A 67,045-nucleotide genomic window follows, 5' to 3' on the forward strand; every position below is an offset into this window, starting at 1 on the left:
TCCAGAAGTTCCCACTTTGACAGGGGAGGACACAGACAGACAATGACAAGAATGTTACATACCATAGCTGAGGTATGAATATTGCAGAAACACAGAAGGGAATGATTCATTTTGCCTGAAGGGAATCAGGAATGGCATCACAGGGGGATTCAGTGTTAAACGGATGAGTAAGGAGCCGGGCAGGTGAGGAAGGAGAAAGGGAAGAAAAGGCATTCCAAGCAGAGGGCACAGGCAGCAAAAGATCTTCAAAGGGTATAGCGTGGTCTGGTCTGGTAACGGCCTTTGCTAGGGGTGGCTAGAAACCAGCGCGGTCACAAAGATGAAGGCCATTTTACGCAATTTTGTGGGGAGGGGAGGGGAGGAGGGGGAGGGGACAAAGGTCGTTTTTGAGTTCCGGTCCTCTCCGAGAGCGGCTGTAGGGGCAGGTGGAAGGGGAAGTCGCAGAGGGAGAAAAGACTAGTAAGGAAGCAGGGTTAACAAGAGAATGGAGCCTAGGCTGGGCAAGGGAATTGGGATGGGAGCTCTATAAACGTAAGAATTTGATGACTAACCCCAGGCTGGCGGGGATAATAGGAAGTCGAGAAACTCCGCGTTCTTTCCCCCAAGCTCCGCCCCTCACTACTCCCAGCCCTTCACAGAACCCTCTCTGCTCGGACCCCGCCCAGTGAACACCGCCCTCTGGCCCCAGACTCCGCCCTCACGCCAGGTGCTATCCGGACGTCGACACAGGTAAGTCTCTCCGATCTCCACGGTGACTTCCGGCTCGCCGCGCGCCGGGGTCTGCGGAGAGATGCGACCCGGGGACGGGGCGGTCCCCTCAACCGCCGCATTCTCCCCGGGCCCGGGCTCGCCCTCCCCGGCCACCCCTGAAGTCGCCGCTGCAACCGCAGCGGCTGCTCCCTGGGCCGCCATCGCTGTAGTGGAAATGACGCCAGAATCCGGCGCCGCGCAGCGCATTTGCCTCCGGGTCTGCGTAGCGAGGCGGAGGCCGCCGCGGGCTTGGGGGTGGGATCTGTTATGTGGCGAATCTCCATTGGTTAGTGTGGCCGTCTCCGCGGTGTCAGGACAGGCTTGAGGTTTACTTGCCAACTGCCCTGGAGTTCCTTTCTTTCCGGATGGAAGAATGGCTGCGCCCTAGAACTGAAGAGAGGACTTTCCTGATGTGATGATTCAGCTTGATATTTCTAAAGGCCCTGGTGCCTGAGGAAGCCAAGACGTGCCAGTTGTCAGGGGGCGCTGTTTCCGCTTTAACCAGGCTCCCTGGTTGCCCGATTTTAGGGCTGTGGGCCTGGAATTAACACTAACCCCTGCGCTGCCACTTTAGCCAACTTTATACCGGTCATCCCTTTTTTTGAACATTGAAGAAAAGGTCTTCCTTGTTCAGAGCGGTTAAAGGATACAGTTGGGGTTGGGGAAGCAGGAAGAGTGTGTCCAGGAACAGCCAATAAATCACTAACAGAATCAAGCCTTTCTAAAGAGTGGATCAGGACCCCCAAACCAGACATCCTCTGAACAGAAACTAGCCAGAGGCAGTGGACATAGTGGAGACGTCTTGGGCTTAGCGAGTGAGGAATCCTGGGTTCTGACCCTACTCTGGGTAAGTTGTACAAGTGTGTCCATTCTCAGAGCATTGGTGAGGGTTAAACTGTGTAATACCTCTTAGGTATGTTTATAAAGCAAGTGCCCTGCACAGTACCAGACAGGGTAGGTGCTCTATGTGTTCCGTTTGGCCACTCCGAATCTTTTTTATTATTTATAATTTGGTTATTAGACCCAGACAGAAACAATTCTAAGAGTGGTGAAATGCTCAGAGCCTGAAAATGGGACTCAGGGGTTACAGATCAAGAAATATCCACCCTGACCCATGCAGCTCAGTTGGTAGGGCACGGCAGGGATAGGTGAAAGTCCCCAGTTCGATTACTGGTCTGAGCACATGCCTTGGTTTCAAGCCTAGTCCCTCTTGGGGGTGTGCGAGAGGCAACCCATCAATACTTCACTTGCACATATTTGTCTCCCTGTCTCTGAAGAATAAATCTTTTTTACAAAAAAGAAGAGCCCTGGCTGGTGTGGCTCAGTGGATTAAGCACCAGCCTGGGAGCCGAGAGGTATGCCAGTTCATATTCCCTGTCAGGGCACATGCCTGGCTTGTGAGCTAGGTCCCTGGTTGGGGGGAGGTGTGAGAGGCGACTCTTCATTCTCACACAACGATGTTTCTTTCCCCGTCTCCTTCCCTTCTCCTCTCTCTAAAAATAAAATCTTTTTTAAAAAGAAAAATATCTGAGATAGGTCTTTCTGTGGCTTGGCAGTTTCTTTTTTTAAAAAAAGAAAAATATCTGAGATAGGTCTTTCTGTGGCTTGGCAGTTTAAGTGCTGGTAACTTGGCTTTTGGGAAATGGAGTCTGAGAGGAGGGGCAGTGAATGTGAGGTGTCTGCCCGTATTAAAAAACAAAAGGAATAAAAAAATAGTAATGTCTTCTCCCGTTCTCTACCCCACCCCCATCTTCTAGATTGTTATTCTTTCTACCCAGGGTTCTGGTGCCTAACTTTTGACTTCACCTGACATCTTCAAATAGGGATAGTTAAGGATTACATTGGGCTTTATAAATCCCTGATCAGGGTCACTCCACTGACCTCCTCACTGTTCTCCCTCATGTCCACCAGCCACCAGTGGTAGTTCTAATGGGCAAATCTGCCCTTGCTCCAAGAACTGTGTAATGTTGCACCCAGATCTCCTGGAATCTTTTTCATGCTTCTGTGTGCCCAGATTACATTCTATGTGCTTTCAAAATACAGCACCAGAGGTTCTTTGGTGAACTGTCCCTCCGGCTAAGAGGTGTTTTGCCTGAGATAGCTGAAAACTATTTCAAGTACCTCCCAACACAGACATTAACCAGTGTCTGTGAAGCTTAGCTCTCTTGCCTCCAACTCTGTGGAAGAACTTACTGCTTCTGGACTTTTGTCTGAGAACCTTGCCTGGCCTCCTGCCCTTCCCTTTCCTGCTTCCCCTACTCCCTTCCAGGAACATTCCTCAACAAACCACTTGGATACAAATCTCAGGGTCTGCTTCTTGGGAACCCAACCTGATACATCCTTTCCTAGCTTAAAAACACATGCATGGATCCCTGTTGCCTCCAGGATAAAGCTCCTGCTCCTTGGCCGTACAATCAAGGCCCTAGATCCTGACTGCTGCTGCTTACCTCTCCAGCCTCACCCACCTGCACTGCAGCCAGCAGGATTTTAGCCTGCCAAGTCCCTAGTTTCTTATCCCCCACAGTCCCCCACCTCCATCAGCAGTCTCACCAAGCAGGCGCTTGGAACTTTCTTCTCTTTCCCTGGCAAGACGGGCAGGAAGGCCCCACTGCTCTGTGGAGCCCTTTTGCCCTCCCTACCAGGGCTCCACCATCCTCGGGACCTGCCAGGGCACAATCTGGAGTGTTCCTTTCCTTGGCAGCAATAGGCACAGGTGGTGGGCAGTATTTTTAACCTTACTCAGGCTCAGGAATCAGGTGGCTTAGGAGGTTGCCCAGTCTGGTGACCTTCACCTCCAGAACCTGTGACTGCCAGGAAGGAGAGTCAGAATGAGGAATGAAGCTGGATCAACATTGTCTGGGAAGCAGAAACATTTGTTAAATGAAATGAATGAAAGGTCTTTGCACATACTGACAGAGTCAGCCCCACTCCCACCAAATCAAATATGCAAGAGACGGGGCCAGTTCTACCCTTGGTCTGCCAGGCTGTCAGGACAATTAAGAGACTGGGTGTGAATTAGTTGAACCCAAGGGCCCAGGAAACCTGAATGGGATCGGAAAGAAAAGCTCACCTGCCCTCCCCACATGGGGCCCAAGAGGGCATTCAACATGTGAACTTTAATAACAAACAGCAGGTCAAAATGGGGTTCCCCAGGAACGAGAAAGATGAAGCTGGTGCTGGAGGCCTCAAGGGTCCCCACTTCCTCCAAGACTTGGAGACAGGGAAGCAGTGGACCCTATTGAGGAGGGTTGGCACCAGGCTCCATGTAAGTCCATCTGTTTGGGGTCCTAAGACCCAAGATGCAGCAGCGTGTGGAGCAGAGTGGCACCCTGTCTTCCCAGAAGGTCCTGGCAGGGTGTTTGGCCCAGGCTTGGCAGGTGAGCAGGCCAAGGGGCAGTGGGGTCAGATGCGGAAGCTTTCTTCCCGGCCATCGATGTGACGGAGCCGCAGATAGACATCTGTGCCAATGCCCTGCAGGGACTGCAGCCGAAGGGAACCACCAAGGTACTCTGCGTAGGCCCGTGATGTGGGCAGCCCGAAGCCAAAGCTGGGGTGGGGGTAGGGGACAGGATAGGGGCTTCAGAGGCTTAAGTCTACTAGAGCCCCACACCCCTCCATAATGGCCAGGTGGGGTCTCACCCATGCATGGGTCCTGACTGGCCACCACTGTGCAGGTCCAGGTGGCCGAAGAGTGGGTTGATCCGGGGATCCTGGGTGCTGGACTCAGCTGTGGTGAAGTGGTAGTCCATAACTCGATCCAGGTCTTTGTGAGCGATTCCCCCGCCTCTGTCTGAAATCCTGGCAGGATGTCAATAATACGAGCTTGGCTCAGCTTGATAGGGGTGCTCACTACCTCCCAGGCAGACAGTGTCATCCTGTCCCTTCTACCCAAAGGTGGCATGTGGTCCACCTAGACCCTTAGACCTTGGTTTTTTGTAAGCTGCATTTCTCTATCCTCATCTCTGCCTGGACCACTGACTGCTTATACCTTCTCATGGGATTTGACATTTATTCTCAGCCCAGCATCACAGACTGGCTACTCCTCTTTCCCCATTCTAGGCCCCTCAGGTGCTATCAAGAACAAGGCCCTGGAATCTGCAGCTGGCCCCAAATTCAATCTTATCCAGCTCATGGTAATCTCAGGACCACAGAATAGTTTGTCTGACCAGAGACCAAGCCTCAGAGTGGGGCTGGTACTGGCTTGAGGTCATATAGCAAGTCACATAGAATGGAACCCCTTGTCCACCCCAACCCAACTCCCACTCAGGGCAAACCTGATGACGAGATCAATATCGTTGTTGGCAATAGTAACAACCACATCTGGGACATTGTAGGGAGTGTCTAGGTGACTTTCCATTGTGGCTCTATATGGGGGAGAAAGACCAGTAGTAGGTGGTGGTATCCCAGCCTCACTCCAGTTCCTGTCTCACCTCTTTCAACATATCCAGCAAGCCCACCTCATGGCATTCTTGAGCAGCTCGGGCAGGATGTAGTCCAGCGGCATAGGGATGAAGGGGAATCGGGCAGCCACATGTCCATTGATGCGGACGCGGGGGGCATTGCCGTACTTGTGCTCACACAGGCGTCTGTGGGTAGGAGCAAGGGTTCAGACCTAGACCAGTGCATCTCAACTGGGGGTACTTCCTTCTTCATGCCTGGCCCCCCACCCAGGGAAATTAAGACATTTTTGTCGTCACAACTAGGGAGTACTATTGTCATCAAGTGAGTAGAGGCCAGGGATCCTTCTAAACATCCTAACAAGCACAGGGTAACCCCTCACAAAACAAAATTATCTAACCCAAAATGTTAATAGTGCCATGGTTGAGAAACTCTGTCCTAGACCATACCCCAGGCAAGGGCTCAGAGCCAAGCCTTCTCTGCCCAAAGACATCCACCCCCATCCCCCCTTAGCTGTTCTAGCCTCACCTGGCAAAGTCCACCCACTTTTCAATAATCTTCTTTGGTGAGAGGCGAGTGCAGATGATGCCGACAAAGTCAGGCTGGCAGGAGAAAGAAGGTCAGGACTAGGCAGCCCTCCACCCACACTTCAGTCACCAAATGCTTGCAATCTCTGGCCTTCTGAAGTGGCCCCAAGCCCCTCCCCAGGCCCTTGCCCAGGTCCCCAGCCCAATGGGCCCCTGGCTCAGTCCCCTCTGCCTCGTTTGACATTCCCAGGTGCGTCTGAGGTCCCAGCGCCCCACCTTGTCCTCATGCAGTGCCAGATGATGTGTGGCCAACATGCGGATCCCAAGCCTAGAAGTCAGTGTCTTATCCAAGAAGTAGCGGACAAGCTTCTCATCCTATAAACAGTGGTGCCTCAGAAATGCTATGCCCTTCCCAGGCCCCCCAAAAGGACCCCACTGTGCTGCTGCTGACCTCAATATGCTTCCGGCTTTCACGTAGGCCCTCAGCTAAGAGGGTCACCACGTCTTTGTGGTCATCCAGCAGCTGACGCACCAGCTGGCAGTATTGGGCTTCATCCGTCTGGTCCTTGATCTGCAGGCCACAGAGTCATGAGCATGGATGATTCAGCCCTGACCTCTCAACCCCGCACCCTGTCCTGGCCCAGCCCTCACCGGAGGGAAGTCTGTCAGCTTCTGGAAGGCACGGATATACAGCTCGTGCTGCAAGGAAGAGGTGTCAGAATTCACAAGGATGCTGTGGGCACTATCACCCCAATTCACTAGGTTCAAACCACCCTCAGGGCCTTTCAAGCCCCCATGAATACGCAGCCTTGGTCTCTGAAGGTTTGGGTCAGAGTCCTCTATGATCGATCCTGAAACCCTTTGGCTGGCAAGTCTCTACCACTCTGGGCCCATTGCCCCATTTGCCCATTGGGTGGTAGGCACTCTGATCTAAGGTCCCCTCTACTAGGGAAACCCATTCCCCGCCCCCCCGCAGGGCCACCTTACCACGTGTAGTATGGTGGGGTTGCAGCCAATGATGAAAGGAAGGCTACGGAAGCCCTTGATGCGGTGAGCAATCCTCACTGGCAGCTCTTGCTGCAAGTACCGAGCACTTTTCTAGAAGAAAAAAAGAAGGCAGGGCTGGGGTCTGAGTGGCTGGGCCAGAGCTCCAGGGACCAACAGAAAAATAGTGGGCAGGAATCTTACCAGAAGGTGGCTGCCGTCCTGAGAGCGACCGGAATAGAGCATCATGGTGGGAGTGAGGCGGACTGAGGGCTGGAGGGGCAGATGGGGCTTGAGCACTGGATCTCCAATACTTCGCCCTGCCATATTAGCTCCACCCCTTCCCTGGACACCCACTCCAGCTTCGGACCCGGGCCTCGCTGCCCCAGCTGCCCACCTTCTCTGCTGCCACATCAATGGCGGACTGATTGTAAAAGGAGGTAACAGTCTTGGAGCGCTCCCTTGCCATCTCCACGTGGTGAGTATCGGTGGCTGATGTGGAGAGGGCCCGGAGCAAGAGCGCAGGCCCAAGGACGGGCCGAAGTGGAGGTCCGCCCCGGGAGCCACTTCCCAGCACCGACGCCAGTATCATCGTCCTGCCCCTTTGTTGGATTGGAGAGACGGAGGCGACCCCAAAACGGGGTTAGGGAGGTATGGGTAGGCAAGGGCTCTTCTCTTGACTTCAGGGGCGAGGGCTGTTGGAGATGCTGACAAGCTCAGCCTAGGCAGCAGCTCCCATCTATCGGGACGGGGGGAAAGGAGAATTTGTAAGGATAGAGTCCGTACCGCCCGAACATCTCTCCACGTAGGCACTGGTATATCCTAAGACCTTGGGCAATCTCCCTAACCCTAACCCATTCAACCACCTCCCCAAACACCCACATACACAGGCCGAACCTGGACAACCTTGCTTTCCGGAGCTTCTATTCTTCAATCTGAGGCTCTATTTGGTGGTCTAGAGCGAAGAAGATCCTCAGACCCGTCCAGCTCAAAACCTCGCCCAGGCACCCTCGTTCAGGGGGCGGGGTGACCCTTATCCAGGATCTCCAGACCAGGCATACCCACCACCTCTCACCTCCCTACACCCGCCTGGTTCGCGTGCGTGCTCCACAGAGCGTAGTGCGCCCGAGGGCCGGCTGCATCGAAGCTGCGCACCGGAGTCCCCGCTGGGCTCTCCGCAGGTCACTTGGTTCGGCCCGGATCCCCCCATATGGTAGGTGCCAGCCCCGCGGCCCGCGCACTCCCGCGGTGCAACACAATGGCGGAGGTTGCGGGCGCGCACTGTGAAGCCTCCAAGTCCAGGGTCTACGCCTGTTGCTCCACTTACCGTGGGGCCAGAGCCAGCGCTGAAGTCCGAGCGGAACCGCCTAGCACTCGACGGGCCGGGCCAGCCGAGCAGCCCTCGCCCAGCGCCGCTGTGACGTCACGTGGGCTGTGGGGGGGGCTCCCGGTGCCTCCTGGGAGTTGTAGTTTAGAGAGAAGGACTGGCAACGCGGGTGCCAGCCTATCCTGGCTCTGTCACTGCTCCCGAAACCCCAAATAAATACCACGGCTCCCTCCATTGATTCCCGGAGTTATCTGTGGTCTCCCTGGCCTTCTATTTCGTAGCCTAATAAAATGGGCTCCCTGGGGGAGAAACGCCAGAGGCTGAAAAGATCCTTAGATGTAGTAAAGAGCACTGACCAAATCCCACCTGGATGACTGAGCTCTGATTTTCTTCTTCCAGTTCTTAGTTTATTTATTGGAAATCGGACTGCCTAGTTCAAACCCCAGCTCAACCACTTACTATTTGGGCCAAGTTACTTAAACTGCTCAAGGATTTTCAGTGCTGTATTGGTAAAATGAGGATGTAGCAACCTTGGGGTTGTTGCGTTGTTTATGTATGTAATTTATATACGTAATGTGCCTGGAACAATGTCAGGCACAGAATTAGCACTGTGTGTTAGGTATTATCATTCATTTTCATTCATTCATGCCTGCAACTAACACTGATTGGATGACTTGTCTGTGCCAGGAGGGGAGATTGGACGCTGAATCAAATTTAAAAAACAAACAAAAAATTTCCCTGTCCTGAAAACAGTTTGTGTCATCAGCTGTGATGAGGGCTGCACAGGAGACTGTGGGAGCATCAGATAGGGTGCAGTGTGTGCAGGATGTGGCCAGGTAAGAGAGCTGGGGTGGGAAGGGCATGATGGCAAGATAGAGAATAACCTGGATAGTCTGAGGATATGGCTGCAGCCATGTGGAGACTGGGAAGGAGAGGAGCTGAATGGGGTGTCCAGAGTCAGTCAGGTCATAAAGGGAAAAGAGTCTGCACTTGTCCTGAAGCAGTAAAAAGCCACTGAAAATTTGTAACTTGTCAGGATAGAACTGTCTGTGATTGGGAGGGTGGGGATTAGTGAGACCAAAGGCAGAGAAACCAGTGAAAAGAAAATTACTTTTTCCAAGCAAGAGATGATGGGAGACTTTTCAGTATGTGTGTAATTGTACTGATTGGATTTTTCTTTACTGTGATTATATATTTTATAAATATTTTATACGTTTTTAAATTAGCCCTGGCTGGTGTGGCTCAGTGGATTAAGAGCCAGCCTCTTCCAATCCCAGTCAGGGCACATGCCTAGGTTGCAGGCCAGGTCCCCAGTAGAGGGCACTTGAGAGGCAACCACACATGATGTTTCTCTCCTTTTCTCCTTCCCTTCCTCCCTTCCCATCTCTAAAAATAAGTTTTAAATTTTAAAAATTAAAAAAAAAATTAAGTTGTTAAAGAAAAACGTTAAACGAGGCATGTGACATCTTTGGAGCCGGAAGGCTGTCTTGAACCTTTAGCAGAGTTAGGACCCTTCCCAGGGCTGGTCTATCTGAGGAACTGGGGGAAGATCTGCAAAGACCATGAGGAAGGGGCTTCCTCAGTCTCTGGAGTTCCTCTTCGCCCTCCAACCCCTCCACACCCTTTCTTTTCCAGCAAATCGGCCATACTCTGGAGTAAAGCCAGGAGGACCCTCAGCTCCTGAAGCAGGCACTACTTGAGCCAATGGGAGAAGGGAGAGGGACAGTTGCTCCAGACGGAAGGACAGCCTGAGCAGAGAAGCAGGGACTCAGAGTACTTGCAGTGTGCCAGAACTCGGCGCTCATGTGGCCGCTATGTGGACCCAATACACGAGCTGGTGGCTGTGGCTGCCACAGTTGCAGGAGGAGGCACCAGGGAACGACCTCACCGAGTTGACTCCTCCTGGACGAGCGCTGGTCGGAACACTCTGCTGCCTCCCGGCGGCGGAGATTGCACAAGCTCTTCACGATCCCTCTTCAGAATTCTCTTCTAAGAGCCTTATGTGTACTAATTTCATTTTCATAACAACACTCTGAGGTAAGTACTATTACTCTACTCATTTTACACTGAGAGAACTGAGGCCCAGAAACTCCCCCCACCAATCCCCACTTTCCTCTGGTTTCTCAACCCGCCCCTTCACCCCCCACCCCCGCCCCCCACGCACTCGCTGGCTCCAGGCACATTGGCCTGGGTATTGTTCCCTAAACATTCCAGGCACATTCCACCTTGGAGCCTCTCACTGGCTGTTCACTGGAGCACCCCCTACATATCTACATAGCTTACTCCCTCATGTCCTTCAAGCTTTGGCCCAAATGTCAACTGAATGAAGCACACCCCTACTGTTACATTTAAAATTGCAATCATCTCCATCCCCCTCCCTATGCTCTACTTTGTATTTTATCCATAGCTTTTAGCAGCACCAACATACTATATATTTTACGTAGTTATTATTTTGCTCATTTTCTTCTCCTCTTATGAAATGTAAGACCAAAGCATGAATATTTGTCTGCTGTACTGATTTATCTCCAGCCCCTAATCCTAGCACATAACAGTGCTCAATAAACATTTGTTTTAAAAAATGAAAGAAATTTATTCTCTGAGCTATTGAAATTAAGTGATCTTGTTATCTATGGCTGGCTTCCCTCAGAATGAGTGATCTAAGAGGAGGCAAGATGGGAGCCGCAGTATCTCTGTGACAGCCTTAAAAGTGACATAGTCATTCCTGTATTACCCTCTTGGGTCAGGTCAGCCCCATTTAGTGTGGGAAAAGACTATACAATGGTATAGGAGATACCAGGAGGTGGAAATCATTGAGGACAATTTTGCAATCTGGCTCTTATAGCCTGGAGGCTGTCAGGGTATGAAAAAGCCCAAAGTAGCCCCTACAGAGAGACTATATGGCTACAAGGATAGACCCTGAGACTATAAGGAGAAAGAGAGAGAGCGGGAGAGCGAGAGCGAGAGTGCTGCTAGGTTATCCCTCAGCTGCTTTAATCTCTCATTGACCCAGTGTTAGCCATCATTGACTGCAGTTATGTGAGCCAGAACTGCCCAGCCACAATTCTCTCCCCAAATTCGTAACCCATAAAAACTATGAGAGAAAATAGTAATTGTTATTGCTTTATGCCATTATTTTTATGGTGATTTATTGAACAGCAATAAGTCCTCTAAGACTCCCATCTCCTGGTATTCATACCACTCTGTAGTCTCTTTCCACATGAGCTTATTGCCTTACACTTCTATAGTTCAGAAGTCAGACAGGAGTCTCACGGGGCTAAAACCAAGATGTCAGTAGTTCCTTTTTGGAGAATCTAGGGGAGAATCTATTTCTTTGCCCTTTCCTGCTTCTAGGGGCCACATGCATTCCTTAGTTCATGACCCCTTCCTCCCTCTTCAAAGCCAACGATGTTGCATCTCACTGTGCCTCTCTTCTGTAGTCACACCTCCATCTGACTCTCTGGTTCGACAGCCCCTTTTCACTTTTAAGGACTCTTGTGATTACATTGGACCCACAGGATAATCTGTCTTTTAAAATCAGCATATTAGTGACCTTAATTCCATCTGCAACTTTAATTCCCGTTTGCCATGTAACCTAACATATTCACAGATCCCAGAAATTAGGACATGGATGTTTGTGGAGACCTTTAGTCTGCCAACCCTGCTCTCTGGTAGAAGAGAAGTGGGCCTGAGAGGAAGCAGCCAGAGAAAGGACATGGGCTAGCAGGAGAGTGACATCACAGACACCAAAGAAGAGAGGTCCCAGGAAGGAGTGCACTACAGTGACTAATACTGTTGGGAAGTCAAGCCTGATAAAAACTGAAAAGTGTCCATTGAATTTAGTGTCCTGATGACACCAGCCATTAGTTGGGGTGGTGTTGGGGGCAGAGAGTATTTTATGGTGTCCTGGGCAGCAAGGAAAAAGAAGTAGAGACTAAGATTATAAAATCTTCCCAAAAACTTGATTGTAAAGGGAGATTTGCTGCTGTTTCTAAAAGTAGGAAAGAGAAGCAGATTTCAGTGCAGATGGGAAGGAAGGAGAGAATTCACCTAGTCCACAGTAAACTTCGAAAGGAGTGACTGTTGGAATGACCCAGGCTCAGGCTTTACCAGGCAGGTGCCATAATAGAAAAAAGGTTAGGATACCATCAGGTTGTGGCTGAGGTAATAGAGATGGAAATGAGGGAGAGAGGGAGCGAGAGGAAGAGGAGGAAGAGAAAGGGAAGGGGAGAGAATGGGAGGGGAGGGGAGGAGAGGAGAGGAGAGGAGGGACCCCCAAAACATGAATTTATTTATAAAATATTATGTATTTATTCTAACATGTTTAAACTTCAGTCACCTTCAAAGTGCTCTCCATTTGATGCAATACACCTATTAAGTCGTTTTTCCCACTGCTCAAAACAGTTTTTGAACTTTCCCTGGCTGGTGTGGCTCAGTGGATTGAGTGCCCACCTGGGAATCAAAAGTATCGCTGATTCAATTCCCAAACTAGGGCACATACCTAGGTCAGTTCCCCAATAGGGGGCGCAATAGAGGCAACCACGCATTGATGTTTCTCTCCCTCCCTTCCCCTCTCTCTAAAAATAAGTAAAAATTCTTTAAAAAAAAAAAGTTTTTGAACTCGATTTTGATGCCTTTTAGTGATCCTGCTGTTTTTTGTTTCACCTCTTCCACATCAGCAAAACATTTCCCTTTGAGGACTTTTTTCATGGGGTGGGGTGGAGAGAAAGTCACTCTGGGGAGATCGGGTGAATAGGGAGGATGGAGCACGGATGTCATGCTGTTTTTTGGTTAAAAACTTCTGAACACTCAGCACGGTGTGGGCAAGTGCGTTCATAAGTCACCCACTATGAATGGGCAAAGGGTTTAAAGAGTCTTCCAAAAAGCTTTGGGGAAGCCAAGCAGCCTCTCACAGCAATGCCAGCCGGTTCGCTGATACAGATGGGTTCGTGGAACACTCATCTAGAAGGGGAAGCCTGTACTATAAGGGGCCCGCCTTCCAGAGGATAGTTCCGCATTGGGGGGAGTGGGGGGTCTCCTCTATATACTCTTAGCCATAATTAATATACATAGGTAATTTTTAAAACTCCAGAGACTCCATTTCCCTTGAGGCATAGCGGCTGCTCGGACTACAAGTCCCATAATGCCTGGCATGCCCCCTAGTCCGTATTTACCCATCCCTGACCTTTAATCTGATTTTCCTGTAACAGCATTCCTCGCTGTTTTGCTACCTCGCCAAAACGCCTACGCCTACGAACTCCCAAGAAAACCCAATTGGATCAGGGAGTGGGAGACCAGGATGTCCCTCACCCAGAAGGGTGGGAGAGGGAGTGACCATATCCTGTCCCGCCCCTGCTCCGTGGCTGGTTTTCTTGCGGCTGGCTCTTGTGGCCGGACCCGGAGACATGGGCGCTACCTGGGGGAGCCCCGGTTGGGCGAGGCTCGCACTGTGCCTCACAGGCTTAGTGCTCTCTCTCTACGCGCTGCATGTGAAGGCGGCGCGCGCCCGGGACCGGGATTACCGTGCCCTCTGCGACGTGGGCACCGCCATCAGCTGTTCGCGCGTCTTCTCCTCCAGGTGCGCGTGGGAGTGGGAGGCTTGGGGCATCGGACTGCTCGTGGGAGCACTGCGTGGGGACCAGGTGTGCATGGCTGCCAGGTTGCCAGATGGTTCTGGAGTCTGGGATTGGCGTGCCAGAAAGCGGATGTATGGGGGGGCCGGGCTGCTTAAGGGGGCACTGCCTGGTGAATGGGTTGTGGTTGTGTCGGAGATAGGAATGCGGGGTGGAGTGGGAGGCAGTGCTGGGGACTGCAGTTATTCTGGGGAGTAACATGTGGATCTGGATTCCAGGGAATAACGGTTACTTGGCAGGCGGGTAATGTAGAATAAACGATGGTGATCCTGAGTATGGCTGTGCTTGGGGATGAGGTGGTCATGTATGGCTGTGCTTGAGGGCCTGGGGTTATTGGGATGACTGAATACAGAGGAAGGGAATGGGCAGCCAGGAAGCTGGAGAATTAAGAGGTCCAGGGCAGACAGAACTCTGCCCCAGATTCCCAGTCTCTGGTGACTAAGTAAAGCAAGGTCAACCGTTATTTCCCACCTTGCCATCTTGTGGGTTTGATCCCGGTCAGGGCACATACAAGAATCAACCAATGAATGCATAAGTAATTGAAACAACAAATTGATGTTTCTCTCTCTTAAATCAATACATAATTTTTTTTAAATAAATTATTGAAGGTCTAGGGTGAAAAGAGGGGCCTAAGGGGGAACCATGTCCACACGGGTCCTGGGAATAGGGGAAGATAAGAGCTAACACACAGATTCCTGATGTGGCCAAAGGGAAGCTTCACCAGGAGGTCATCGACCCTTGACCTCGAGCTAGGATGGGAGGAGTGACGACAATGGGAAGGAGGCCAGCACAGGTGGCTTCTTGGAAATCACCCCTCCAGGACAGGGCCCAAGGCACTGGGTTGACACTCCTTACCTGGGCTTCCCCCCCCCCCCCCCCCCCCGCCACCAGGTGGGGTCAGGGCTTCGGACTGGTGGAACAAGTACTGGGGCCGGGCAGTGTCTTCAATCAATCCAACAGCGTATTCGGTTGCATCTTCTATACACTACAGCTGCTGTTAGGTAACTGTCCCTGTCCCTTCCTTGCAGGCTCCACCCCTTCATGACAGCCCTTCCTTCCTTGGCCAGCCCAGCCCCACCCTTGCAATTTGGGGGACTCATAAAGCTAGCTGACTGGCAGCTGCTCATCACTGAGCACTCTAGGGGTGGTAGCTGATAGGAGCCTTTCAACACCAGTTTAGTAGGAAAGACTCAGAAGTTCTTTTCAGATGGTGTTGGTGGGGAGGCAGGAATCTAAGGGATTATCTTTCATCTCATGTAGATGAAATGTCAGCGGGAAACTTCACTATTTGGGCCCCGGGGATCATTGAACAGATAAGAATGTGAAGGCCTTGGTGAGGCCTGTCAGACCCTCTTACTTTAGAGACTCTTCTCCCACAGCCTCTGCTGTCTGGGTGGCACCATGAAGTCATGGTAATGTTCTAGAGGTGGCCAGTCCCTGAAGCCCACATCTGACCCTTTTTTCCCTTGCAGGTTGCCTCCGGGGCCGCTGGGTATCTATCCTGCTGCTGCTGAGTTCCCTAGTGTCTCTTGCTGGCTCTGTCTACCTGGCCTGGATCCTGTTCTTCGTGCTCTATGATTTCTGCATTGTTTGCATCACTACCTATGCCGTCAATGTGGGCCTGATGGTGCTCAGCTTCTGGGAGGTCCAGGGACCCCAGAACAAGGTCAAGGGGCACTGAGTCCTTACCCCAACCCAGGTTGACCTCTTATGCTCTGCTTTGGCATGTCGACCTTGCCCAAGGGGGACATGTCTGGGTCCATATAAGAGTCTACAACCCGCTTCCACCATACTCCCGACACAGGACAATGGACCAAATGTGCCACACTCTTTCCTCCACCTACTGCCTCTGGCTCTGTCCCCAAGGACTGGTTTCCAAAGCTTCTGCCATTGCCCAAAGAGGGAAGGTTCTAAGCAATAAAATTTCTTAAACTGGCCAAGTCTGAGCCACCTGTCTGCCAGGGATCCTAAGTGTCGGGCCTCCCTGAGTCTTGCCTCCTCTGGGACTGGAAGGATATGAGTCAGGAGAGTGGAGGGCCTGCCTGGGAAGGGTTAGTTCGTTCATTCTCCAGCATGAGGAGTCAGCAAGACCTGGAGTGCCACCAGCCCCCACCCCCAGGAAATAGGCTGGCAGCTTGTCCCTGACGCCCATGGAGGCAGGCCTCCTCTCCTATAAGGGCTAAGCATGCACTTGCAATGGCAAGCTGCCCTTCTGGTTCTACACACGCTTGCTGGGAAGTTCTTCTTATAGTGTAACCTTAACTCTTCTGGCTGCCTTTTCTACCACCCCAAGATAGTCTTGGGGTGGTAGACAGGTTATGTTTTAGATTTGTTTCTCCTAGTATCTATTGAGCACTTACCTGTATGCCAAATACTGTTTAAGGACATGACATGTGTGAACTCACTTAATTCTTATAGCAATGGTATGATGTTGGTACTATTATTATCGCTATCTTGATGAGGAAACTGAGGTACAGAGAGGCTAAGCAATTTGCCTAAGATCACACAGCTAGCGCCTGGATGGGGAGTTAGAGAGCCCTTAGGATTTTAATTCACCAGGGCCCTCTGGCTCCAGCATCAGTGCTCTGCCCTCTATCCACAGCTGCCTCTCTGTTGGCGTTAGGGTTCCTGAACAGTCTGGGCTGGCCTAAGGTAGAAGTCAGGAAGAGAAAAATGATGCACCCTGAATGCTTTCCCCTCCTGACTGAGTCTTCCACCACCAGCAAGAAAGGTGGGCACGACTGTCACCCTGAATGCCAGAAAGGTAGCAGGCCCAGAGAGGTGTTGAAACGAGCCAGTCATAGCTAGCAAGTAGCCGAGAGCCCTGGCCTCTTGACAGCCAACCCTGAACACACTGTATCTGAAGCAAGATGGGAGAAGGTATATGGAATCCACTTGGACCTGGGCCTGGGAGAGAGCTGGGGAAGCTGAAGTGAAAACAGAACTGGGAGGGCCTGCCCATCGTACCCTTCATAGTTATGGGAGGGTAGCTTCCATGCTGGGAGCAGGTTTACTCTATGCCAGGCTCTGGTCTAAGTATTTTTACGTTAAAAAAAAGTCTTGAGTTTTTCAGACAAGGCACAGACAGGCTAACTGCCCAAGGTTACTCATGTGAGTGGGGGAACTGGCGTTTGAACCCAGGTAGTCTGGCCATGGCTAAGGCCCAGCCAATGTTGGTGAATAAATAGCCCAGGGTCACACAGCTACAGCCGAAGAACTAGGAGCCGCTGGCTCCCCGCCAGCCCAGGAAAAGCAATGACACCTGACTCCTAGCCAACTGGGGGCGGAGCAGAGGTGGAGCTATGGAGACCCAGGTGGCCTGAGAACCACAGCACGGGCAACAAGCAGAGTGGCCTGGAACAGCAATGAAGCAGAGCTGGGGACCAGGGCTGCTTATCCTGGGAGCTGTGCTCCTCATAGAGGGTGAGCCACTTGTGATTGAGGGGTGGGGAAGTGGTATGTGAAGGTTCAGGGGACACCTTCTGCCACAGCAGCCTCTGCAGCTTGGTGTGTGTGTGAGGAAGACTGCCTGTACGGTGACAGTCTACTTATAGTGACATAACTGTCTGCCTGTGTGTGTGGGGAGATGAATGTGGCTGCCTGTGTCAAAATGGGTGATTTTCTTGGGCTGGATTATAGTCTGTCTGCAGGAACTGTCATAGTGCCTGTACCCTGTGTGTGTACCCTGTGCCCGTTTGCCTCTCTACTTCCAGGGAGACCTTAGGCAAGTTCTGAGGCCCTTTAGCCTCAGTTCCCTGGTCTTTACATATGTCCCATCTCTCCTGGCTCAGATGCTCAATGGGTGTGTTTGTGTGTGCCTATTATGGGGAAGGGCAGGGGACTCCTTGGGAGAGTCTGGCAGTTTCTGGAAAGGTGGAGGAGTCTGAGTCGTCAGAATGGGTGGGGTGAGCCTCAATCCCTCAGAGCCCTCCCTCATTTGGACATGACACAGGACTCTAATCCTTCCTCTTAGGCTTCCTTTGCTGAGGGCACAATTAAGCTAATGCTCTCACTTACATAGGCTGCCTCCCTGACTCAGTGGCGAGGGCAGGAGTTGGGGGTTCTGAAGCCTGGAGGAGGGATGGCCTAGTCCCAATCTAAATCCTGGGCCCTGCTCCTTGGGCCCTGGCGTGCTGAGCACAGCTGAGGGAGGATAATTAATTACGGAGCATATGCTCTGAAGAGGTCCTAATAAAAGCTGTTTCTTGACCTCATATAAATATTTTCATTCTGGGAGGGGCTGGTGAGGTAGCCACAGAGTCATACTCAAGGGCCCAGGCCCTGTCCCCCAACTGTCACCTCCACCAAAGCTGGGCCAGGCAGGCAAGGCTTCCCCACGTCTCACCTGTGTCTTTCTCTTCCTAGGTCTTCAAGCAGCTCAACGTGGTAAGCTCTGCACACATGGGGCCTGGGTCTCACTTGGATCCGGGTCAGACTCTGGGCGAGGGCAGGATGGGGGCCTGCTGTTAGCCTGACCCACCCCTCTCTACAGCCTGTGGGCAGCGTGGCCCTGGCCCCCCTGAACCTCAGGAGGGCAACACAGGGCGTGGCGAGTGGCCGTGGCAGGCCAGCGTGAGGAGACAGGGCATCCACATCTGCAGTGGGTCCCTGGTGGCAGACACCTGGGTCCTCACCGCTGCCCACTGCTTTGAAAAGTGAGTTGTGGCTGGGGTCAGACAAGGTTTCTGGCTTTGAGGGTGGGTGATTTGTCCCCAAACTCCACCAGAGGGATCCCTGCCCCTGAAATAACAAAGAGCATTTATTTAGACTATGCTATGTGCCAGATACTCATTATCAAGTAAAGCTTAACGACCTTCATGGTAGAAGCCTTACAAATGAGAACAGCTCGGGAGAAGGAAGGACCTTGCTTAAAGCCATGGGCTGATACTTATCCATTTTTCACCTGCCTTGTTCTGTCTTCTTTGGTGTCACTGTCTCCCTTTGTGTTCCATGACTGGGCCTTGTCCCTCTCCTTCCAGGGCCACAGTGACAGAACTGAATTCCTGGTCAGTTGTCCTGGGCTCTCTGCAGCGTGAGGGGCTGAGCCCAGGCGCTGAGGAGGTGAGGGTGGCTGCTCTGCAGCTTCCCAGGGCCTATAACCATTACAGCCAGGGCTCAGACCTGGCCCTGCTACAGCTCGCCCACCCCACGGCCCACACACCCCTCTGCTTGCCCCGATCTGCCCATCGCTTCCACTTTGGGACCTCTTGCTGGGCTACTGGCTGGGATCAGGACACCAATGATGGTAAGTGCTGTCCCAGACTAAAGCCCAAAGAGGCACTCCACTTGCCCATGGTCACACAGACTCAGCTGCCAGCTGTCCCTGCTTCTAGTCTCCCTTGTTCCCCAGAGCCCAGACTCTGGCCCCAATCTCCTGTCTTTTGCCAGCTCCCAGGACCCTACGGAATCTGCGCCTGCGTCTAATCAGCCGCCCCACGTGTAACTGTCTCTACAACAGGCTGCACCAGCGGCTGCTGGCCAGCCCAGCCCGGCCTGGGATGCTGTGTGGGGGTGCCCAGCCTGGGGTGCAGGGGCCCTGTCAGGTCTGAGGGGGAGGAGAGGGGAAGGGAGCAGAAAGGGAGGGGTTCTGGCTTCAGGCTGGGTCAATCCACAGGGATGGGTGGAAGGGCTGCAGAGGATGTCTGCCCAGGGCTGGGGCTCATGGTCTGTCCTTGACTCCGTTGCCTGCTCCAGGGAGATTCTGGGGGTCCCGTGCTGTGCCAGGAGCCTGATGGACACTGGGTTCAGGCTGGGATCATCAGCTTCACATCAAGCTGTGCCCAGGAAGACACTCCTGTGCTGCTGACCAACATGGCTGCTCACAGCTCTTGGCTGCAGGCTCGAGCTTGGGGGGCAGCCTTTCTGACCCAGAGCCCAGAGACCCTGGAGATCAGTGATGAGGACAGCTGTGTAGGTAAGAGCAGAGGCTGTTAAGAGTGTGACATGTGGGGATGCCCAGGCCTGCATGAGGACTTCTGGGCAGCTGGTAGAAGCCACTTAGAATAATTGACACAGGGCATCCACAACTGCCATATGCTAACTAGGGGGCCTTTAAGGCCCGACCCTTTGAGCCCCTACAATGGGAACAGCCCCATTTAGGGCTGAGAGGCATAGACACTTCAAAACTTTATGGGTTTGGAGTTTAGGTAAGAAGAGGGGTCTCTGTGATCTGGCTGAAAGGTTTCGAGGTTAGCTGCAAGTTTCCAAGCAGGGACCCAGTGAGACTGGACAGGGCATGGCTCCCACTCAGAATTCTAGCATAAAGTGACTAACATGCAAATTGCATGCAAAATAATTCCTTGGACGGAAGTTGTGTTGATGGGAAGAGAAGCACTAGTGAGCCAGGAATTCTGGGGCCAGTCCAAGCCTGGAGTGGTGCAGACAGATGGAGTGGAGAAATGATGAGCAGGCTACTCCCTTGAGGCTGGACCATCAGGGTTAAAAGCTTAGGCCCTGGATTTTGAATATCAAATCTACGTACCTCTAGTTACTGAGCTAGAAAGTCACTTAACCTCTCTGAACTTTGGTTACAAGGCTAACAAAATTCAACTTTAAAGGCTGTTGTGAGGATCTGATAGTACATGGGAAGCGCTTAGCACAGGTTCTGGCATGCAGTGAGCACTTTGCAAGAAGGCAGATGGTGTAATCTGTTTCAGCCTGCGGAACCTTGGGAAGAGAAGGTGCCCAAGCAGAATCCCCCTCCCCATGGCCCTGGGATGCCAGGCTGAAGCACCAGGGGAAGCTGGCCTGTGGTGGAGCCCTGGTATCAGAGGAGGTGGTGTTGACTGCTGCCCACTGCTTCATTGGGTGAGCCCTGTCTCCCTCACCTTTGTGACCCCCCATCCTTGCTGGCAGCCCTGCCACCCAATGCTGTCAGTGCTGTCTCCGCACAGGCGTCAGAGCCCAGAGGAATGGAGCGTAAGGCTTGGGGCTGGACCAGAGGAACACAGCCTCAAGCAACTCATCTTGCATGGGGCTTACACCCACCCAGAGGGGGGCTACGATGTGGCCCTCCTGCTACTGGCCCAGCCCGTGACATTAGGTCCCAGCCTGCGGCCCCTCTGCCTGCCCTATGCTAACCACCACCTGCCTGATGGGGAACGTGGCTGGGTCTTGGGGCTGGCCCACCAAGGAGCAGGTATGTAGGGTGGGGCCACCACCAGCTGTCCATTCAGCCTAGAGGCCACTGGGGCAGCCAGGTCTTTGCCCCCTCACCACAGGCACCAGCTCCCCTCAGACAGTGCCTGTCACTTTCCTGGGGCCCAGAGCCTGCAGCCGGCTGCAAACTACCCTTGGAAGCAATAGTATCCCCATTCTGCCAGGGATGGTGTGTACCAGTGTTGTGGGTGAGCCACCCCGCTGTGAGGTAAGCCTCAGTCCTCCAAACCTTATCCCACAGACCCCTGGCATCCTCACCCTACAGCTCATGTACAAGACCTGCCTCTCACCTGAAACTCAGCCTTTCTGCCAACTGGCACCCAAAAAGCCAGAGCCTCAGGCCAGCCCCTAGCCCCTTCTGCCCCTTGCAGCTGCCTAGGGGTAAGAGGAAGTCACCTAGTGCCACCTGAACTCTGACAGGGCCTGTCTGGGACACCACTGGTGCATGAGGTGCGGGGCACATGGTTCCTGGCTGGGCTACACAGCTTTGGAGATGCCTGCCAAGGCCCCACACAGCCTGCGGTCTTCACAGCACTCCCCGCCTATGAAAACTGGATCAGCAGTTTGGACTGGCAGGTCTACTTCACTGAGGAGCCAGAGCCGGAGGTTGAGACTGGAAGCTGCCTGGCCAATACGAGTATGTGGCCCTGGGGCCTTCCTGCTGACACTTCCCTCTCCAGACCCCTTCTCTCTGTCTAGGAAAAGAGCTGTTCTGAGTCACCTCTAGCTGCCCTGGGTGGGATGGAACAATAGATCCATCTGGATTCAAATTCTGGCTCTCCATCTTTGTGACTTCGAACAGACCTTCCAACCTCTCTGAACCTGTTTTCTCATCCATCATGGGGGCTAAGTAGCACCTCTTCCCTCTTCCTTCCAGGGAGGGAGATTTGTGAAGATGAGGCCACCGCCCCCGCTTCCTCTCCCTGATGGGCCAACCAGCTGGCTGTTGACAGGTGGCTCTGCCTCACATCACTGCCTCAGCCCCTGCATGCCTCACTCACAGCTCCAGACATTGGGGCGGGCCCAACAGCTCAGTGGGCTCTGGGAAGGAGCCTGCCCGGATCATCAGCTGCCATTTCTCAACCCTGCAGGACAGGGAGATGTCCCCTGTGGATATTCCCCACTCTCACCTCTGCTCTCTGACGCAGGTGTCCCAGCTTTTCCTGTTCTCCATCCCCTCAGATACAATCACACCAGCCACATACTTTCAAAACCTTTTTTGGGGGGTGGGGGGGGTGTGATTTTCCTTTTTTAAAACTTAAATAAATTGTTACAAAATAGACTTTAGAAAATAAGTTACAAATTGTAGCAAAAGGCCCCCCTTCCACAGGCAACGATCCTACCCCTGGCTTTTGCTGAATCTGCCTCTCCCTAGTGTTGGAATCTGGCTGGTGAAGGTGGCCCGACATCATGGCAGACCCTGGCACCAGGTTTCTCGCAGAACTGGTCATAATGAATAGCACAGTGACAAAGGCTGGGGAAAGAGGTCCTTCAAGGGCAGGGACACGAGGAACACCTCACCCCTGCTTGGGAAAGAAGTCAGATCTGGGTCTTCTTTGCAAGGGGAGAGGAGAATGGATGGGGATGCCCAAACTACTCCTGAGTAGAACATGGAGATCAAGCCTTTCCCTGCAACCAGCACTCCTGCCCTGTACTCTGATCTTTGGAGACTTGAAGTTCAGAGGGAGAAGCTGAGATCTGCAGGCCACTGGGGTGAAGGGTCCAGGAGTGGGGTCGTGGAGGTGGGTGGAGGGGGCAATGACTGGCCCACCGCTGATGCCTTTGAAGCTTCTGGGGGAAGAGAGAGAGAGGTTACTGAGGGAGCCACTCCACACAGCTTGACTCCCCTTCCTAGCCCTGCCCATGGCCCCAGGAACTTGTATGACAACCCAAGAATCCTAGGACTTCCAATTATTTTCCCAGACTTGGCTAACTGGCTCCTCACTCATTCCCTTGAGGTCACAAGAAATCTTTTATTCTGAAAGCCATCTCACCAGCTCTCTCAAGGGAATCTCACCCACCATCCCCTCCTTCCCTAACACTCTCTGGTCAAGGGCCTCCCATCTCAGGACACCCACCCTTGGTGGCCACTAAATGGAATGGGTCCTGGGAGATCTCTAGAGGAGGTGAAGCAAACAAGCCCAGTGCTTGCTGAAGGAACAGGCTGTCCCACTCCTCCACAGCCTCATTTTCCAGCCCGGCTGGGTGGAGGTGAATCTGGAGATTCCCTGATAGAGAAGGGAGATAGGGGTTAATGACTGTTGTTGCTCCAGCTGGGCCTGGCTTCAAAGAAACAATTATCTGTGACTCAGTCCTCTAGTTGAACATGTGCTGGTCATAGGGGGTGTGCAGGTAGAAAGGGTGGTTTGGTTGGATCCTAAAAAGGACATACCCAGCAGAGAAAGAAGAAAAGGGTTGAATAAAGGGAAGGAGACGTGATGTGAGGCAATACTGGTAGGAAAGGACCGAAGGTCTAGTTTCCAAGAAAAGAGGAGGGGGAGCAGAGACTAGATGTAGGGAAAGAGGGGCAGGGGGCTGGGGGCCAATCAATGACCCTGTTTCTCCGTACTGAAACCACAAAGTCCAGCCTGGGGAGTGCCTCCCACACCCCATTCCTCATTCCCTGGCTCCCTGCCTACTCCAGGAAAGAGAAGCTAGATCACCTGTCTCTGGGAATCATAACTGGCTGGATCAGGAGGATTCCCAGATGTAGTAGCCAGACGGTACCCAGTTGCCTCCACTTCCAAAACAGAAAGACTACTCTTTGGTTCTGGCACAGCAGAGGAGCCTAGAAGGCTGCCTCTACCCATGACCACTCCTTACCCCACCCCACCATGCTATTTATTTACCTGACTCAGGGGCTCATATCTAGACCACCCAAAAGGCAGCATCCTCAAACTAGTTTTCTTTCTATACCCAACTTCCTGACCACCTCATAGAATGCACGTGACCATCTCCTCTCACTCCTTGCTCTCCCATCACCTTGGGGCCAGATGTTGCCCTCCATCATGTCTACCTCCTCTGGGGTCCTTCAGTCCTCTGCCCATTCATACCCACGTACCAGAGTTGGCCACTGTCCATTCCTCCTGGTGCTGCTGCTGGTGCTGCAGAAAGCTGACGCGGCGGCGGAAGTGGCGGGGACAATGAGGGCAGGTGAAAGGCCCCTCCTGGGGTGCATGGACCCGCCCATGGCCCTCCAGCCGGGCAGCTGTCCGGAAGGCCTTGCCACAGATGCTACAGCGATGACGCTTGGGGTCTGTGTGGGTCCTGCCATGGTTTTTGAGGGAAAGCAGGTTGGGTAGAAGTTTGGGGCAGAGAGAGCAAGGATAGAGTCCAGTGGTGTGGGCCTTCTGGTGGTTTAGCAGGCTACCAGCATGGCGGTAGGAACGCCCGCACTGGGCACAGCGGAAGGGCCGCTCTTCATCTTCAGCCACTGTGGACTTTACTCTCTGCCCTCCATTAGCTTTCTGAGTACTCTCTCCTGGGGTCCTAGGGGGACCTGATGGGACCTTCTGGGCTTTTCCTTGATGAGGGAGATCCACCTCATCCTCCACAGTCCCAGCTTCAGGACCTCTGGCATCCTCTATCTGGGGTGGCACCTGACTAAGGCCCCTGGCATGAGTTGGCAGGTGGCTGACTAGTTCATGTTGGGACTGAAAGGCCTTGCCACAGTCAGGGCAAACAAAGGTCTGGGCAGCTATGTGGTTGTGGCTGTGACTCTTAGTGGCCACAGAATTCAAGAATTCCTTGGAGCAAAGCAGGCAATAGTGGCTGTCTGTTTTATGGGTGTGGTGGTTCGAGAGGCCTTCTGATTGGCAGCAAGTCTTACCACAACGACAGCAGGAAAAGGGGTGGCTCTCTGGTTGGAGCTGAGGGCTACTGCCTCCATTGTCCCAGCTATCCACATGACTCAGACTAGGTCCATTGGGCTGGCTGTTGCCAAGGTGGCAAGGGTTTATGGTGACACTGTCCCCTGATTCGTCTTCTGGTTTGGTCAGTACATGACCTTGAGGGGCCCAATCTCCAATATGATTCACTGGTCCCCCATCTCCTCGCCACCCATCTGCTTGCCCCAGGCCCGAGGATACTGGCTCTGTAGCTTCTGAACCTGCTGCCTGCTGGATGGGGCTATGACTCTGCTCCCCTGGCCTCGTGGCTCCATACTCCAACTGGGGTCCTAACTCAGTAACACCTGATCTGTCCTCTAGTCCCTTGTCATCAGCCAGGTTCCCCTTGCTGCCCTCTGTGCCACCAGGGCCTTCCTGACCCCTTTTGGTCTCTTCCTCATGCTCTCGTAGGTGCCGCTCCAGAGAACCCCGGCCAGGGAAGCCCCGGCCACAGAGGGCACAGCGGACAGCTGCCCGCCGGGATCGCCCTGCTCGCCGCCGCCGGTTCTCCGAGTGCAGCCTCTGGTGGTCCTTTAAGGCCATGACGTTGGTGTAGGTCTTGGGGCAGGTAGGACATCTGTACTGGCCTGTCTCATGGCCACACTGGTGGTTCAGGAGGTTGCCTGCATGGCGATAGTTCCGCCCACACTGCCCACACCGGAAGGGCCAATCTTCCCGAGTCAGTTTTTGGGTGCCCTCACCCCTGCCCCGCTCGATGTGGATTCGCTGGTGGCTCGCCAGCTGTTTCCGCAGCCGAAACGCCTTCCCACACTCGCTGCAGCGGAATCGCCGGGGATCTGCATGGATGCGCCGGTGGTTCTTGAGGGACATGAGGTTTGAGAAACCTTTGGAGCAGGCCTGGCAGCCAAAGTGGCCAGTCTGGTGGCTCTGCCGGTGATTAATGAGGCTGCCAGCATGCTTGTATGACCGGCCGCACACCTCACAGCTGAAGGGCCGCTCAGAGCTAGCCTCAGTCTGGCAGCCCTTCTCTGCAGTCTCCAACCTTAGCTCCATCGCCTCCCCCTTCACAGTGGTATCCTCCCAGGCCTCTTCTTTCACCCTTGCCACCTCCTCTGAGGGCTCTACTTTAAGTTCCTCTTGGAACTTCACCACTTCTGCCTGCCCCAGCTGCTCCTCTGCCACATTCTGGGGCTCACTGCTGCCTCCTTCCTCTGGGATGGGCCGCACCTGGGGCTCAGAGCCTTTGCAGTGTGGGTGGTTTCGCAGATGATTGCGGTAGGCAGCCAGGTTGGGGTAGCAGCGGGAGCAGACAGGGCAGATGTAGTCTCCAGTCTGGTGGATCTTGCGATGGTTCACTAGGCTGCCCCCATGGCGATAGGTTTTGCCACACTGGTTGCAGCGGAAGGGGCGGGGCTGGTCCTCCAGAGAACTTTCCCCAACCTGCATGCAGAGGCTGTCTGTAACCTGGGAACCTACTCCCTCTCCAGACTCTGTGACTCCATGCTCTGCAGAGAGAGAGGTCACTGTACCCTCAAACACACCACCTGCAACCATTTCTGTGGCATCACCTGACTCTCCCAAGTGGCTGGGAGTCTTGTCTGTGGTGTTCACAGAACTCTGACTTTGGTGGTGCCGCTCCAGGCTCCCCAGGTCATCATAGGTCTGACCGCAGCAGCCACAGATATGCCCATAACCAGCTCCATCCAGTGCCTCCACCTCCCGCTGCAGCTGATTCAACAGCTCTGCTTCTGAGAGCTGCAGTGGGGTACTGAGAGTGGAAGCCACCACTGCTGATCCTTCATCTTCCCCCTCCTCCTCCGAGCCCTCCGTCATGCCAGAGGAGTCATGAGCCTGACGCTGGTGAAGCCTGTAGCCAGCACGCCCAGGAAAGATCATGCCACAGAGGCAGCAGAGGAAAGGCTGTGCTGGGGCTGCCTCCCCAGGCCTGTGGTTCTGGAAGTGGCTACGCAGGGCAGGTAGAGAGTCAAACTCCTTTGGGCAGAGGGAGCACTGATAGATGTCTGGTGGGTGGCAGGGCCTGTGGCTCAGCAGGCCAGTGGCATGGGGGAAAGAATGTCCACAGTCAGAACATGTGTGGGAAACTTCAGCCTGCCAGCTAGTGACATCTTCAACAGAGTGGGAGGAGGAACTGGGCTGGCCAGTGGCTACTTTCTGGTCTTCATCCACCCCAGTGAGGCCATCACAGGAGCGTGTCCCATTGCTTTCCTCATCACCTGGGATATCCAAGTTGTCAACAAAACAGGCCTCCTTTTCCAGTCCTTTCTCAGGACCTCTACTCTCTTTATCACTCTGGAAACAGGCCTCATCCCTCTCAAGCCCACATTTGTCTCTTTCAGCTTGAGCCTGCAAACAGCCCATGTCACTTTCTAAGTTCTTTTCTGCTCCACTAGGCCTTTCCCCTGAAGGGTCCTGGGGACAGTCCACGCCCTCACTGTTTTCTACCAACTCCTGGGCCCAGTTCCCATCTGATGGGAGTTTGGCTTCTCTGCCACCCCCAGCACTGCCAGCCCGCCTCCAGTGCCGCCTGCTCCGCCGTCGACTGTGGCGTCTCAAATGGTTCTTCATGGCAGCCATGGTGTGGAAGTGCTTGGCACAGGCCCCACAGCTGAAGTCCCCAGTCTGGTGAGTCTGCCTGTGGTTGATAAGGCTGCCAGAGTGGCGATAGCTCTTTCCACAGTCTCGGCAAGCAAATGCCCGAGGAGGTGACACCCTGGCCTTTGTTCTGCTATTTTCCCCTGCCCCATGGGTCTGGCCATGTTGTTTAAGGCTCTCACGGTCTTGAAAGGGCATCCCATACATGCTACTTATCTGTGGTGCTGTCCTATCTGCTACTGGAGAAACATCAGTGGCCTCTTCTTTATGTTTCCACCCATTCCCCTGATCTGAACATGGGGCTGCCTCTGCTCCCACTGGGTCAGGTTCCACCTTGAGATGGCTGGAGGGACCTTCAGACCCTGAGCCTGTACTGCGGCGAGCAGACTTACAATGGACCCGCACGTGGTTGCGCAGGGCCATAAGGTTGGGGTACTTGCGGGGACAGAGTGAGCACTGGTACTCTCCTGTCTGATGGCTGTGGCGGTGATTCACCAGGCTCCCCCGGTGGCGGTAAGCCCGACCACATTCATTGCACTTATAGGGCCGGTAGTCTAGGGTGGTGGTGGGGACCTCTCTCTGTTTGTGGGTGGTTTCAGCCAACAGCATGGGAGCTGGTGGCTCAGATGGCTGCCCATCCTCCGCAGGTCCTTGCCGGGGTCTGTGATGAGCCCGCACATGGTTTTTGAGAGCAGCTGCATTGTACAGCTGCTTTGAACAGATGGAACAGGGATAGACACCTGTCTGGTGGCTCTTGCGATGGTTGATAAGGCTCCCAGCATGGCGGTAAGTACGGCCACAGTCTCCACAGCGGAAAGGTCGGTACTCCTCCAGGACACTGTCCTCCAGCTCTCCAGAGCCATTCAGCATCAGTGTACTAGGGAGCTGGTCCCAGCTGCTCTCATCTGTGTGCCCATTGGTGGTGGGCATCCCTTTCTCTTCCTCCAGCTGCTCCTGCCTTTCTCCTTCATGGGACTGCTGGTGTTCCAGCAGCTCCTGGGGAAGGCGAAACGCACGGGGGCAGTGGGGACACTGGTAAGGCCGATATTGAGCATGGAGTCGGGAATGGTTCTTCAGAGCCATGAGGTTAGAGAACTCTTTGAAGCAGATGGCACAAGGGTAGATGCCCAGAGTGTGGCTCTGGCGGTGGTTGGTAAGGCTCCCAGCATGCTTGTAAGTCTTGCCACATTGACTACACTTGTACCGCCGCTCTTCCTCAGCAGGAGGGGACTGAGTGGGTTCCTGGGCCCCTGTGAAATTCACCACTGATTCAGCCAAGTACTGTTCCAAATTGCTAAGGAGGCTGTTGGCTGGAGTGGGGAGCGGTGGGGCTCTGGAAGAGTTGGTGGTGAGCCCCCAGCCCTCTGCACCCTCCTCAGGATTTGGCTGGCTTTCCCAGCCCTCTCTTAGTCTGGTGCGTGGATTTTCCCAGGTGTGCAGAGCTGCCATGTGGTCAGGCCCAGATGCACAAGCAGATGTCTCTTCAGCATTTTTCTGACTTCCCCAGCTTTCTCCATGGCCAACCCTCTCATCCCAAGAGTCAGTGGACACTGTCTCCCCCTGTATCTGTGGAGTGGCTTCCTTGGGGTGGCCCTCAGGAGCATGAGTCCTCATGTGGCTCTTGAGGGCCATAGGGTTGGTGAAGTCTTTGCCACAGGAGGTACAGGGGAAAAGGCCAGTCTCGTGGGTACAGCAGTGGTTGACCAAGCTCCCTGGGTGATGGTAGCCCGTTCCACACTGCTGACAGGGCCGAGGGATGGTGTCAGCCTCCACACTGTCCTGGTTGGAGGATGAATGAAGCAGTTCGCGGTGCCTTGACAGCTCCAGGAGGCTAGAAAAGTGGCACTGACAGTCACAGCAGCTGAGTGAGGTGGGCGCATCCTCCATGGGACTGTGTGGCAGAAACCTGGAGGTTCAGGAAGAACAGGCAGGTAGTAGCAGCATCTTCCTCTGGTGGTGGGGCCAAGGCCTAGGAAGAAGGAGCAGTGGTCAGAAGGCCTGAATTAACTTTGAGTCTTGGTTCTATAGGTAACAAGTTCACCACAGGTCACAGAGAGGTTCCCTAAGCAACAATGCCCAGGGACCTGCTTTCTACTGGATCTAATCTAGAAGCACCATCATTTAAGGACACCCTATACACAAGCTCCCCAAATATGGGAGCTTCCCTAATAGGTATAGATGAGGAAAGTTTGGAGGAATGGAACTGACCACTGATCACAGATCTATTAACCTGTTCTTCAGACCAAATCCAAAAAGTTCTACTGCCCCTATCTTCTCTCTATAATCTAAAAAAGAGAGAGAGACTTTAGAGAAAGAGAAACATCAACTTGTTGTTCCACTTATTTATGTATGAATTGGTTGGTTTTTGTATGTGCCCTGACTGGAAATTGAACCCATACTGTTGATGTATCAGGTCAACTCTCTGACTGAGCTACCAAGTCAGAGCTCTCTGTAATTCTAAAACAATCTATCCATCTCCTGTGACATCTTTAAAGGAAACCTGAACCTTTTCTAGGATTTTCAGTAAGAGTTGTCCAGTCCTCCCTCCTTCACCCCTCAGCTAAACAGAGTAGCCTAGAGGCACTGAAAAAGCAGCCTTTCTCCAGTTGACAGACAGATGAAGGCCTGAGAGATGAAGTTAGGGGTCCCCTCCAGAGAAGGGGCCGGCTAGCTCTCCCACATCTCCTATGTGATCCTTTTAGGGTCACAAAGTCTCCTTTCTAAAAGACTCTATTGGTCACTTCCTGCACATATTTCCCCAAACCCAAACTATCTTCCATCATGGAAATTCCATCCTATTTCTGGTTCTTTACCCCTACCTTTTTCTTTCCTACACCTCCTCACTATAGCCTCACCACTGCCCCCTTCTCAGTTCTCTATCTCCTGTCATAATACTGATGATGACAGCAATGCATGCTAATTGAGCACTACCATGTGCCGGGCACTGTGCTAAATAAAGAATATTCATTGTGTCACTTAATCTCTGTAACACAGCAAAGCCAGTTGTTCCAGTATACACACGAGCAAAACCACTGATTGAGGTAATCTTTCCAAAAGCCTTTGCCCTCTCCATAGCATGACCCTGTCCCTTCTAAATCACCTTGGCTTTCTGACTGATTCTTCACTTCCATCGGACCCCAATAACAACCATCCCCGACTAAACCCCCTCATTGAAGCTGCTCCCCGAGCTCTCACTTCATAAAGCCCGTCGCTCAAGACTGAATCTCTTCTACTGATCGTACGATCTCCTGACCAACTGAGTCCTCTCGCCTCACTTATCTTCTCGGCCAATTTCCTCTTAGGACCCCTACCTCGCACAGTTGGCCCCTTCTCGTTCCCGCCGCGGGTGCGTCAGTTGAGGACCGCGAACGGGAGCGCGCCTGCGCACTGGGACCCTCACCCTAACTGCAGCCGCGCGCCCCAAGGGGTGGCTGTGTTGGAGCTCTCGCGCTCCGACACGCGCACGCTCCGCCAGGGCTCCCAGGATGTGGGAGAGGAGGGAAAGAAGGAAAGGCGAAGGGGGAGAAGGAAGGAGGCAGAGCAGAGAGGGCGCAGCTGGCAAGAGCCAGGAGTCTACCCCCAGCTCCGCGGACACTTCCTATTGTTACTAGGAAACAGGAAGTGTTCTAGCCCCAAAAGCTTCCCGGTGAAACCTCCTCCTAGAGAACACTTCCTGACCAGCCTTCAAGCACCCGTTCTACATAGACACACTTCCGGCGCTAAGGCAGATGTAGCTAAAACGCAACTCTGACCCCGCCCACACAGGTCAAAGCGCGGCGTCGTTTAGTACTAACCTTAGCCACACTTCCGGCAAGAGCAGTTAGAGTTGATCTAGTGCATATTGGCTGAGCGCAGGAGAGGGGGAAAATGGTTTTGCACCCATAGCTTCCGTACTTCGGTGACAGTTTTAGTGAGGCTCCCTGAAAAACTCCTCAAGACAGATGGAGAGAGCTTCATGCACTCCTCGCTGTTAAGGGAAATGCTGTGGAATGTAAGAGAATTTAGGCACTACATAGCTTGAGTATGGCCTTTCTGTCCTCTCGTCTTATAGTTCTTTGTGATCTGGCCCCAAGTTAACAACAGCCCGGTGTACACAGTAAGACTGTCCGGCGTCTCCTGTCTTTAGCACCCACAGAAACCCCCAGCAATTTATTTCTCCGCCACTTTCCGCCGGGGGTATTCTGGTAAACTTTGCTTTTCTCCTTATCCGGGGAAGCTCCCTTCCACTTCCGCCTGCCGGCCCCGCCTCCTTACCCTCCCCTTCCCGCACGCTGGGTCCTAGTGCCTGCCTCTCCCTGGCAGTGTCCGAGGCTCTGTTGGTGAGAGGAGCTGTTGCTGACGCTAAGGAGCCAGCCCAAGTCCGTTCAGGTAGGAAATACCGTCAGGAAGGCGCGGGAACCCTCGGGCGCCCCCAGGACGGACGAAATCCGAGCGAACCTATTTTCCTGTGGGTGCCGAGAGCGGATGGGGTTGGCCTGGCGCGAGCAGCGCGGGCGGGGCGGGAGGAGTGAGGCCCCGGGAGGGCGCGGGCGCGCTCCCGGCCCAGCGGGTCCTAGAACCCGCCGACTGTCCCCGCGGGCGGGCTGCTGCGGACGCCTGGACTCCGCCAGCGCAGCTGCCCGCCTCGCGCGGTGTGGGCCCGGGGGTCCTAGAGTCCTCCATGTTACGAGCTTTTGTCCCAGGCGCGTGGCCCGCCCAGCTACGGACCCGGAGCCTGCGGCCCCCTCCCCGGCCGAGGTCCTGGCCACTCCTTCCGCGGTCCTAAAGAACGCCATTTTGCAGGTCTTTGTCCAGCCCCTGCACTCGGTCCATTCATTTATTCATTCTCTCTTTCTTCCTTCACTCCTTACCACGTTTTTCCAGGGCTTATGCCAAGACGAGTCAGCTCAGAGCCCTGCCCTGCCGGGCTGTGTGGCGGGAACGCAGATACGTCTTGGTTGCGGGGAGCAAGAAGCGCAGCGTTTCTGCGACTCTTGGGCGCTCCTCAATGTGTGTGATAGGCCCTAATGCTCTTCAAACTCCCACATACCTGAGAAGCCCCATTTTACTGAGAAAACTGGGGCCTAGAGCGCCGTAGTGCCCTTACTTCTGCTAATTGCTGAGAGCACTGGGAAAGCCGGTATTTGGATGCAAAAGAGGACAGTACGTGTGGAGATGCATTTAGGTGGGGAAGTTTGAGAATTGTGGCTGGAGCTTAGGTTGCTGTAGGGAGGGGAAATTTGCTGGAGCTGAGGCTGGAAAAATAGATAAGGATTAGATTGTGAACTGACCAGACTGGGGGCCTAGGAGTTAATTAACTGTCACCTCTGCATGGTTTACAGTTCCCCATCCACCGTCTCACCAAGTCTGTGAGGCCTGTGGGTGACTGCTTGTTTAGACATGGGAAATTGAAGTGCAGTGGATAAATAGTGGCTCCTTTTTCACCTCATCCCTGCTTGCAGGGTTCTAGCCTACACTCTCTGGGAATTAAATCTCTCCATCCCTGGCGTTTAGAGCCTGTTCAGACAGCAGGACTCCATCCCTCTCCTAAGCGGTAATGAAGCAAAGACAAACCTCCCTCACTAGAGCAATTAAGCCATTGTGGGAAATAGGGGTGATATTTGGACCTTGGGAACTTGGACAGGCAGAGAAATTCAGTTACTAAATAGTTGTGGATAGACATTCTCACAAATGCTTACTGTGGGGGAGGCAGAGGCTATAGGCCTGGGTTTGAATTCCATCTCAGAGGTCGATTCTTTTCATTTGTTTTGGGGCACCAGTCACAGTTCTAGGTGTAGTGGATACAGAAGAGCCTGTCTGGCTCTTTGCTAGCTAGCATGGACTCTTGTGCTGGAGACAGAGAATTAATAATCAAGCCATAAAATGTGTAAGTGCTACCAAAGCAATAATCGTAGGGACAGAGAGTAGGAGTTTGGGAGGCAGCCCACCCGGCTTTGAATACGGGCTGTGACCATGACTACTTCATTTCTGTGTGCCTCAGTGTCCTTGTAATATGGGGAAAATAATACTATTTAACTTAGCCAATAACAAAAAAACACCTACTAGGGGCTTAAACAACAGAAATTTATTTCTCGGTGCTAGAGGCTGGGAAGTCCACGATCAACGGGCTGGCCATGTCAGTTCCTGGTGAGGACTCTTTTCCTGGCTTGTAGACAGACACCTCGCTATGTCCTCATGTGGTCTTTCTTCTGTGCAAACACACAATCAGTCTATAACAAACTTCTAGGTAGTTGTGAAGCTTAGCTTGAGTAGTGTACATAAAATTCTTAGAATGATACCTGGCCCATGGTAAGCTTGCAAGGAATGTTAACCATATGAACAGCATAAAGGAAATTAAAGAGAGAGGAGGCCCTGACTGCTGTGGCTCAGTGGGTTGAGCATAGTCCTTCAAACCAAAAAGTCACCAGTTCGATTCCCAATCAGGGCACACACCTGGGTTGCAGGCCAGGTCCCTGGTTGGGGGCTGAGGGTGTGCAATAGACAACCAATTGATATTTCTCTGACACACCTGTGTTTCCTCCCTCTCTTTCCCTCTCTCTAAAAATAAATACATTTTAAAGAGAGGGGAGGATAGGGAGTGATTAGCAGGGGCATTAAGATAGCATTAAGAAAGGTGGTCTGGAAAACCCTCTTTGAGAAAGTAACAGGGACCTGAAGTGCAAATAAAATCAAAGAGATAGCTACACAAAGATCCTTGGGGGATAGTGGTTCTGGCAGAGGGAACTGCATGCAAAGGCCCTTAAGTGGGGGGAATTTAGCTCTTTGAGGGAAAGACAGGGAGCCTGTGTGGTTGGAGCCTAGTGAGCCAGGGAAGAGGAGTGGGAGTTGAGGTAGGCAGGAGTTAGATGGTTCAGGACCTTGCTGGCCATAAAAAAGATACTGGTCTTTGTCCTGGGAGCAGTAGAAAGTCTAATGATTTGGCTAATAAGCCTTAAGTAGAAGACTGCTGGAGAGAAAGAGCCCAGCCCGGAGCGCTGAAGACTTGGGTTTGAGTCAGGGCTCCTTGACTATATTCTTGTGCAGGTTTTTTCCCTTATGGGAGCTTACTCTCACAGGGTGTAGTAAAAACACCTCCCTCCTAGATACCTGTGAAGACCCTAAAGGTATATCTTTTGTTCCTAAGTATTGAGTATTGGTTGGAATGACCCAGAGTGTGCTCACGGTAAAGATATCTGAGTCCTGCCTCACACTCCCTGGATGATTGTTCTCATGTGTGGGTTTCACAGACCTGACTTGGAGAAACACCACTGTAGGAAGTGGTGGGTGGAAGGGTCTCACTGAACTGTGAAGTGAGGAGATGATGGTGCAATTTTAGACGGACGCCTAGCCTACCTGGCCCTTTGCTCTTCATGGAGCTGGGTGCCTGCTGGGACCAACCTGGTACACCCAACTCTTCCCCTGGGAAGTGCCTTAGGAGAGATTTACCAATCCAGCTATCTGGTTTCCGGTTCACAGATAGGAAGACTGAAGCCCGCAGCTCAAAACCCAAAGGTCCAGCCCCCTGAGAGGGAAACAGACATAAAGGGTGCTGGCTCCAGGACTCAAGGCAGTTCTGCAGGGATGAGAGAAAACGAAGGTGTGACTTGAGCCGAGTCTGGCCACTGTGGGGCTGGCCCAGGCAGTAGATAAGTCTGGGAGGGCCTAGATCACTGAGCAAGGGCCTAACAACTCAAGGCAAGTTAAACACCTGGATTCAGCTCCCAGCTGCAAAATCACTAGCTGTGTGACATGGGCTGGTTATTAAGCACAATGCCATATTGCTTCGCTGGGCCTCAGTTCCCTTATCTGTGAAAGGGAATAGTTAATAATAGCACGTGTGGCATCAACATGAAGTTTAAGTGAGTTAATGTATGTAAAGAGCTTAGGCTGCTGTCCGGGCTGGTGTGGCTCAGTGGATTGAGCGCCAGCTTGCGAACTAAAAGGTCTCCTGTTTGATTCCCAGTTAGGGCATGTGCCGGGGTTGTGGTCCAGGTCCCCAGTTGGGGGCATGTGAGAGGCAACTGTTTCTCACACAATGGTGTTTCTCCCTCTCTGTCTCCTTTCCTTCCCCTCTCTCTAAAAATAAATAAATAAAATCTTAAAAAAAAAAAAAGAGCTTAGGATACTGCCTATTATTTAGCAAGTGCTCTGTAAATGTGAGTTACCATATTTTATTAAAGAGAAACTTTATCAGTCAGACTGTCCAAAGATGGTCTGGAAGGGAGGTAGTGAGTGCCTCATCCAGAGATAGGGAGGGATGCCCTAGAAGCTCTAGGGGTAATTCAAGCCTTGGAGAAAGTTGGCCCTTAAGCCCTTTAACTCACTTTCCAGCCTCAGGATTTAGTGGGAAAGGTGAAAAAAACAAGCTGAGGATGGAACAGAGATATGTGGCATTGTGGCCAAAAATCCAAACGGGAGATGCAGGAAGATCTTCCTGAGGGAAGTGGGGCTCAAAGGAAGGATTGGTGGGATTTGTAACAGCCAGGAAGGACCTGGGAACTTACATCGTGTGATGGAAGCCATGGAAAGTTCTTGAGTGTCACTTGGTACTTTAAGGAGAATATGCTGGCTGCCAGTGCACACTAGATTATATGTGTAGGGGTGGGGGCCTGCAGTAGATCCACCAGGCAGAAGGATACTGACTCTAAAGATGCAGTCTCTGCTGGTCACTCACGGGGCTCCAGTGTCCTCCCTGGATCATAACTTAGAAACCACCAACCCCTGAGGTGTACAGATGGGGAAACAGGCTTAGAAAGGAGCAGGAGAACTCAGGCTTCCTACCTCCCAGTCTAGCTTCTGGGCACACCAGGCTTCCCTCCCTTCTCTATAGCATATCTTCACCCCCACCCAGACCACCCCAGCAGCTGCTGCTGAGCACTCCTTAAGTGGATGTGCCATAATCCTCTTCCCTTCATCCCGGGGTGGGGTGGGGATGGGGGTGGGGGTATGAGCTGGTGTTAGGACTAATACAGCTGCTAATCCTATTTCCTTCCAGCCATGATCCACAAGAACAGCTGTGTGGAGGGTGTTTGAGCTCTGAACTGAGAATGAAGGGGCCCCCACTAGAGTGTGTGTTTCAGGACAGCTGGCTAGGTCAGAATCATTGATTATGACTCGGAGGCTTCTAACTGCTAGCAGTGGTTCAAACTGCCTTGAGAGTGACTGAGCTTCCCGTTACAAGAGCTATTGGGAGCAGGAGCCCACAATGATTCCAGGGCAGAGGGTGGACCAAGATTCCTGTCTGGGGTGGAGTTCCTTACAGCTGTGCAAGGCCAGAAATCTGTGTGAACAGTTGCTGCCTCTGAAAGCTAACCAACCACAGGGGGAAAACAAAATAAATATGCTGGGGACCTATCACTTCCAGACAGATGGTGCCGATCACCATATTTAGTCCACTGGTTCTACCGTCCTCTGGACCCACCTCTGTCTTCCCTGGGCACTTAGAGACCTTCAGGCCAGACCCACATCTGGGTACCTCTATTCTGCAGCCTTGCATAGGACCCTGGATCCTGGCACAAGCCCTAGATGCTGAGCTGAAGAAGGAAGATGGTGAGATGGATGGAACCAGGGCCTTCTAGGAATGCCACAGGGTCTGGAAAAGTTCAGGCTGTGGAGGGAAGTGCAGGTGGACATTTTGATGACCCCAACTTCCTCCCTTAGCCCCTCTGAAGTCACCCAGTCCAACTCCTTTCATCAGAGAACAGAGCAGAGAGGAAACTTGAGCAGAATGTCAGAGCCAGGAATGAAAGGAAGGATGTGGAGTGGGAAATGCAGATAAGTTAGGATCCTACTGAGGCCCTACGAAGGGCTTCATGAGGGGAGAGTCCTTGGAGAATGGCAAAGGAATATGGCTTCTGTCTAACTTTGTTCTCTTGCAGAGGAGCTTTGCGCATTGAGACCATGGAGGTGGAGTCTGCAGAGGCCCGGTCCACAGGTCCCGGCTACAAGCGATCTGGCCGCCGCTACAAGTGCCTGTCTTGTACCAAGACATTTCCAAATGCGCCCAGGGCAGCGCGCCACGCTGCCACACATGGGCCTGTAGACTGTGTAGAAGAGGTGGCAGAGGTGAAGCTGAAGCCAGAGACAGAACCTAAAGCAGAGGATGCCAGTGGGGACAAAGTGTCAGGTGCAGCGGCTAAGCCTCGGCCTTATGCATGCCCGCTGTGCCCCAAGGCCTACAAAACAGCACCCGAGCTGCGCAGTCATGGACGCAGCCACACAGGCGAAAAGCCCTTCCCTTGCCCGGAGTGTGGCCGCCGCTTCATGCAGCCTGTGTGTCTGCGCGTTCACCTGGCCTCGCACGCTGGTGAGCTGCCCTTCCGCTGCGCGCATTGCCCCAAAGCCTATGGCGCGCTCTCCAAGCTCAAGATCCATCAGCGTGGTCACACGGGTGAGCGGCCCTACACCTGCGCGGACTGTGGCAAGAGCTTTGCCGACCCTTCCGTTTTTCGCAAGCACCGGCGCACACATGCTGGCCTGCGGCCCTATGGCTGTGAGCGCTGCGGCAAGGCCTATGCTGAGCTCAAGGACCTGCGCAACCATGAGCGGTGAGGGCGCTTGAAGGGTTAGGAAGAACAGGTCAGTGGGGTGGAGGTGGGACAACAGTGGCTGCTATATTACCAGAGCGGCCTAGGCTTGGGTCTTAAGGAGCGGAATGAGCCAATAGGAAGGTAAGCAGGGTGGAGCTATGGGTAGTGAGTAGTGTGTAAGTGGGGGAAGCTGGTGATCCTGGTTGGTTGGTGGCTTGATGGGGTGGGGCAGACTGGTTCGGGATGGCGCCCATGTAAGTGGGATCTGATTGGCCAGGGTTCCTGGACAGCAGGAAAGGGTCAGGGCTTGAAGTTGGACTACTCAGAGTGGAGCACAGGAAGTGTGAGTGGGGCCTGATATGTCTTAAGTCTTTGGAGAGCAGAAAGGGGTCTTTTCTGGAATCTAGACGCCCAGCCTGAAGGTTTCTTACTCTGGGGTACAGCTCTGTGGCTCTTAAGGGATTGGGCCAAGGCCTCCAGGATGTTAAGGCCGCCTAACTTAACAGTGCAGACAGGCAGCAGGGGTCAGGTGATGGGCCTGTCACCTTCATGCTGGGTTCCCCCACACTCCTACAGGTCCCACACTGGTGAGCGCCCCTTCCTCTGCTCAGAGTGCGGGAAAAGCTTCTCCCGTTCATCCTCGCTCACGTGCCACCAGCGGATCCATGCGGCACAGAAGCCCTATCGCTGCCCAGCCTGTGGCAAGGGCTTCACACAGCTCAGCTCCTACCAGAGCCATGAGCGCACTCACTCCGGTGAAAAGCCCTTTCTGTGCCCACGCTGCGGCCGCATGTTCTCTGACCCCTCGAGCTTCCGGCGCCACCAACGGGCACACGAGGGCGTGAAGCCTTACCGCTGTGAGAAGTGTGGCAAAGACTTCCGGCAGCCAGCGGATCTGGCCATGCACCGGCGGGTACACACCGGCGACCGGCCGTTCAAGTGCCTGCAGTGTGACAAGACGTTCGTGGCTTCCTGGGACCTCAAACGTCACGCGTTAGTGCACTCAGGCCAGAGGCCCTTCCGTTGTGAGGAGTGCGGGCGAGCCTTTGCTGAGAGAGCCAGTCTCACTAAGCACAGCCGGGTGCATTCGGGTGAGCGCCCCTTCCATTGTAACGCCTGTGGAAAATCCTTTGTGGTATCGTCAAGCCTGAGGAAGCACGAGCGGACCCATCGAAATAGCGAGGCCACAGGGGCTCCCCCACAACAGGAGCTGGTAGTGGGGCTAGCTCTACCAGTCAGCATGGCAGGCGAGGGCTCAGTGGCCCCAGCAGCAGGTGCAGGGCTAGCGGATCCTCCAGCAGGGCTGCTAGGGCTGCCCCCGGAATCAGGCGGTGTGATGGCCACCCAGTGGCAAGTGGTAGGCATGACGGTGGAGCATGTGGAGTGCCAAGATGCTGGGGTTGGGGAGGCTCCTCCTGGTCCCTTGGAGGGGACAGGTGAGGTGGGGGGTGAGGAGGTTGATGAGAAGCCACCACAGTTTGTGTGCCGGGAGTGCAAGGAGACGTTCTCCACTCTGACGTTACTGCGACGGCATGAGCGCTCACACCCAGAGCTCCGGCCCTTCCCCTGTACCCAGTGCGGCAAGAGCTTTTCGGACCGGGCTGGTCTACGCAAGCACAGCCGTACACACAGCTCTGTGCGCCCCTACACCTGCCCCCACTGCCCCAAGGCCTTCTTGAGTGCCAGTGACCTACGCAAGCACGAACGCACGCACCCTGTGCCTATCAGCACCCCCACACCCCTTGAGCCCCTTGTGGCTTTGCTAGGAATGCCTGAAGAGGGGCCAGCCTGAGGCCCATTCCCCTTTGAACTTCTAGAAGCTCAGCCCCTGATAGGGTGCCTCCTGAACCTCCCTTGGCCCCAGCTTACTCTTTAGACTCCAGATCCCTGTCCCACTCCCCCCGCCCATCGCTCGGTTGCCAGCTTACCTTCCCGACAAAAAGTTCTGGAGCAGTGGGAGCTGGCACCCACTGTTGAGAGACAAGGTTCTCTGAGTAATACTCATTAAAGCATTCGCTTTGACACTGGGTTGTCTTCTGTGTTGTGGTTGGGGGCAAGGGAGGGAGTGTGGGCATCAGATAAGGTTCATTGGAGACCCCCCAGATTGACAGATTAGAAACTAGAACAGTCTTTGGGTACTTTTTCTTTTTGTTCTGTTTTCTTTTTTTAATTATATTTCATTGATTATGCTATTGGGTGCATTTTTTTCAAACTATGTTTCAGAATATCTTGTGATAGGGTTTCATGATCAATTAAGTACAGGCAATTCCCTGTGCCTTTCTTGTGGGTTCTTGATTAAAGGTGTATTAAAGTCATTCATAAGTCCCGCAACAAACAAATCTATTTAGCTTTGTTTATCCCATACTTATTTAAGTATGGAGACTTTTTTATTGAGTAGTTCTGCTTCTGTCCTTTTACAGAGAATAAACTGAGACCCAAAATTAGTATACGACCTCCAAAAAACTGGAATTACCTTCTGGAGGGCGGGCCCCTTGTAGTACAGGCTTTTCCCACTAGGTGAGTGTTCTAGGAACCCATCTGTATCAGTGTAGCAGCTGGTGGTGTTGTGAGAGGCTGCCTTCAGCATCAGTGAAATTTTTTTTGAAGACTCTCAACCCTTTGCCCATTTCATGGTAGGTAATTTGGGAGCACACCTGCCCACACCCTGTCCTCCCTATTCACCCCATCTCACTCTAAGCAATTTTTTTTTTTCGTTTCCCGGATGAAAAATGTCCTCAAAGGGAAACATTTTGCTGATGGGGAAGAGGTGAAACAAGAAACAGCATGAGCACTAAAAGGCATCAAAATCAACGAGTTCAAAAACGTTTTGAGCAGTGGAAAAAAGGTCTCAATATGTGTATTGCATCAAATGGAGAGCGCTCTCAAGGTGACTAAAATTTAAATGTAAGAATAAATACAATTCTTTATAAATAAATTTGGGTTTTGGGGGCTGCCCCCTCGTATTTCCTATCTACTGCAGTAACAAGTTCGAAGATATACTTGAAAAAGGTGTCCCATTCACAATAACAAAACCCATGAACTACAAAATGTAAACCTCATAAGAAATATGCAGAATTTACATGAAGAAAATGATCTCTGTATCCTGAAGAATATAAGACCTAACTAAATGGAGACATATACCATGTATCTAAATGGAAAGACATTATTAAAAGCTGTTGATTCTCCCAGCTTCATATTTAAATTCATTGCCACCCAAAAAGGATTTTTTAACAGAACTTGTAAACCCAAAGTTCCTATACAATACATTTTTAAAAGACATAGGTAATCAGACACCAAAGCACTGGAGGAAAAACAGGATATTTTGGCACAAAATGAATCAGTGGTGTGGGGGAGAGGGTTCAGAAAGAGCCCCAACTACATCAGGGAAGTTAGTTTGTGATAAATATGGTTATTCAAGTCAGTTGGAAAAGGATAGGCTGTTAAGTAGCTTTACAGTTATATCTGTACTCTAAAAGGTTACATACACATCTTTTAAAGTAATTTTTTAAACACCAAAGTGAAAAAATAAGGCCTCACACTTAGTGTAAATTGGTACGGCCTCTTGGGAAGGTGATTTGATTACATTTATCAAAAAGTGAAATGGACATACCCTTTGGCTCGGCAAACATACCTCAAAGAATCTACACCTCAAATTTTTTCCCACTTAAATGGTAAAATTGAAGATAATGTTTGTTTGTTTTTTTAATTTTTATTGTTATTCAATTACAGTTGTATACCTTTTCTCCCCTTCCCACCCCCCCCACCCCAGCTGAACCCACCTCCCTCCCGAAGATAATGTTTAATACAGCAAAAATTTGTGATACTGGGAACACCCCAAATGTCCATTAGCAAAGGACTACAGTTAGCCACTATAAAGTACATAATGCAGCCATTTAAAAAATGAGACCAATCTATATTGTTGAACAATATCCAAAATATAGGTCAAGTGAAATAAAAGTGCAAAGCAGTGTGGTTAGTATGTTCCTATTTGGACCACATTATGCATAAGTGCTCAAATTACTATAGAATATTTCTAAACAATACTTAAGAACTGATTCTGAACTATAAATTCCAACCACTAGGGCTTTCCCCATTTATAAGCCAAAACAAAGCCAAAGGTCAGAATGGACCAGATCCTCTTTTCCATGCCTTTTTATTTCTAGACTTGGGGGTTACCAAGTTGGCAGCTTCAGGACATAAGTGTGTGGCCTGTCTCCAGACTCATGCGCCAGTCAAGAGGGACTTTGCAGCAGCTGGCCCTAGCCCAGGACTGGTATAACAGGCAGCACCAGGAGCATGAGTAGTAGGAATTCCCTTGATGTTAGGGGCCTGGACAGCATTGTCATGCCCAGGCTTTGGAACAGGCCCTCATTCCTGTTCTCCATAGCAGAATAAGGGGAACATGTAGCAACAGCAGGTGCCAGGGTGTCATGGCTGCAGGACGAAGGTACCTGTTGGGCCAAGAATACTCACTACCCATCCCCATACCTGCAGAGCAGGCCAACACTGACATCAGGTCTCCTGCCTCTTCAGGCTGAGACCAAAGTCTGAAAGAAAGGGTCCAAGAAAGAAGCAGACCAAACTGGGGGTTGCAATAGGGGGACTTTGGTTACTACTGACTTGGTTTGTGACCATGAGCAAGAAATTGATACAGCCCTGGCTGGTGTAGCTCAGTGGATTGAGTGCGGGCTTTGAACCAAAGGGTCACTGGTTCAATTCCCAGCCAGGGCACATGCCTGGGTTGTGGACCAGGTCCCCAGTGGGGGCCACATGAGAGGCAACCATACATTGATATTTCTCTCCCTCTCCTTCTCCTTCCCTTCCCCTCTCTCTAAAAATAAATAAAATCTTTAAAAAAAGAAATTCATACAAAGATTCCATATACACTAATCAACAGATGTACTTGGGTATTTACAATGATGGAAAAAGTGAGTCCTGTGGATGTTTGGAAGGGACCCACAATTCTGGCTCCCTTTCTGAGCCCAGCAGCCCACTCATTCCTTCACCTTCTCTGACACTTCAGGCATCCCATACCCCAGAGGACTCAAACAAGTTGACTTTTTAAAAAGTTAACAGCTACATTAAGATGTACTTCATATACCATATGCTTAATACGTCTGAAGTGTACAATTTGATGGGTTTTAGTACAATCACAGGGTTATGCAACCATCACAATCTAATTTTAGGATATTTTTATCTCCCTAAAAGAAACTCCATACCCATTAGCTGTCAATGCCTATTGATCTTCCCCTGCCCCCCAACGCCTTTCCCTCAGCCCTAGTCAACCACTAATCTTATCTGTCTCTATGGATTTGTCTATTGTGGACATTTCATGTAGGGATCATGCAACATCTAGTCTTTTGTTACTTGCTTCTTAATATTCTTACCATAACTTTCTCAAGGTTTATTCATGTTGTAGATTGATTAGTATGTCATTCCTTTTTATTACCAAATAATATTCCATTTTATGGGTATACCACTCTAGTTTATCCATTTATTAGTGATGGGCATTTGGGTTTCCATTTTTGTCTATTGTGAATAATGCTATGAACATTCATGCACAAGATTTTGTGTGGATGTGTTTTTCAGTTCTCTGTGTATATATATAGGAGTGGAAATGCTGGGTCATAGGTAACTATTGTTTAACTGTTTGAGGAATTGTCGGACTGTTTTCTAAAGTGGCTGCACCATCTTACATTCCCGCCAACAGGGTATGAATGCTTGAATTTCTCCATGTCTTCACCAACAGTGTTGCTATCTGTCTTTTTTATTATAGCCATCCTAATGGGTGTGAATTTATGGTTTTAATTTGCCTTTCCCTGATGACAAGTGTTATTGAACATCTTTTCATATGCTTATTGGCTGTTGGTATATCATCTTTGAGTAAATGTCTATTCAAGTCCTTTGCCTGTGTTTTGTGTTCTTTAACTTTTTGCTGTTGTATATTAAGAATTTCAGATACACGTTCCTTGTGATTTGCAACAGTTCTCTCCCATTGTGTGGGTTGTCCTTTCACTTTCTTCATGGTGTCTTTTGAAGCAAAAAAAATTTTTAATTTTGATGATGCCCAATGTATCTATTTTTTTTTCTTTTGTTGCTTGTGCTTTGACAGCCATATCTAAGAAATCATTTCCTAATCCAAGGTCATGAAGATTTGTGCCTATGTTTTCATCTAAGAGTTTTATAAACTTGCAAGTTTAAAAATTATAAACTTTTAAATAAACTATAAATGGTTGATGACTAAAAGCTCTTAGATTTAAGTCTTTGATCCATTGGAGTTAGTTTTTGTATGTGGTTTGTGATAGGGAGTCCAACTTTTACATGTGAATATTTAGCGGTCCCTGAACCAGTGGTTGAAAAGACTTTTTTCTCCATTGAATTGTCTTGACACCCATGTTGGAAATAAACTAACTGTAAATATGAGGGTTTATTTCTGGACTCTCAATTTTCTGGACTCTCAATTCTGGACCCTGGATGTACCTATATATCTTTATTTACGCCAGTACCACATTGTTTCTCTTACTGTAGCTTTGTAGTAAAATTTAAAATCAGGACTTGTGAGTCCTTTATCTTGTTCTTCTATTTCAAGATTATTTTTGTTTTTCTGGATCTCTGGCATTTCCATATGAATTGTAGGATTAGCTTGTCAACATTTGCAAAAAAATGAAACACAAAAGAAAAAGAAGATTCCTTAAAAAAAAAAGCTCTAAAAAGGGGGGTTTTTATAGGGATTGCATTGAATCTATAGAATAGTTTGAGGAATATTACTATTTTAATTATATTAAATCTTCTGACCTATGAACATGGGATGTTTTAAATTTTTATTTAGACTTTTAATTTCAACAGTGTTTTATAATTTTCAATTCTTTTGTTAAATTTATATCTAAGTATTTTATTCTCTTTTTGTTGCTATTGTAAATGGAATTGTTTTCTTGTATCATTTGTGGATTGTTCATTGCTGGTGATGAGAAATACAACAGATTTTTGTATGCTTTTGTATTCTGCAACCTTACTGAACTAGTTTACCAGCTCTAATAGTTTGTGATTGTGTATTGCTAAGGATTTCCTTAGCAATACAAGGATATACAAGATCATGTCATTGGTAAATAGAGATAATTTGCTTCTTTTCCAGTATGGATGACTTTTATTTCCTTTTCTTGCCTATTGCCCAGGCCAGAACTTTCAGTACAATTCTAAATAGAAGTGGTGGGAGCAGACATCCTGATCTCAGGGGCAAAACATCCAGTCTTTCATCATTTAAGTATGATGTTAGCTGTGAAATTTTCTTAGATGCTCTTTGATAATTAGCAAGTTAGGGGTGTTCCCTTTTATTCCTAGTTTCTTAAGTTTTTAGAAAAGATTATTATGAAAAAGTGTTGGATTCTGTCAAATATATTTTTTGTGTCTCTTGAGATAATCATATTTTTGTTCTTTATTTTATTTTCTGTATTACATTATGGATTTTGGATGTTAAACCAACCTTGCATTCCTGAGATAACTCCCACTTGGTCATGCTGTGTAAACATTTTTATATATTGCTGAATTTGGTTTGCCAAGGAAAACAGAATTTTGTTGAGGATTTTTACATCTGTATTCATATGAAATAGTGCTTTGTAGTTTTTCTTGTGATATATTTGTGCAGTTTTGTTATCCGGATAATGCCTAGACAGTCTGACTTCCAGATCTCACTTTTCTTCTCCGACTTCCTTTATTTCCCTGGCTGTCCATCAGGACTCTCCCAGGCAGTAGTTTGCAAAATCATAGGCCCTGCTGTTGGGGCAATAGTTGGCATCACACCTCAGTCTATACTGTGGACTGCAGTCATCATCCCCTCCCCAGCCAAATGGCTGGATAAAGTGTGGAGTTCCTCACAGGAGAATGCTATAGAACCAGGGCTGAGGTGGATATAGGGCAAGGCAGCAGGCTTTGTAGGGGTGGCAGTCATTCTGGATTCAACAGGAATTCATTCTCAATACATTCCCACAGTCCACTCTCAACAGAAATCCCTACCCTTCAGCTTGCCTTCCTTTCAGTCCTTACCCCAGCTCTGATCTCATCTCTAATTTACTCCTTCTACTCAGCAGGCTCCACCCACGCTGGCTTTCTGTTTGTTTCTTCCCAGTCTTGTGGCCTTTGCACTTGCTCTTGCTTGGAACTGGAACCCAGAGCCCTAGATTTGCCATGATGCTCTTTCTCTTTCAAATCTCAGCTCAAATCTTACTGTATGGGATTTCTACTGCTGCATGATAAATGACCACAAACTTAGCATCTTAAAAACAACACCCATTTATTATCTTATAGTTCTGTAGGTCAGAAGTGCAGACTGATTCAGCTTGGTCCCCTTCTTAGGATCTTACAAGGCTAAAATCAAAGTCTTGGCCAGCCTGATTTCTATTCTGGAGCCTCTGGTGTAGAATTCACTTCCAGACTCATACAGGTTATTACTGAATTCAGTTCCATTTGGCTATAGGACTGAAATCCCCAATTCTTTGCTGGCTGTCAGCCATAAGTTGGTCTCAGCTTCTAGAAGCCATCTACATTCCTTGATGTAGGCCACTCCTCCTGGAGGCCACTCCATCTTCAAAATCGGCAATAGCACAGCAAATCCTCCTGCTTCAAATTTCTCTGATTTGTTCTGTCTTCCTCTTCTATTACTAGCTGGAGAAACTTACCTGTGTTTAAGAGCTTCTGTTAGCCCTGGTTGGTGTGGCTCAGTAGATTGAGCACTGGCCTGCAAGCCAAAGGGTCACCGGTTCAATTCCTGGTCAGGGCACATGGCAGGGCCTCAGTTGGAAACATGCCAGAGGCAGCTGATAGATCTATGTATCTCTTCGCACATAGATGTTTCTCTTTCTCCCGATCTCTCTGAAAATAAATAAATAAATAAAATCTAAAAAAGAGAGAGAATTTATATTAATTACACTGAGTCTACCTGAATAATTGAGAATAATCTGCCCATTTTAAGGTCAACTGATTACTAAACTTAATTACATCTACCAAATTCTTTTTGCCGTGTAAAGTAACATATTCATAGAGATTAGGGCATGGGATCTTTGGGGGCTGTTTTTCTCCTTACTGTAGTTTATCCTCCAGTCCTCAAAAATTCACATCTGTCCCATATGCAAAGTACATTCACTTCTTTTCAAGGTCCCTAAAAGTCTCATCCCATTACAGCATCAAATCAGTCCAAAAATCTCATAAATCTCATCAAACCAAAAGTCCCAAATCTTATTATATAAATCAGATGCAAATGAGGCTCTGGGTTTAACCCCTCCTGGAGCACAATTCTCATCTGTGGACCTGTGAAACTGAAGAAACATGTCATGCTCTCCCAACATGCAATAGTGCAACAGGCACAGAATAATGGTTACAGACATTCTGGTTCAAAAAGGGGTGAAATGGAAGGTAAAAAGGAGTCAGTGGTCCAAAGCAATTTCAAAATCCAGCTGTGTAAATTCCCTTAGGTTTTCAGTCCTAGAAATAATCCTCTATGGCTCTGTTCTGCTCTCTGAGCTCTCAGTTCTACCCTTTGGGTCAGTCACCTTGCCTAAGAAGACATTCCTGAATACTAATTAAAACAACTATCTTTGCCCTGGCCAGGTAGTTCCGTTGGTTAGAGCATCACCACGATACACCAAGGTTGCAGATTTGATCCATGGTGAGGGCACGTACAAGAATTAACTGATGAATGTATAACTAAGTGGAATGACAGATCGATGTCTCTCTCTCTCCTTCCCCATCCCTCAAATCAATAAATAAAAATTAAAAACATTAAAATAAAACAGCCATCTCCAACCCTTTGTCATTTTTTGTCACATCACGCTACTTAATTTTTTAATAACATATGTTGACCTGGCTGGTGTGGCCCAGTTGGTTGGAGCATTGTCCTGTAAACTGAAAGGTCGTGGGTTGAATTCCAGGTCAGGGCACATGCCCAGATTGTGGTTTCTATCCCTAGTTGCGGTGAGAGGCAACTGATCAATGTTTCTTTCACATTGATGTCTCTCTCTCTCTCTCTCTCTCTCTCTCTCTCTCTCTCTCTCTCCCTTTCTCTCTCTCTGGAATCAAATATAAATATATATTTTATATATATTACATATATAATATATATATTTATGGTTATGGCTTTGGAATATCTTAGCTATTTCTTTACTTATCCTTTCCACCACAACATATACCCATGAAAGCAGAGAACTTGTCTGTATTTTTACCATGTATTACTCCAGCACCTGCCATCATGCCTGGAACATGTCTTACTCTATAAATATTTTATGAATAAATTAATGAATTAATTAAATGTAGAATGGGGTGGCATGGTAGGTTGAAAAATGGCCCCCTACATATGTATATGTCCTAATTTCTAGAACCTGAGAATGTTGCCTTCTATGGCAAAAGGGACTTTGGAGATATGATTAAGGTAAGGATCTTGAGACGGGAGATTATCTTGGAGTGTCTGGATGGGCCCAAGGTAGTCACATAAGAAGGGGACAGAAAGATCAGTCAGAGGAGAGGGTGATGTGATGATGGAAGCAGACATGAAAGGATGTGCTTTGAAATGTAGGATAGGGCAACTAGCCAAGGAATACAGGCATCCATTAGAAGCTGAAAAGTTTAAGCAAATGGTTCTTTCCAAAAGGAACCAGTCCTACCAGATCCTTGACTTTAGCCCAGTGGAAGTAATTTTGGATTTCTGACCTCCAGAACTCTAAAAGAATAAATGTGTGTTGTTTTAAGCCACTAAGTTTGTGGCATTTTTGTGACAGCAGTAATAGGAAACCAATCCAGTTGCGTTGGGTTAACATTCATAGCATGTAGCTGCAACTGCTTGCAGCTCCCCAATATTTATTCTTCCAGAGTGGGACTGCTTCCTGGGAATAGATCTCTAGCTCTCCTAGAATTTTAATCTGGGCAAAAACCTGCCCGGGGTAAAGATTATATCTCTCATCATCCCTTTCAGGTGGATGTGGACTACATTCTGGCCAATAGAATTAGAGCAAAAGAGCAAAAATTATCTGCACAACTACTACAATTAAGGGAAAAGGGCAAGCATCCCCTTCATTTCTGCTTCACAGGGGTTTGACCGTGGAAGTGGTGATGGACCATCTTAGGCCATGCAGGTGAGGGCAATACCCCAGGGATGGAACAGCAAGATAAAGTAATTACATTATTCATGGGTCCTAATGGCTTTATGCAAAGACCACCATATAATCTTGGGCTTTAAATTTTTTTTTAACTTATTGATTTTAGAGAGAGGAATGGGGAGAGAGAGAAACATCAATTTGTTGTTCCATTCCGCTTATGCATTCATTGGGTGATTCTTTTTGTTTGTTTGGGTGGTTGATTCTTTTATGTGCCCTGACTGGGGATGGAGCCCGCAACCTTGGCACATCAGGATGACACTCTAACCAACTGAGCTATGCAGTCAGGGCTAACTTGGACTTTTCTGTAACAGAAAAATAAACTTCTATGTTGTTTAAGCCATGATTAGTTTGGTTTCTGTTTCATGTAGCTGTACCCACACATTAACTAATGCAGAATTTCCAATTACTATCCATCCTTTATTTTTCATTTTTTAAAAATATTTTATTAATTTACTTTTAGAGAGAGAGGAAGAGAGGGAGAGAAACATCAATATACAAGAGATACATTGATTTGTTGTCTCCCGCACACCCCCAATGGGGGACCTGGCCTGCAACCCAGGCATGTGCCATGAGCGGGAACTGAACCCTTTGGTTCGCAGGCCGGCACTCAATCCACAGACTCACACCAACAGGGGTATTATCTATCCTTTATATTGGGGCTTCTTGGAAGGGTGGACATGCGTGCAATTAAGGCAAGTTTGGGCTGTACTTTTGATCTCTTTTTTCCTTTTGGGCAATTCCTTTGTAATGATGCCATTGTGGTCTTAGGATGTATGTGAAATTGACATTTGCTAGGCATCAACTTGGTGCTAAGAGTTCTTGGGTCCCATCCCCCTCGTAGATGTTTTTCTAGTTTTCATGAGCAGCTACCACTAATTGCCAAGAACGAGCAAGAAGCAAGAATGCTCGCTGAACCTGAGGGTAAATATTTCTGAATAGAAAGCAAAGGCTCAGAACTCACAGTGGCACCACAGCTCGTTATGATATACCAACTGTCATGGTGATAGGAAAGGAGAAATGAATAGATAGCTTCTGCAATATAGAGGAAGGCGGGGGGGGTTGTTTTGTTTTTACTATTTTGGAATCCATTTATATTGTCAGCATCACTTTACTCTAGGCTTCACCCAGCCCCACACTAGCCTCTAGGACTGCATCAAACCATCTGAACACTAATGGCTTCCTTGGGCCAAGTGTAGCTGTCCAATGTAAAGGAGTCATAGTCTAGAGTGTAGACCAGGGATCTTACAAAAGCTTCCCTGTCCTTGGGCTCTAGGTAGTAGGAGGCCAGGTTGTGTTTGTATGCAAAGTTAAGAACTTTGATGACACTCTGGCTGGGTGTCTTGGTTGGAGCATTGTCCCATGCACCAAAAGGTTGTAGCTTCAATTCCTGGCCAGGGCACATACCTAGGCTGTGGGTTCAATACCCAGTTGGGGTGTGTACAGAAGGCATCCAATTGATGTTTCTCATGTTCATCTCTCTCTCTCTCTGTCTCTCATCAATAAAAACATATCCTTGGGTGAGGATTTTAAAAAAAGGAACTTAAATGGCAATTCTGAGACATGTCTCAGATGGTGGTAGGTGGTGGGTATAGTCTCCCCTGGGACAGGTGCTGCTCAGTGACCTCCTAGGAAATTTCCTCTGCTGTCAGGAGGAAGATCTCATCTGGGATGTGCCGGATTGTGCTGGCGGTGACTCCTAGAGCCACTCCAGGGAACAAATAGGCATTGTTTCCCTGCCCTGGAATGAAGGTCCTGCCGTCTTCCAGAGTCACACTCTCATAAGGACTTCACTGACAAAGAGCCCTTGGCACTCTTCAGCCATGTACTTGGCCTTGCTGGTGGGTTTCTCAGGGCAAAGATGATAGGGCCCTTGTTGGAGGGAGCTTTTATCACTCAGCTATAATCAAGTTATATGGCAGTAACAACCACCCCAGAATCTCAGTGGCTCACAATAACACATTTGTGTTTCTCAGTCATAACCCATGTTGTCCATGGGATAGCTCTGTGCTGCATCATCTCCATTCCAGAATCCAGTCTGGAGAAACAGTCTGAATCTGGAATGTTCACTCTCAAGATATAGGAGGGAGGAAAAGTGGCAGACCCCACAATGGCTCTTAAAACTTCTTGGAAGTGGTGGACTTCTGGCCAACTTGGAGGGGTAGGTAACATGCTTCACCTCCTTGCACAACCACAAGAAGGTTCACAACTAATCTCAAAACAGAATACAACCAGAACTGTTAGAAAATCAAACTGTATGGAAGTCCAACAATCAAAGATTTAAAGAAGAAATATTCATCCAGACAGGTAGGAGGGGTAGAGGCAGGGAGCCAGGGCAGAGAGGACACAGTGTGGAAGCAGTGGACAGCAGAACAGGTGGTCCCACATTCATGTGTGGCAGATAAAAACTGGGAGGGACACCTGGGGAGCCGGCCATCCAGCTCCAAGCCAGACCGTGCAGCCCATGCTTCTAGCTCCAGGAAAATAAAGCCTTGTAACTTCTGGCTGTAAAAACCAGTAGGGGTTGGATCAGTGGAAGAAACTGCCAATCTCTCAGGAGAGTCCATTTAAAGGACCCACACGGCCCTAGAATGTATATAAACCCACCCACTCTGGGATTCAGCACCATGGCAGCAGCTAGAAAGGTGCCAGTTGCATGTGGGGAAATGACTGGAAATGGGGCAAGAGCCTAACATGTGGTATTGTTCCCTCACTGACCCCTCTCCCACATACACTGCCACAAAGCTGTGAAGCAGTTTGCCCCACGAATACCTAACGCTCCACCACTTACAACGTAACAGGTGCACCAAGATGGAGTCAAAGCAACTCTATCTCATACACAGAAACAAACACGGGAAGGCTGACAAATGGAGGAGACAAAGAAATATGGCCCAAATGAAAGAACAGATCAAAACTCCAGAAAAACAACTAAGCAAAATAGAGATAGCCAACCTATCAGATGCAGAGTTCAAAACACTGGTGGTAAGGATACTTAGGGAGCTCACTGAGTACAGCAAATGATAAGGGAAGAAATGAAGGCTACACAAAGTGAAATAAAGAAAAATCCATGGGGAACCAAGAGTGAAGGGAAGGAAACTTGGGTTCAAATCAACAATTTGGAGCATAAGGAAGAAATAAACATTCAACTAGTACAGAATGAAGAAACAAGTATTCAAAAAAAATGAGGAGATAATAAGAAGACTCTGGGACATCACCAAATGTGCCAACATCTGAATCATAGGCATGACAGAAGGAGAAGAGGAAGAGCAAGAAATTGAAAACTTATTTGAAAAAATAATGGAAGAAAACTTCCTTAATGTGGTGAAGGAAATAGACATACAAGTCCAGGAAGCACAGAGAGTCCCAAACAAGTTAGACCCAAAGAGGGCAACACCAAGACACATCATAATTAAAATGCCAAAGGTTAAAGTTAAAGAGAAAATCTTAAAAGCAACAAGAGAAAAGCAGAGAATTACCTACAAAGGAGTTCCTATAAGACTATCAGTTGATTTCTCAAAAGACACTTTGCAGGCAAGACAGGACTGGCAAGAAGTATTCAAAGTGATGAAAAGCGAGGACCTACAAACAAGATTACTCTATCCAGCAAAGCTACCATTTAGAATGGAAGGGTAGATAAAGTGCTTTCCAGATAAGGTAAAGCTAAAGATCATCATCATCAAACCCTTATTATATGAAATGTTAAAGGGACTTACCTAAGAAAAATAAATTAAAACTATGAATAGTGAAATGAGAACAAACTCACAACTATCAACAACTGAGTCTAAAAAAACAAAAACAAAGTAAACAAACAACTAGAACAGGAACAGAATCATAGAAAGGGAGAACACACAGAGGGTTATCAGCTGGTAGGGGGAAGGGGGAAAATGGGGGAAAAAGTGTAGGGATTAAGAAGCACAAAATAGACAGGGGGGATGTTAAAAATAATATAGGAAATAAAGAAGCCAAAGAACTTACATGCATGAACCATGAACATTAAATAAAGGGTGGGGGATGGCTGGAGGGAATGGGGGTACTGAGCAGAGGGAGGCAAAGGGGGGGAAATGGGACAACTGTAATAGTATAATCAATAAAATATACTTTAAAAAAACTTACTGGAAGTGGAACATGTTACTCATACTCAAGTTTCATTGCTTAGAGCAAACTACATGCCCAAAGCTGATGATAGTGGAGTGTGGAGATATATACATAAATATATATACAGTATGGTGGGACTCTATAGGGAGGGCCGATGAGTGTTTTTGAAGAATTGTACAATCTTCGTCAGTCTGTCCTCTTTGTCACAAATACTGTCTTTGTTTTTTTCCCCCCACATGCAAAATAAATGTATTTCCTTCCCAAGAGAGACCACCCAAATGACCCAGCGAATATGGCATCGAACTCAAATCCAGGACTTCTAATAATCTCTATATCAAGCCCAAATGTGGCTTTTTTGATCCAGAGGCCTATGAAGCCCATCCCCAGAATAAATAAATAAAACAAGTTCTCTCTGGTCTCCCCACCCAACATATGAAGTGGAACAAGGACAGAATAATAGCAGTAAATACTTTCATTCAGAAGAAAGAACGGGAAACATACACCAGTTACTGGTCCATCGTAATTCTAAAATCCTTCTGGGCAGACATTGAGAAGGCCTCCCCACCTTTCCCTGGGACTGGGACTACTTTCTGGAACTAGTTCCCTATTTCATGTTATTCCATGTCATTGCTCTGCCCTTAGAGTGGCTCTTCCTTTTCCACTTATTCTCTTTGGCCACATTTGAGAAGATATTGGAGGTTATGCCTTTCTGAGGTAAAGCAGCTTTCTCAATCTCCTTCTTGCTCCTAGAAATTTGGGAGCCCTCAAGGTCATACTAAGTTTTGAACACTCATGGTCTTTTTTGGGGGGTCCATTGAGGCATTTTTTCTGCATGTATGTACTACATCCCTGGAAAAAGAATCCCAGGGTTTCCCTCCTGTGTTTTCATCTTGCTTCTTCACGGTCCGTGATGCCCACTGAGGTTGTCAGCACAATGAAACCAAACTGACGGGATGGAAGCAGGCTGCTCTGCCATTTTCCTAGATCTTTGAGTTGCACGTCCAATCTGGGGCCGATTACTCCATACTTGTCTAACCTGCCCATGAGGTTCACTACAGCTTTTCCAGCTCTGTGGTCATCAATAATATCAAATTCAGCAATGTAACCATGCTTTGTCATCACAGTTAGAAACCAGACAATGACTTGGAAGCACAGCCTAGTAAGAACCTGGCATTGCCTCTCTTTTCAGCATTGTCGATACTTTCGAGAGCAACAGACAGGACTTTCATTTGCACCATTATGGCGCCACGGAAAGATGGTGGAGAGAACCACTTTTTTAAAAATCCAAGCTAATGGCTTTTGGTGGGGGGAGCTTTTTGTTTTTTAAGTATATTTTATTGGTTATGCTATTACAGTAGTCACATTTTTTTCTTCCTTTATATTCCTCTGTGCTGTACCCCTCTTGCCTCCAACATTCCTCCCCTTAGTTCATGTCCATATAACCTCTTTGGCTTCTCCATTTCCTATACTATTCTTAACCACCTCCACCCTGTCTATTTTGTACTTACCATCTATGCTTCTTATTCCCTGTACCTTTTCTCCCATTCTCTCTCCTCCCCCTCTCCAGGGAATAACCCTCCATGTGACCTCCCTTTTTATGATTCTGTTGCTGTTCTAGTTGTTTGTTTAGTTTGTTTTTGTTTTTTTAGACTCAGTTGTTGATAGTTGTGTTTTATTCATTTTACTGTTCATAGTTTTGATCTTCTTTTTCTTAGATAAGTCTCCTTAACATGTCATACAATAAGGGTTTAGTGATGATGAACTCCTTTAACTTTACCTTATCTGGAATGCACTTTATCTGCTCTTCCATTCTAGTTTTTTTTTTTTTTTTAATTTTTATTTTTAGAGAGAGAGGGTGAGGAAGTGAGAGAGGGAGGGGGAGAAACATCAATGTGTGGTTGCCTCTCATGTGGCTCCCACTAGGGACCTGGCCTGCAACCAGGGCATGTGCCCTGGCTGGGAATTGAACCTGCAACCCTTTGGTTCTCAGGCCGTTGCTCAATCCATTGAGCCACACCAGCCAGGGCTGCCCTTCTATTCTAAATGATAGCTTTGCTGGATAGAGTAATCTTGGATGTAGCTCCTTGCTTTTCATGACTTTGAATATTGCTTTCCAGACAGACCCTTCTTTCCTATAAGGTTTCTTTTGAGAAATCAACTGATAGTCTTATGGGAATTCCTTTGTAGGTAACTGTCTCCTTTTCTCTTGCTGCTTTTAAGATTCTCTCTTTAATCTTGGGTAATGTAATTATAATATGCCTCAGTGTGTTCCTCCTTGGATCCAGCTTCTTTGGGACTCTCTGAGCTTCCTGGACTTCCTGGAAGTCTATTTCCTTTGCCAGAGTGGAGAAATTCTCCTTCACTATTTTTTCAAATAAGTTTTCAATTTCTTGCTCTTCCTCTTCTCCTTCTAGCATCCCTATGATTCAGATGTTGACACATTTAAAGATGTCCTGGAGGTTCCTAAGCCTCTCATTTTTTTGAATTCTTGTTTCATTATTCTGTTCTGGTTGAATATTTCTTTCTTCCTTCTGATCCAAACCATTGATTTGAGTCCTGGTTTCCTTCCCGTCACTGTTGGCTCCCTGCAGATTTTTCTTTATTTCACATAGTGCAACCTTCATTGCTGCCTGGGTCTTTTTTATGCTGTTGAAGTACCCAGTGAGTTCCTGGAGCAACCTGATTACCAGTGTTTTGAACTGTGTATCTGATAGGTTGGCTATCTCTTCATTGCTTAGTTGTAGTTTCTCTGGAGCTTTGATCTGTTCTTTCATTTGGGCCATTTTTTGTTTGTTTGTTTGTCTCAGTGCGCCTGTTACGTAGTAAGGAGTGGAGCCTTAGGTGTTGACCAGAGCAGGGCAACCCATGTAGTTGTGTTGTGATGCTGTATGTGGGGGAGGGGTCTGAGAGGGAACAGTGCTGCTTGCTCCACTCTCTGCTGGATTTCAGTCACTTCCTCTGCTACCCACAATCAAATTGGGCCTTTCTGGTGCTGATTCCTGGGTGGGTGGGTTTGTGTATGTTCTAGGACCCTGTGGGTCTCTCCAACGAACTCTCCTGTGATCTAGGCTAAAGAAGTCTTGATCTAGCAATGCCAGGCTTGTGGCAGATGGAAAAAAGAAGGGAAGCTGCCAGACTACTCATTGGTGCTTAAAGCTTCTATTGGGTGGCCAAAAAATCCATTTAGTTTTTTCTATAAAATAAGACACATTTTTCATTTTCACCAATAACTTTATTGATTTGAATATTTTGTGCATTTTGGCTATCTCCCACATGGTAGAACATTGATTGTTCTCAATTAATGTCTTAATTTGACTGCTATCAACTTCAACTGGTCTACCTGATTGTGGAGCATCATCCATTGAGAAATCTCTAGCATGAGGCTTCACAAAACACTTTTGACACGTTCGATCAGTCAGAGCACCTTCTCCATACACTGCACAAATCTTTTTTTGCATCTCCGTTATATTTTTACCTTTCTTGAAATTATAAAGCATAATATGCTGAAAATGTTGCATATTTTCTTCCATCTTCAATATTAAAATGGCTACACAGAAATTCAGCAATTTTGATTTTTTTTTGTTTCAAAAAAACTGTATTGTGGCACGCTGATATGACAACTGTCACAATACAACCTAACAAAATTGTTCTGAATGAAGTTAAAGGCAACTAAGCACTACTAGAGCCACCTTGTAGAAAAAAACAAACAAACTTTTGACCAACCCAATATTTACATTTCTATTCACATTCCATTGGTCAAACCAAATCATATAGCCAAGCCTATTGTAAATGGGATATGAATATATAGTCCTCCTACAGTGAGGGGCCTAGCAGGAATGACAGCATACACACTCACACACACACACCAGAGAGCTGTACCAGAAATGTCAATCACTGAGCTCATATACACTCTGCTGCAGCATTTTGTATCATATAACCTCATGTATTGGTCAAGGATAAAGTATCTTGACTCAAGATACACTAATCATAGGCAGGTCAATGTAGTCTGACATAGACCAATCAGGTTCCTTTGCTTAGGAATTTGAGCCATGAACACTGAGTGAATGAGGCAATAAGTCGAGAGAGATGCAGATGAAAGCTTGTGATGCAAGATGGATTTGGATAAGCCACAACTAGCCAAGGCCCTGATTTCTGAAAGTAGGGCTGATAGGATTTCAGTCCAAAACCTGCCCTTAGCTCCTTACTCAGGTCAGTTTCCCACAAGCAAGGGGTATGGGTATACACATGGGAGCCTGTGAAATCTCACGTGCATATGTCCCCTTGTCTGCTAGGTCTGCTTGAGACTTGCCATTCACCTGTTCAGAAACCTTCCATGGGTCTCCTAGCCCACAGGAAAAATTTAAATTACTGAGTTTGGCCTCCAGGCCTCAACTTGGCCACCTAGCCTTCTCTTCCAAGAGGTTCTAGACAGCTTCCTGAGTGAGACAGGTAAGCAGCCTTTCAGGGCTGGCGCTGTCTGAATGGCCAGGCAGAAGTCACATGCCCCACATGGACACCCGGCTGCATAAATGTGGTATAGTGTCTGCATAGGTCTGACAGTCCCTATCAGATCCCAATAGGTGTCACCAGTGATGCAGTTTCATTCTGAAGGCAGAAAGGTGAAGTAGAAGAAGCAGACCAGAAGGACAGTATTCTGCTGAAGATGCAGGCTGCAGGGGAAGAGATGGAGAATCAGGGAAACCCAGAGACCCCGTGTCCCAATCAGTCTTCTACTGGGACAGAATCTGGTGGCCCTACAGTTTTCCATCAGGTGGATATCAGGTTGTTTGCACACTGCTAAGAATGAGCTCTTTCCTGTATGGGTCTAGAAATTCATCTGTATAAAGAGTGCAGGATCTCAGACAAGAGGAAGGCATGGGGACTCTCCTAGACTCGGGCAGGTACGAGTTCAGCGGCCAGGGAGCAGATCTCAGCCACGACTTCTTGTATGAAGGGCCTGAATCTCCATTCCTGCCAGTCTCTCCAAAGCCCACAAACTTCTCCTCTTTTGCGGGTTTGATCATGCCCCCTGCACTCTGTGATCCAATCACTTTTGGGTGCAACTGTGGAGCCACTGAGGCCCCACCCACAACAGCGTCCTATGTCTGATTGGGGTTTAATACTGGGATGCTCAGTCTCAGGTCGCCCTGCAGACCAATCCCAATGCTCTTCAGGAACAACATTCAGGTCCGCTAGCCAATCGTTTTCCAGTCACAGCCACCATCTCAACAATATCCCATACACCGCACCTCGCGAATACAACCACCTCAATTGCGTCTCCAGGGCCACTGCAAGGCTCCACAGGTGGATGTCCGGCTATGGATGGAGGCAGAGAAGGCAGGGGTCCTCTATTTGGGGCCCAGTCCCACCCTCCGGCCCCTCCCCCATCCTAGGTCCAGGAAACTGCACCAAGGATATCACATCTAGCCCTTCCATGGCACCCACTTGTGTGCCCCCAATTTGGTGGCTGAAGCAAGTAGTACTGTGGCCAGACAGGCTGGGCAGCCAGAAGCAGCAGCAGGGAGAGCAGCAGTGACAGCAGCAGCAGGGGCCTGTGGGATCAGAAGTGGGATGGGACAGGACAGCCAGAACCAGGCCACCAGACCTTGGATGTGGTCAGGCGCCGCCCCACTCCAACCAAGCTTCAGAACCAGGGGCCACCCTAGCCCTGAAACCAGGTGATAGAGGACAGGTGTCACATCCAGCTCCAGAAACTAGGCATCTGCCCTCGGAATTCTTCGAAATTTAGAGTTAGGGCCTGGAGCTCAAGTACCTCATAAAGATCAGGCTCCTCTGCCTCCTCTACCTGCTTCAGCCACATAACCCCTTAGAAATGGCATGGCCGATCCCAAATGGCTTGGTCTTCAGGTTGAACTCTTAGGTAAAAGGCAGTACCTTTTTCTGGGCACAGGGCCTGGCCTGTGAGACACTGCCTGCAACCTCTCCTATAACTGGCTCCTCATGTAACATTCCACTCAAATGTCACCCCCTCTGAAACAGGCCCTTCCCTGACCACTATATCCAAAAAAACAGCCTCAGTTACTCACAATGCCTCTCCTTCTTGGCTGTAGGAACGCCCACCAATGCCTCACCCCACACACATACAACCTCTCACCTGTGTCCCAGACTGGCCTGGCCCAGCCTCACTGCTTCAGGGTTACATACCCACAGTGGTCTTTCCCCAGGGACAGTACTGAGCCAGGTGTGGGTATTACCCCTCCTAACCCCATGTGTTCCTGTGAGAGACAGAAGGGTAGCACCAGCCTGCTGTGGTCACAGTGCCTACAACAGTCTGACTTAAAGCTTGCCTAGGCTGGGCCTAGCAGGATGGCCAGGAGGTGGGAAGGCTGGATACCTGGAGGCCCTGTGCCAGCCCTTCCAGGAACACACATGCACAGGGAAGTCTCCAACCTCTTTTTTTTTTTTTTTTTTTTTAATTTCTTACAAAACCATGTGCCCCATCCAAACAGGACACTACAGGCCCTCCACCAGGCATTGTGGCCCACGGAGAGAGGTCCCCATGAACAAGTGGCTGCCAACCCCAGAAGAACCATCTGCCCCTCTGCACAGGGCCAGTGTGAGGAAGGGGGTTTGGCTGGAGGCACTGTGCTGCCCCTGCCCCAGCTGCAGGCAGAGAAGGCAGACCCTGGGTCCCCGGTGCTCTTAGTGCCTGCAAGGGAAGGAGGGAGAGAGGGTCTAAGGGGCGGAAATAAGGTGGGGGCCAGGGAAGGGGCAGGTTGGGGGGGCAGGCCCACAATATCTCACCGAGAATGCATGATGCTATCAAGCCAGTATGGAGACGCAAATGATGACTGCCAGAATGAGGACAGTGATGGACACACAGATGGCAATCAATACTTTCTTCTGTGAGGGAGGAGAGGCTCAGGGAAACTCAGAAGAGGAGGGAGGGCCACCCAGGGGAGGGGAGGAGAGGATCACCTTTCGAGCTTTCTTCTGGTGCTCCAGGGTCATCTTGACATGTTCCTGCCCACGTTCCACATAGTCTGCTGAGCTCAGGATGTTCTTCTCAATCCGGTTGATCATCTCCCCCTGTTCAGAGGAGGTGGAAGTTCAGGTAGGGGTGAGTGGGGCAGGAGGTCCCAGTAGTCCACTCTGGTCACCCCAGTCCCAAATGACCAAAGGACATTCCTGGCAGAAAACACTGCACTAACAAAGACATGGAGATCGGACCACATCTGACAGTTCACACGCTGAGGGTGGGTTCCAGGCCGTTTTATCATGTGATGCCTTCTTCCCTGCTCCCTTTCCCCACACAACTTTTACTTGTAGCAGTTTCTTGGAGCCAAGTGCCTTAAGTACCTTATACCTTTTCACAGAGTGTGAACTTTTGTCCCCTCACAAAATTGTCTGAATTTACCCATTCTCCTAGGCCTGTCCCAGCTGTAAAGCTCTTCCTACTCCTGCCTCCCCATGGCATCACCAGCGTGCAGATTCTGGTAGTCCTGAGTGACACTCCTTCCCCATGGCTCCCAGCTATAAAACGGTGTTGGCCGTAGCACTAATGGGTCAGCTCCTCCAGGACAGGGCTAAAAGCTTACTTCATCCCCACACAACCAGGGCCAGGGCTGGAATAACACTTCCCACACTAATCTTGTACAGATTTTAGGAGGCAGGCCCTCTAGGGGGCAAGTTTGACTAGAGCTCTTAGATGTATAAGGGTGGATTCTATTGATGGAGAGGGAGCCAAGGTTGGGGCTATACTGGGGGTGGGCTCAACTGCAGGGCTGGGAATACTATGTATAAGAGATTGGCCATCTTGGTAGCTGTAGAGGTGAATGCAATTCTGGGGCACAGCTAAGGGTGGAAGTAGGGCCAGCTTTGAGGGCATGGCCCAGAATGGATCGGGAAGAGAGGCTAAGGATAGAGATGGGCTGACAGTTACGGCTGGGGTTCTGATTGAACATGGTCTCACATTTGGGGTCTGGGTCAAGCTCAGCCAGCTCCCTGGGGTGCCCACCTGCATCTCCACCTCCGTAGCCAGAAAAGTGAAGATCTCATGAAGTTCACGAATACTTCGTTCAAGCTGCTGGATCTCACTGTGCCGGGCCGAGATCTCATTTAGGGCCTGCCGAGTCACCTGAGTGTCCTTCAGTATCTGGGGAGTGGACAGGAGTAGAGGGACAGGTAACAGGGAAACCAGCAGCAGGTCACAATTTCCTGTTGATTTTGGGGGCAGCGCTTGGGTCTAGAGCTGGACCGGGGCTCTGCTGAGTGACTCCAGGCATGCAAATTCATTCCCTTCTGGGCCTCAGTATCCCCTCAATCAAAGAGGGCCAGAGCTTGGAGAGGATGGGAGGTCCAGCAGCGGGAGGCTGGCTGTGGCCACTCACATTGGACACAAACACCTCGCTCTGCCCGCTGTCCAGCATCTGCTCTAACTCCTCGTCAGATACCGTTCCAGCATTTGCTGTGAAGGAAAAGGCCAGGTTCAGAGTTGGGTCAGGTTACCCAACCCTGTGGGCCAGGCACCACAACTCACTAATCTTCAGCTGCCTCCGAATCCGCTCCACATTCTTCTCCCGGTATTCGGACTGCATCAAGTTGCACTTGTTGATGAGCTCCACAAATTGCTGGGACAGGACCCCATGCTACAGATAGAGAATACAGGCTGGGCACCCCTGGGAGGGTCCCTGCCCAGTCTGGGCCTCAGCATCCCCATCAGTACAATGAGCAAACAGCATGAGCTGTTATAGGTGCCTGCTATTTTACCACCATGAAAGGCTCCCCCATTCTCTCAAAGTAAAAGCCAAAGCCCTTACCAGGGCCTACAAGGCCCTACATGACCTGCCCCTCCCCAATTTCCCTCTGACCTTATCTCTTCCCACTGTTCCTCCCATATTTCTTCCAACCACAGTAGGCTTCGTCCTCCTCCCTGAACAAAGCACACTTCCACCACAGGCCTTTGCACTCACTGCTCCTTCGGCCTAGAATGCTCATGCCGCACGAAGGTCTTTAAATCTTTGTTCCAATATTACCTCCCTCCCCCCGCCCCCAAGTAGTACCTTTCGAATGCAGTTTTCTCCACTTCATTGAAATTGCAACCTGCCTTTTCTGAGCACTCTCAATCCCTCTTCTCCTGCACCTTTTTCCTTAATACTTAACAATATTCTAAAATAATTTACTTATTTATTATGGTGATTGTCTCTCCCCAATGGAATGTAAGCTCCATTAGGACAGGGATCTTGGGTTCACTGCTGTAGCCCTAACAGCTGGCACTCAGTACATACTTGTTGAATGCTTGCCTCGGTGCTTAGACTAGAGATGTGTTAGTATGCCTGGAGTTCAGTCTGTTGCCCAGATTTTATAAGTCCGGCTGGGCCCTTGGCCTCTTACACTGAAGACCACCTCAGGCTCCCTTTGAAATGCCCTCTGGCCCCCTTTGAAATGCCCTCTGGCCTTGTCCGTTTCCCTGATGCCTTATTCCTTGGAGTACTTTCCTCAGAGATACAACTGTTCTCTTGGCTTCAGCTGCACCCTTTCAAGATGCCCAAACTGCTCCATCTTCAATCTGGGCTCTTTGCTGAGCTCTGGGACCACCCACTCCAATTCTGACCTCCAAGAATTCCAAACCGCTCCTCTCTGGGCACCCAGAGGGGGCTGGTCAGATCACCTCAAATCTCCTTCCTAACATGTTGAGTCAGTAACCTTCCTTCCGGGAAGTTCCACCTCCTGATGTCTTGAATTCTGCCCCTGGGGCAGAGGATGTCCATGTCATCTGGGCAGGAAACCTCCCACTCATTTATGACTGCTCCCTCTTATTCTTTGGGCTGAGCCATTAGCTAACAAGTCCCAGCTCAGTAATGTCTTTGCACCTATCTCCCAGAGCTGAGCCCAGGTCATATCTGGGGACTCAGCAACTTCTCACTGAATGCAAAAGAAGGCAGGGAGTTATAATGGATTGGGAACCAGGAGACCTGGATTCTTGATCTTGAGTAAGTCCTTTCTTTTTTCTGTGACTCAGTTTCCCCATTTGGATAATCTCCAAGTTCCCCCCTTCTTACTTTTGTCATCAAATAATATATAAAATACTTGCTGAAATGCCCAAGTTCTGGGAATAACAAACCCACCTGGGTTTTTCTCATCCTCGTGTTGACTGAATTACAGTTCTCATCAGCTTCCTCCTTCTGGGGCTCTATGGCTGTGGGAAGACACAAGGGTAATGTGGGGGAGGGGGATTGACCTGTGGCTTCTGAAAACTGTTTGGAGATCAGGGCACAGGGCCAGGGCCATACCCCAGCCACACAATACAGAGGTGCTTATCTCCATACGATTTGGGGGGGAAATATAATTTATCATTAAGTGACTAATTCTAAGCCTCTGACAGGAGAAAGTATATTTTTCTCTGCAATACATCAGATAATTCCCACAAGTATGCAGAGGCCTCCTAACAAACCCCCCAAATGCATGCCAAAAGAATGCATACTGGGCAGCAAGAATTTTAGAGTGGATTTCTGGGAGTGGATGGTTTCATAGTTAAAAAAAGAACCCGAGGGGCAGGCAGGTGCTGTGGAAAGTGCTGTGGACTTTCAGAAGCCTGGAGATGGAGATTCCAGACTGCTGTGTAACTTGGATATATCACCGGCCTCTCTGGGCCATACACTCCCCAGATTCGTCAGGAGGTGGGCAGGACCAGAGGGAAGAATCTCTCTCAGGTCCTAGGAGCTCACCCTTCAACTGCCCGCGGATCTCCCTCCCTAGCTGTTTGATCTCGTCGCGCAGATTCTGCAGGTCCTGCTTCATGCCTAAACAAGAGAAAGCAGTCCCTACATCAACAAATCTCCCTTGCTACCACCTGCTTGGGACTACAGTACCCAAAAATCCCTCTGGTTGAGCATGCGTTCTGCACCCAGGTTTCAACTCACTCTCCTCAGGAAGGGGCGTGGCCAGGATGGTGACCTGCTGTTTCTCCAATTCTCGGACCTTATTCTCCAGCTTGACAATAGTCTGCCGAATTGTCCGGACCTGGGGAGGGTGACCGAGACGGCTGAAGGAGATATGACGGTACTCCAGACTGCGCTGCTCCTCAGGTCCTCCAACCCCCTCGTGAATCCAGGCAGAGACCCAGCCTCATACCTTCTGGAAGAACTCATCGTCTGGGTTCCCCAACCGTGCCGTGCCCGGGTGTACCACCAGCGCGACCCGCTCCTTGTCCTCATCATCCGAGCTGTCATCCCCCTGCCAGGGCCGGGGTCATTGGCATCACTTCCTTGCTCTCGCTATCTCCCCGCTGGACTCACTGGCTTCCGGGTCTTTCCTTACTAGACTTCAGCCACCCCTCCCTGCCCGGAAGACCAGGAATCCGGCGTTCCAGCCACATCCCACCCTGTCCTCCCGTCCCAACCCTGCTGCCCCGACTTCTCACCTGCCTTAGCTCTTGGGTCCTGTCCCGCATGGCGGCCCGAGCTCCCACTCCCCGGCACCTGAGCCCCGAGGGCCTCAAGATTCTAAGTTTGGAACTCCCGTACTCCCCTCACACCCTGACACTCCCCTCCGCCTTCACCCTGCAGGCCCCCAAGTTCCCCACAACCTGCGAGAGGCTCCGTCCCTGACACCACCCACAGTCACTGGAAAGGAGCTAACAATTGGGACCCCCAAGATTCCACAGGTTGGAATTCCCTTTTCTTTTCCCCCCTTCCCGCTCCCGCAGCCTAGGCCCCTCCCCCTTTTGGATGATTTCGGGCATGCGCACGAGTTCGCGTCTCTTCCCCGCTGGAATAAAGGCGCAGGTCGGAAGTTGCAGCGCTGGGACCAGAAGCAAAACTGCAAGGATCTGAGAGACCGCCCCTTCTACCGGAACTGTCGTATCTTTCAGCGGCAATCGTGTTGCCAAAAGGAGTGGGAATGCGTCATTTACACGTAATCTGAGAGGCCCTGCATCTCACATCACCCCATGGTGCACCCTCGCGTCACGTGACAGGCCCGGTCCCTGCCTTCCGGACCACAGAGCGTGACGCTATGACTGTCACGTGTCCTGGCTTCTGTCAACTCCGTCTCTGGAACACCCCTCTCCCCACGACTTGCCGGGCGACCGAGCTACGCCCCTCCAGCTCTCACGGGGCGGGAGAGGGCGCTGACTAACGCCAGAGACTTTTTGAGGCAGTGGGTGGTAGGGCCCTTGATGAATTCAGCTCTTACTTCATTTGGGTCCAGGGGCGTGGGCAGACTGAAGACGGAATTTGGGGCTGTCAGCATCATGGGACCTTGAAATTAAGGAAATAATAAGATCCAGCGTCAGAATTGCAGGGCTTTGAAGGCAGAGAATCTGGGGGTGGGAAATGACCTCATCCAAGGCAGAAATCTCTTCTCCCGCATACTCCTGGCACAGCCACTGACAGGTGGGCGGCGGGCGCCCTGCTTGAACACTGCAGTCCCGCTGCACTCACCACCTGATGAGCAACGAGACCATTTCAGGGCAGCTCAGGCTGAGAAGAGTGTCTGAATTATACTGAGCAGTTTGCCTTGCACCGGGGCCTACCCTCAGGAGCCCCCCCTCGCCCCCAAATCTGCACACATTCCACATTATAGTGGACTGTGAGCTCGTGAAGTCGCGTAATGACTGTCTTGTTTTACCTGAATCCCCAGCGCCTAGTTCCGTACCCTATGGGCCCTCAGTAAATATTTGTAGGCAGAATTTCAGCCTTTCATATGTCTGAAGATAAAATTCATGGTTCCTTGGTTTTCTCTTTTAGGCTTTAGGCTCTCACAGTGACACCTCTCTATAGTCCTGGTCCTCTAGATGTTCATTAATTCAGTAGATATTTATTGGGCACTTACTATGGGCCACTGTTGTAGGGGTGGGGTATACATCAAGGTCTAACAGATTAAAATGCCTTGCACTTGTGGAACTTACATTCAATAGGAGTCCCAAAGCCACTGATTGAGTGTGGGCATACCTGGAACGAACGAGTCTCCTGGATCCCACAGCTTTTTGCAGGGAGTTTATATGAAGGTTCAAGCAGGAGGAGTGACCCCTCTCCTGCAGTATGCACTGATAAGGAAACCTAGATTCCTATGACTGAGTTACTGTGGACTTCTAGAAAGTCATTTGTCTCTGGGCCTCAATCCCCCATCTCTACCATGGGTGACAGTACAGGGGTGGGAAGATAATCTATGGGCATTCCCTGCTGTACAGTTCAATGGCTTGAGTTTGGAAACTGTCAAATGCTGTCTAATTCTATATGAGGGGCTTTGTACCTTCTCCTCTTCCCTTTAGAACCTACTTGCCTGCAGTTAAGAACGAAGGAATGAGGATGCTGTGATCAGGATTCCTCTGATCACAGGGGGAATGAAAGGTGGGAAGGATTTCAGGAGGCCAAGCCCTGTCCTGTGGGATCCCCTGGAGGTTACAAGGGAGGATTTCTCTGCTCCTGGGTCTTCCATATGAGCCTCTACCTCCCTGCCCCTCTCCCCTTCTGTCTGTCTCCTCCATACTCTCTCTCTCTGTGTGGAACAGTGGAAGGAATTTTGACCTTCTGACTCTTAGTCCTGGGTGTGATCTTGAATAATTTGTTGCTCCTCTTCGGGACTCACTTTGTCCATTGGACAACTTGGTCAGGTAATTTCTGTGTTGCTTATGGTAAAAAACTGAACAATATCCAGTCAGGTTAGGAAGATATGGGAGGGTCTTGGAACGTGGTGAGTGTTTCCCCTCTGTGGGTTTTTACTGCTGTGAGTTCAGCACTCTCTGGGCCCAGCAGCGCTACCTGCCTTTCTCTGCTTATCAGCCTTTTGATGACTTGCCTTCTTGGTTCCCAGCTGTGATTTGAAATTGTTGCTTCCTTTGTTAAATTGCCCTGGAGTATGATATTCATCATTTTTAAAAAGATTTATTTATTTATTTTTAGAGGAGAAGGGAGGGAGAAAGAGACGGAGAGAAACGTCAATGTGTGGTTGCCTCTTGCACACCCTCCACTGGGGACCTGGCCCACAGCTCAGGCATGTGCCCTGACTGGGAATCGAACCAGCGACCCTTTGGTTCACAGTCTGGCACTCAAACCACTGACCCATACCAGCCAGGGCTGATATTCATCATTTTATTTGTGGTGTCT

General features: G+C 49.8%; 7 protein-coding genes across 19 annotated transcripts in view; 3 read left to right on the plus strand and 4 right to left on the minus strand.

Moving 5' to 3' along the window:
* KAT8 (lysine acetyltransferase 8) overlaps positions 1–930 on the minus strand; it is a 9,395-nt gene extending 8,465 nt beyond the window's left edge. For 2 of the 4 annotated variants that reach the window (XR_006655449.2, XM_024560318.4), the window contains exon 1: positions 63–690. Coding sequence is in view for 3 of the 4 variants with exons in the window: in XM_024560318.4 (XP_024416086.1) it covers positions 63–213 (151 nt within the window). In the remaining variant the exon portion in view is untranslated. The other 2 variants (XM_024560315.3, XM_024560316.3) reach the window with 2 other exon arrangements.
* A 2,886-nt stretch (positions 931–3,816) lies between these two features.
* Positions 3,817–8,118, minus strand: BCKDK (branched chain keto acid dehydrogenase kinase). 5 transcript variants are annotated; one of them, XM_071221828.1, is made up of 13 exons: positions 7,987–8,079; positions 7,557–7,614; positions 7,057–7,398; positions 6,864–6,932; positions 6,663–6,773; positions 6,327–6,374; positions 6,127–6,246; positions 5,952–6,050; positions 5,677–5,750; positions 5,208–5,336; positions 5,025–5,114; positions 4,390–4,548; positions 3,817–4,297 (listed from the first exon to the last, which is right to left on the minus strand). In XM_071221828.1, the coding sequence occupies exons 3-13, from the start codon at positions 7,249–7,251 to the stop codon at positions 4,153–4,155; spliced, it is 1,239 nt and encodes a 412-aa protein (XP_071077929.1). In that variant the 5' UTR covers positions 7,252–7,398; positions 7,557–7,614; positions 7,987–8,079; the 3' UTR covers positions 3,817–4,152. The 5 variants fall into 5 exon arrangements, with proteins under 5 accessions (XP_071077929.1, XP_045051321.1, XP_024416087.1 ...); XM_045195386.2 differs by lacking the exon at positions 7,987–8,079 and adding an exon at positions 7,735–7,978; XM_024560319.3 differs by lacking the exon at positions 7,557–7,614 and having other exon boundaries at positions 7,987–8,118.
* A 5,068-nt stretch (positions 8,119–13,186) lies between these two features.
* On the plus strand, positions 13,187–15,556 carry VKORC1 (vitamin K epoxide reductase complex subunit 1). 2 transcript variants are annotated; one of them, XM_024560415.3, is made up of 3 exons: positions 13,193–13,561; positions 14,508–14,617; positions 15,089–15,556. In XM_024560415.3, the coding sequence occupies exons 1-3, from the start codon at positions 13,389–13,391 to the stop codon at positions 15,295–15,297; spliced, it is 492 nt and encodes a 163-aa protein (XP_024416183.1). In that variant the 5' UTR covers positions 13,193–13,388; the 3' UTR covers positions 15,298–15,556. The 2 variants fall into 2 exon arrangements, with proteins under 2 accessions (XP_024416184.1, XP_024416183.1); XM_024560416.4 differs by lacking the exon at positions 14,508–14,617 and having other exon boundaries at positions 13,187–13,561.
* Positions 15,557–15,693: 137 nt separating this feature from the next.
* PRSS53 (serine protease 53) lies at positions 15,694–21,913 on the plus strand. The gene is made up of 11 exons (XM_045195375.2): positions 15,694–17,039; positions 17,982–18,002; positions 18,109–18,271; positions 18,596–18,861; positions 19,005–19,159; positions 19,311–19,530; positions 20,273–20,423; positions 20,510–20,754; positions 20,837–20,982; positions 21,195–21,411; positions 21,652–21,913. Exons 1-11 carry the CDS (start codon positions 16,982–16,984, stop codon positions 21,699–21,701), a joined length of 1,692 nt encoding a protein of 563 aa, XP_045051310.1. The 5' UTR covers positions 15,694–16,981; the 3' UTR covers positions 21,702–21,913.
* A 75-nt stretch (positions 21,914–21,988) lies between these two features.
* On the minus strand, positions 21,989–31,168 carry ZNF646 (zinc finger protein 646). Of its 4 annotated transcripts, none has more exons than XM_045195372.3 (4): positions 31,030–31,168; positions 23,836–29,204; positions 22,853–23,002; positions 21,989–22,565 (listed from the first exon to the last, which is right to left on the minus strand). In XM_045195372.3, the coding sequence occupies exons 2-4, from the start codon at positions 29,120–29,122 to the stop codon at positions 22,453–22,455; spliced, it is 5,550 nt and encodes a 1,849-aa protein (XP_045051307.2). In that variant the 5' UTR covers positions 29,123–29,204; positions 31,030–31,168; the 3' UTR covers positions 21,989–22,452. The 4 variants fall into 4 exon arrangements, with proteins under 4 accessions (XP_045051307.2, XP_045051306.2, XP_045051308.2 ...); XM_045195371.3 differs by lacking the exon at positions 31,030–31,168 and adding an exon at positions 30,547–30,922; XM_045195373.2 differs by lacking the exons at positions 22,853–23,002; positions 31,030–31,168 and adding an exon at positions 30,547–30,922 and having other exon boundaries at positions 21,990–22,562.
* Positions 31,169–31,444: 276 nt separating this feature from the next.
* Positions 31,445–39,765, plus strand: ZNF668 (zinc finger protein 668). 2 transcript variants are annotated; one of them, XM_045195374.2, is made up of 3 exons: positions 31,445–32,017; positions 37,093–37,761; positions 38,320–39,765. In XM_045195374.2, the coding sequence occupies exons 2-3, from the start codon at positions 37,115–37,117 to the stop codon at positions 39,533–39,535; spliced, it is 1,863 nt and encodes a 620-aa protein (XP_045051309.1). In that variant the 5' UTR covers positions 31,445–32,017; positions 37,093–37,114; the 3' UTR covers positions 39,536–39,765. The 2 variants fall into 2 exon arrangements, with proteins under 2 accessions (XP_045051309.1, XP_024416230.1); XM_024560462.3 differs by having other exon boundaries at positions 31,445–31,603.
* A 19,619-nt stretch (positions 39,766–59,384) lies between these two features.
* Positions 59,385–64,898, minus strand: STX4 (syntaxin 4). Its single transcript, XM_024560450.4, has 11 exons — positions 64,360–64,898; positions 64,071–64,172; positions 63,860–63,959; positions 63,665–63,739; positions 63,065–63,135; positions 61,477–61,585; positions 61,328–61,404; positions 60,955–61,092; positions 59,916–60,026; positions 59,742–59,840; positions 59,385–59,646 (listed from the first exon to the last, which is right to left on the minus strand). Exons 1-10 carry the CDS (start codon positions 64,387–64,389, stop codon positions 59,760–59,762), a joined length of 894 nt encoding a protein of 297 aa, XP_024416218.1. The 5' UTR covers positions 64,390–64,898; the 3' UTR covers positions 59,385–59,646; positions 59,742–59,759.
* Positions 64,899–67,045: the final 2,147 nt, after the last annotated feature.

Source organism: Desmodus rotundus, chromosome 1 (assembly GCF_022682495.2).
Source record: "Desmodus rotundus isolate HL8 chromosome 1, HLdesRot8A.1, whole genome shotgun sequence".
In the NCBI taxonomy this organism is placed as follows: domain Eukaryota; kingdom Metazoa; phylum Chordata; class Mammalia; order Chiroptera; family Phyllostomidae; genus Desmodus; species Desmodus rotundus.

Excerpts from the sequence above, each read along its gene's own strand:
- ZNF668 (XM_045195374.2), top strand. The coding sequence starts at position 37,115 with ATGGAGGTGGAGTCTGCAGAGGCCCGGTCCACAGGTCCCGGCTACAAG. Across the intron at positions 37,762-38,319 it reads GACCTGCGCAACCATGAGCG|GTCCCACACTGGTGAGCGCC; the intron begins GTGAGGGCGCTT and ends ACACTCCTACAG.
- VKORC1 (XM_024560415.3), top strand. The coding sequence starts at position 13,389 with ATGGGCGCTACCTGGGGGAGCCCCGGTTGGGCGAGGCTCGCACTGTGC. Across the intron at positions 13,562-14,507 it reads TCGCGCGTCTTCTCCTCCAG|GTGGGGTCAGGGCTTCGGAC; the intron begins GTGCGCGTGGGA and ends CCCCGCCACCAG. Across the intron at positions 14,618-15,088 it reads TACACTACAGCTGCTGTTAG|GTTGCCTCCGGGGCCGCTGG; the intron begins GTAACTGTCCCT and ends TTTCCCTTGCAG.
- BCKDK (XM_024560319.3), bottom strand. The coding sequence starts at position 7,251 with ATGATACTGGCGTCGGTGCTGGGAAGTGGCTCCCGGGGCGGACCTCCA. Across the intron at positions 6,933-7,056 it reads TTGATGTGGCAGCAGAGAAG|CCCTCAGTCCGCCTCACTCC; the intron begins GTGGGCAGCTGG and ends CTGCCCCTCCAG. Across the intron at positions 6,051-6,126 it reads AAAGCCGGAAGCATATTGAG|GATGAGAAGCTTGTCCGCTA; the intron begins GTCAGCAGCAGC and ends CACTGTTTATAG.
- PRSS53 (XM_045195375.2), top strand. The coding sequence starts at position 16,982 with ATGAAGCAGAGCTGGGGACCAGGGCTGCTTATCCTGGGAGCTGTGCTC. Across the intron at positions 18,003-18,108 it reads TCTTCAAGCAGCTCAACGTG|CCTGTGGGCAGCGTGGCCCT; the intron begins GTAAGCTCTGCA and ends CCCTCTCTACAG. Across the intron at positions 20,983-21,194 it reads GTGAGCCACCCCGCTGTGAG|GGCCTGTCTGGGACACCACT; the intron begins GTAAGCCTCAGT and ends GAACTCTGACAG.
- STX4 (XM_024560450.4), bottom strand. The coding sequence starts at position 64,389 with ATGCGGGACAGGACCCAAGAGCTAAGGCAG. Across the intron at positions 61,586-63,064 it reads CGAGGATGAGAAAAACCCAG|CATGGGGTCCTGTCCCAGCA; the intron begins GTGGGTTTGTTA and ends CTCTATCTGTAG. Across the intron at positions 59,841-59,915 it reads ACCAGAAGAAAGCTCGAAAG|AAGAAAGTATTGATTGCCAT; the intron begins GTGATCCTCTCC and ends CCTCCCTCACAG.
- ZNF646 (XM_045195372.3), bottom strand. The coding sequence starts at position 29,122 with ATGGAGGATGCGCCCACCTCACTCAGCTGCTGTGACTGTCAGTGCCAC. Across the intron at positions 23,003-23,835 it reads ATGGACAGTGGCCAACTCTG|GGAATCTCCAGATTCACCTC; the intron begins GTACGTGGGTAT and ends CTTCTCTATCAG. Across the intron at positions 22,566-22,852 it reads CCATTTAGTGGCCACCAAGG|AAGCTTCAAAGGCATCAGCG; the intron begins GTGGGTGTCCTG and ends CTCTTCCCCCAG.